This window comes from Brienomyrus brachyistius, chromosome 2, assembly GCF_023856365.1.
Source record: "Brienomyrus brachyistius isolate T26 chromosome 2, BBRACH_0.4, whole genome shotgun sequence".
NCBI lineage: Eukaryota > Metazoa > Chordata > Actinopteri > Osteoglossiformes > Mormyridae > Brienomyrus > Brienomyrus brachyistius.
The window spans coordinates 31,057,039-31,129,127 of NC_064534.1; the positions used below are offsets into that span (position 1 = coordinate 31,057,039).

Here is a 72,089-nt window from a genome sequence, read left to right on the forward strand (position 1 = left end):
ACAGGTACAGGGCAACTCTGGACGCCCGACTGCAACCGTCTTTGCTCTGTTGGGCCTTTCCTCAAGCAAATATTTAGCAAATTACTGCTTCGATCAAAAGTTTGTGAGTTTGCTAAATGTCGCGTGGCTAATGGGGTCTGCAGATGGATTGGCGTCCCTTTCTGTGGCTAGCGTTGGTGTGTCCTGCCGCAGGGTGAGAAACACGCAGTCGCAGAAACACCCTTTACCTGATCCTTGTCAGAACACTCAATTATTGTTTTATTCACATTCAGTATGAAACACCATGGTCCAGCCCCCAGGAAGATGACAGCCAAATTGATTAGCTTGTTGCTAACACAATGTGTGTTGTATGCACCTGTCAGGTTTTCCATGTCCCTGTGGAGTGTTGCCCTAGTTCATACATTCACAATAGGGGGGGTGGGATTTCAACCCATGACCCTGGAAATTTGAGGGTACAGTGTTTCCCTCCAGTTTATTATTGCCCATTAAACAGCTGAATTATGCATAATTCATACTTCAGATTACATTTAATTCATTCGATAATTTAGGACAGAAACAAACGTTAAATTAGTATTGTGTCTGAATTAATCGAGCACTTCGTTGATTTCTCAAGGGGCCAAGAACAGCTAAAGAGTCACAGGCGACACTCAGTTACGCATTCAGCTTAACGTGCTTTGACTCTCACATTCGTACAATCAACCATTCAATCAAGGCTAATTAATTAGAAGCGCGGGGGGAAGGAAGTTTAACGTATGTGATGGGGAGCCAGGAGAGTAATCGGAAATTCTGCTTTTACCGTGGTTGTTGTTGTTTTGGATGCTATGAACATTATGTGAATGTGAGAAGTATCACGGTAGTTTAACTGTCGCACAGCCTAAGGGCAGGTTAGGGACACTGATCCACACGAAGCCTGCACACATATCCAGGAGAAGAATGGAAAGCCGGTAAATCTGCCTGATGATCCACTGTGATGATCCCTCTGAGAAGCTAATGTGATTTTTAAGGCGATAGACCTCTATCTGGCAGTTCACCCTGCTACCCGCATGGAATTTCAGCACCCTTACCTTGATCTTAAATAGGAATATCACGTGCACCTGCGCCCTTCTCCACTCTTTTCATGAGCCGTGTGAGGGAAGAGCAGCCAGGGAGATGTTCCTGCATCAGAGCATTTCCCTCGTACATCACACCATGCAGGGTCCCCTGGAAGGCCACTCAGCATTCAGCAAGAACTTTAAAAAAGCACGGACTCCTCTGACAGAATTATATAAGCACAATTTAAATGGCAAGTAACTCCTGCACGTGAAAACTGAATTATAGCACAGTTACTGGCATGAAACATGTCATCAGATGGTCTTGTAAAATTATTGAATCAGAAACTCAGGTCCACAAATTGTGTGTGTGTGTGTGTGTATATATATAATATATATATTTGTGTGTGACACTTCATCCGCTTTTGTAGGGGGGATCTTTTATTATTTCTGCAAACCAAAACTTGCTCACTCATAAATGTCATTTTCATCAATCACACTGAAGGAGAAGCATAAGCACGGTGATCTGTGTTTAATTGTTAATTAGTATGGTAATAGATTCATTTTGATTTAGCCAAAATGCAAATTGCTTTTCATTCACTGAGCAACGTGTCAGGCTGTGAAGATGAGACCAGGGTGGCTGAGATAAATATAGAGTCAGTTCCTGGGAAAACGAAATGCCACTGACTGGGGTCTCATTTAAGAGTTAAAATAATTTTATGCTGAAAAAGTTTTGATAAGGAAAAAGTCTTGACTTAAGGGCTGAGGTAAGATGTGTGCAATGGAGGAACTGCAGCCCCCGTGTTCAGACAGATTTCCTCTGAGGATTCTGGATTCCTCCTAAAATCTAACAACATGGCATTCAGGTGGGTGGGTGGTTCTTTGTAGGATTATTGGAGACACTTAGCAGGAGCGCCTGGGTGTCCAACTAAAGAGAGTTATGAGAAAATGCTGGCAGAACGTTGCAGAATATTCCCAGTTGGTGGTCAGTTTGTAGTCACATGACGTTAACTATCATTTCATAGCACTATAATGAACACGTCAAAAGCATGTATGTTTCTGTGTGGGCTGGCCTCATACGCAGAGTGTCACTTTCCTTACAGTCAGATTCCCAGGAGACTCTCTACTTCACTGTAATCCAGACTGTGGAGACATCTACAAATTCACAGATTCACACAAACAGCACCGCCCACCCCTTCTGTAAAACCCTTACCAAATTCTAACTATGATACATAATATATGCAAAATGTAATGCTATGCCCCATTATGCTTTGGGTTTCTGGGTGTACAGCGCAGGCTCCTCGAGGGTTAGCTGGAAGGTTTGTCGCCATCCCACCCAATCACGGGGCACGGCCCCCAGTCGGCACTGCCTGTTTACACGTTGTCTGATTTTTTGCCATCAGTCTATAAACTCCTCATGTGGCGATGATTAATCCCATGTGTTACCAAGTGGGCTGTCTGCCGAAGTGCTGAGATTCGCAGGTTTCACAGCAGGAATCAGGAATGTTTGTGTCTTAGAGAGATGCTTGCAGCCTCTGTTTTGATACCTCTGACAGAAATGCGGTTGTATACTGTACACATGTGGCAGCACGTCACTGTCTCTCCCCCATCCAACCTCATCCATCTCTATCTGCAGTTTTATAGATCCATTTGCCTTTGTGCAATGAGGGATGTGTGGTAAATGTCATCGATCTGGTGAATCTGTGGACTTAATAAAGCGTAGTGTATAAGCACAAAGGCTATGGTATGATGCAATAACAACGTAAACACCCTGGTCAGCCATGTTTGTTTGTACCTAATTGGTAAATCCGTCTCTGGCACGTTAAAGGCGATGAAACTCGTCTCATTCAGACCGAGGGTGGTTACTGTAGGGAAATTGTCACCACCCGACACGAATTCCTGCACACTTGATGAAGAGGTGAGATATTTACGCCTGCTGGAAGGACAGCATGAGAACACATCCAGTACTGTGCCCCAGGGGAGATGTGGCGTGTGTGTGTTGGGAAGTGGGGTGGCTTTATCTGAAATGCCACTGGAGTAGTATCTAAATCCAGCTAGAGATTTCTGGAGAATAAACAGCTTAGGCTCAAACGGCGTTCGTTCTTCTGACAGCAGTATCACGGGGCTTTCCCCCTCTGTTATTAACAGATACCTTTGGAAATATTAATCTCACTGTCGCCTTTGGTACCGGTTATCATGCACTCAGATGCAGACACATGGAGAATTTAGAAACCCTTCTGGCTCTGAAACACCGCAATCTGCTCTGAACCTGTCCTTAATGAGTTTTATACTGGTTCTTAATTATTTTTAGCAAACCCACAAACTCAAATGCTTTATCCCCTCTTTGTGTGCCGTTCGCTATCTAAAGGACGTTGAAAAAGTTCCACGACAAATTCGGTTGTCAGGGATTTTTTGTGCTTGTTATGGCTGATAAACTGGCTGGTGAATGGACAGATTGTGACCAATACTGTACCTCTGGTGAGTCCATCACTGGGTGAAGATAGTAAAGCGAACGTACGCAGCACTCTTATGTGCTAACAGCTGTGTCAGACTATGTCAAGAAAAGTAGGACAAGAGTTTTAACTTTGGTTCAAACAGATATGGAGCAAAACGGGATCCCACAAAATGTAGAAGCAGGTTATGAGCGTGGAGCTATGTCTCACTCGATTGTCTGCGATGTTTATGGTTTACCGTAATTTTCACCAAACTTCAATATCTGTCCTTTATATCACTGGTTATAAATCAGATTTTTAGCAACAGGGATAAGACATTAATGTACCGTTGACTTTCACAAACCACACCCAAGAGGTAGGAGAGCGAAACGGTCTGAAGACATGTCGTCCACACATATCGGGTTAAAGGCCAAATGTGGTTTGACTTCTGATACCAAGCTCTATATTAAAGCAGACACTCTGAGTGAAGCTCGTGGTTTGAATATGCGTTTTTTTCTTTGATTTTCAGTGTTTTCTTTTTTATCTGCCTGGCCCATATGCCTCTTGTCATTCTCTGTTTTTATCAATCGCAGCTCAGGATGTGCCTCATGTCCCCACGGGTGCGGGTGATCTTTTTGGTAAATTCAGTCCAGCTTGACTTCGGGGGGGCCAAGCAGACCTGTGGGCTGACTGGGAGGCGGCAGGTGCCGGGGTACATGAACATTTCTGGGCGCGTCTCTCTGACATGTCTCCATCAGCATCACCTTCTGCCCCAAAGTTCCTCTCTGCTGTCACTGAGATGTGATTTTTCTTTTTTTCATTGCAACACTGACCCCACAGCCCTTGGAGAATTTATTACCTCACGTTGTCAAGCAGCTGAGCAGTGAAGGACGTTTTCAGCATCCTTTGAAATACTGACATGAACAGAAGTAAAGTCTCTCATGCGGTGGTAGACGTCACGATGTAGCTCATGTCTGGGATTTCTGACCGGGAACATTTTAGCTTAATGAATTAGTAGGTTTTGGTGAGTATGTTTTTTTACATTATAATTAGAGCTGTCAAAATTAAGGAGTTAATCATTGCAATTAATTTTAAATATTTAACGCATTAAAATAAATTAACGCAATTAATGCACCTGCATTTTGTTAGCTTCTTTTTTTGGGGTTGACCTATGACATACAGTAGATGCCGTGAAACTCATCCTAGCCAGAGACTATAAAGTTTGCCAACTGATCGTGCAGTGCATTATGGGGCAACCAATGTCATTGTGCAATGCATTATGGGACAACCCATGTCATCGTGCAGTGCATTATGGGACAACCAATGTCATCTTGTAGTGCATTATGGGGGGAGCCACTATATTGTGTAGCTACAAAACAAAATAAATCAGCAGACTTGTCCCACTGCTGTTCATCGTGCTGTGCATTGTTTTAAGCTTGTTTAAAATTTGTTAGAAATAAGACCAAAGTAACTCTAAGCACAACTTACAGTACTAGTCCTGGCATGTAGTCTGGATGATGTGCCATCTGAAAAGAGTATCTACTTAGAGAGCCATATCAAGTTTTTTCTAAAACTTGCACGAGGTTTTTTTTTTTTTTTAAATTTTGCACTTGCTTGATTTATACTTGATTACTGTATACCTGATTGCAAGAGACACTTTATGCACTGTTGTCATTTGTGACCTACTACTTTGTTATATCTGAAATATACATCCTTTGTGATCATTCCACTGTAATTTGGTGATTGCGTTTACATTTAACTATGCATTATAACAAACTTTAGTCTTAAGAAGAAAAACAAGTTTTTAATTGCAATTAACTGTGCAAAAGTGCAATTAATCACTTAATTTTTCTTATAGATTCACAACCCTAATTATGATACTACTTAACATTTAGACCAATTTACTGCCAATATTTAACTCCAGTAATAATAAAAAAACTATCCTTAACTGACATTTATATACAAAGGTAATATTAGAGGGAGGAAAACAGGACTTTTATTTCAAAGTTTTATGTAAAAATATAATAATGATAGGAGACAGAGATGGATTTCTGCATCATTCACTCAGTTTTCATTATGCGCTTGTTATATCTATGCATATAAATTTGTGACATGAAAGGATAGATATAAATGAACCGGTTAAAAAAACACTAAGCAGATGAAATTCAACTGAAAATGTCAGGTACCTTCAGCTGTGCACCATAACGAAGTTTGCACACTATTTATCTAGTTCTTTATTTAAATATGTGGACTAATTCATTCCTGTGCTTCACCGCATTACCTTTCTTTGTACTAAGTTCAGTGGTGTCAGCAGAAGACTTTGGTTTGGGTTTCCATCCAGGGATGATGTTGTGGTTGGCTGCGGTTGGTTGGTGTGTTTATGGTTCCACTTAAAAAATAAAATTATGCATATTTAATTTCTATTATTTTTATCTGTGGTGGCAACCGGGATGGCCGTGAGTTTACTTAGGGTGATCATGGCGACCCCTGCCCGCCCCCCCTTCGATCTGCCCCAGCATAGTTTATCACAAAGCAAGAATTTAGAAAAAATCCCATTCTCAGCTGTATACAGGAATCAAAACTGTATTCATTAAAATGATTTTGTCATGCATACTATTAATGTGAGTTTATATACCAGCGGGGGTGGCATGGTGGTGCAGTGGTTAGCACTGTTGCCTCACACCTCTGGGACCCAGGTTCGAGTCTCCGCCTGGGTTACATGCGTGTGGAGTTTGCATGTTCTCCCCATGTCGTCGTGGGGTTTCCTCCGGGTACTCCGGTTTCCCACCACTAAATTGCCCCTAGGAGTGAGTGCGGCCTGCAATGGGCTGGCCCCTCATCCTGGGTTGTTCCCTGCCTTGTGCCCATAGTCTCCGGACTCCCCCCTGACCCCAAAGGATAAGCGGTTTGGAAAATGGATGGATATATAGCAATGCTATTACTCAGCGCAGAGGATTTGACCGCACCTTATGGTTAAAATAAAATGCACTAAGCTTTTGTTTGGGATGCATTACTATCTATCCGTATTCTGTAAGCACTTCATGGAAGTCATGCAGTTATGCTGGACCTAAGTTTATTGATCAGGGGGAACACAAGGCAGGGAACAGCCTGGATGCACTGGCAGTCTCCTGCAGGGCATTTTATCAATGAAGTATTCATTTGAATTCATTTGAAGGTTGTAACTTTCCAAAGAAATATCACTCACAATGCAAAAAATGCAGTTACAGCATCTCTACTATTTATTTGTTTGTTTGTTATTCAGAAACCAGTAAACTCATCAATATGCGAGAGCTGCTGCAGCATTTATTGCACAGGACGCGTCATTTATTTTCAATTACAACGCAGGCTGTAGGGAATAAACACGGGCAGCCAATTTTACGTTTGATAAATGTTAACCCCTTCGTAAAGACCACAGCCGGACCCCATATCAATCATCAATATACCATCTGAAATATCGTGAACAAGGGGATCCTGCAGCTGGTTTGTCTCTAGTGATGAAAAGTAGGTATATAGAAACACTGTTATAAGGCTCTCCTCACAAAGCAGCCACGAACTGGGAATCAAATAAATTCATGGGGATCTGCGGCATCTTATTCCCCCGACTTTCAGCCTCGCTTATCTCCACAGCTGGTGTGTCACCTTCGGAGAGGCTATTAACTCGCAGACAAGGTGGAGAAGAAGAGCTAGACACCGCCATCAGGATGAAAGGAATCGAGTGAGTATGTCTGATACTGTGTGAAAGGATTAGAGCCACTTAATGCTACAAATAAAATGTAAAATAAACTGTAAATTAAATAAATACATGGAAGAAGAGCACTGCTCATGCGTTTGGAGAATTTTCTCTGAAGAAAATCCTGTTACCCTTTGCTTTAAAAATGCATACCATTTTGGTTTTTTTGTTCATATAGCTATTTTGCACCCTGTCATATTTCAGTGTATTTACCAAATTCTTTTGCTAAATCTGCTGGCAGTTACACCGAATTTGCATTCTGATCTGTTTCACTAGCAGACTATCCCTCCATCTATCCATTTTCTGTAACCACTCATCCTATTTAAGGCCACAGGGGGGCTGGAGCCTATCCCAGAGGCAATAAGCATCCCAGGATGGGGCACCAACCCATCACAGGACACACTCACATACCATTCACATCTATGTGCAACTTGGTAACTACAATCAGCTTTTGGACCATGGGGGTGGGAGAACCTAGAGGAAACCCCATGACAACATAGGGAGAATATACAAACTCCACACAAAGAACCCTACCAAAAACTCAAACCCCGGTCTCCAAGGTGTGAGACAACAGTGCTAACCACAGCACCACCATACCACCCCTACAAGACAATCATTCACCTCTTATATGTTCACTTATGGATGAAATCCCTTACTCAAGCAAATGTGAGAAATGTCTCCCTACGTGTTTAACCTTCCCAAGCTTATTTTGACACAACTCCCGCTGTAACATGTGACACGAGGACCACGGATTCTTATTATTGTCCTCCCACCAAGTTCACTTGAAAAATCCAACACTGATCACATATAACCCTAATACAAATACTTCAGGGGATTGTGGTTAATTCACCCACTATTACACTGCACCTGTTGTCACTTTAGCTAAATGCTAAAACAAAGTTAAGACCTGGATGACTGAGAACTATTTATCACTAAATGCTCAGAAATCCTACGTTCTGTTGTCAGGAGGCAAGTCCCCGGATAGGAATGCTATCATCTCCACACTCCACTCCAAAGGGCTGAACTTTTCCCTAAGCAGCTCAGCCAGTAACCTAAGTATCATCTTACAGTAGGTATTCCAGATTTAATGAACAAACTTAAAGTAGATCTTTGTTCGCTCCACTCTAGCCTCCACGTGAGAAAAGCAGAGGCTGCCATTAATAGGAGCTTCGAACCCACTAGAGCTCTCACGATCACTCGATTACTAAAAAGCTTGGATTGAAATTATCCTTCTCGATTTCTTGGCAATATGGTGAAAGGAAGGTGAATAGTGTATGATGGTCCAAAAAAGGTCATGGGAGACAGTTTCTTCCTCTATGCAGCTGCTAAGCATTACAACCCAGGAAGCCACAGAATAGAGGAATACATACATTAACAAGAATTTTTGAGTTTCTATTTCTTATTTATTTGCCCCAAATTAAAAATCAATATAGACAAGGTCAGGAGGGATAAGAAATACAACCAGAAATGAGGATTAACTGTGTAAAGAAATGTCTGGTATACAGCAATGAAGACGTATACAAACACTACAATCAAACTGACCAAACACAAAGGGAGTCCCAAGTTCTATCAAATGCTGATTTAAGACTTGGAGTCCCAGGTAAGCTCAGGTGGACACAGAGAGTGCCGCACCTTCAATCACTTTAAAGACACAAGTAAAACAAGATGAACCACATCACATGGGATGTTGGCACCTGTGGTGAGCTGGTAGTGGGAGTAAGATTTTATTAATATTATAAAGATGATAGCAGCAGCACCTTTATATTAGTTTATGTTATATGTGGTCTTATTGCAAACTACATATACAACATATGATAGTTCTCTCCAGTTGGGACTTGACTTATCCCACTTTCAGTGGGAACCAGGTATCTGGAATTAGGGGTGAGCAGTCAGAGAGCTGCTCCAACACGGAAGTTTTGACAGGTGGTTGTTGTCCATGGTGCTGACTGAAGCTGGCAGCCACCTGTCTTTGGGCAGGAGCGGTTGCAGCATTGTGACATTAATATATACATGCTTACCATACATTATATATTTCGTGAACAAAACTCACAGCATGGCATTTCCCATTTGTTGTTTTAAATGTGGTTTGTATGCACAGACGCATAAATCAAGACAAAAGTATGCAGTTTTATTTTGATTTTATGTCAGTAGGGAAATTTCCAGGAGAAATCCTAACTGGTGTTCGGATTGAATTGAAAGATGCTTTTATACCAAATTTTGGAACCAGAAAGGCACTTTCACAAAGTTTTGGAACTTGGTCCTTGTTTAGAAATATATGCATAGATATAGAGATACAAAAAATATAATCAAATACAAAAAACATAGTTTTTTTTTTTTTTTTAAAAAAAGAAAGTATTTTCCTGGTGTAAAGATGACAAGTCTGGCAGCCACAGTCTGACAAAAGCATCCAAAGGAACTAACACTTAAAACAATTTAAGAATCCAGACAATGCTCTGGACAACATCTGACTAAGTCTTCTTAAGATGGTCATGGAGCTTGTGGACATGTCTTTTGTCTCCTGGTTGGAATCCGACAGAAGAACCAAGCGTGCACATTCGAGTTTTAAATACGCCTCATCATTGTCCAGCAGCATGGCACTCTCACTCCTGAAAGCCACAGGACGCTCTTCAGGGATAGTAACATGCTTGAGCAAACTAAAAATTAAACCTAATCAACAACCATATTATAAAAGAGCTCAGCTTCTGGCACCCAATCCTCAACTGCATTACATGTTATAAGTACAGAGCAGAACGAAGAATTTACTCATCCAGCATGATGTCAGTGAACACATCTAATGTGAAGGGTCCTAATGAGATTTATACCAAATAATCTGACCGTTGTCATCAGCCATCATAAAAGCATTTTAAACAGACACCTGCATATTCTAAAATATGAACATTATTTTAAAATATCATAATCCATAAAGTGAAAGAAAACTTACCTTCATCAACATCCATGTTTATGATGCAGCAGCTTGATAGTGGCATGTCCATTTCTGACGATTAAAGCTTTCAAAGTGAGTCCCTGCAAGTTCCAGCAAACCCTTTTATAGTAATCCACCAGGTAAGTAAAACGCGTCGAAATGTATTAAATGATCACAATTGTGACGCCCGCTCCGTCCGCTCCTCGTGTGTGCCACGCCCCCTAATTACCCACGTGTGATTTCCTGATCGTGCCCAGTCGTGTCTTGTTTCCTGCTGCCTTGTTTAACGTATTTAAGTTCCTGATTTATACTAACCCGTGTCTGTCATTGATGTTAGTTGGCGTCTTCTGTTCCCTGCCCCGTTATTGGTAATAAACCCCTTGTTTGCCCTGATTACGGCTTCCTGCCCGTTTCTGCCTGTTCGCCCGCACGATCGCCGCTCTGCCCGCGATCGAGCGTGACAGAATGACAGACCAACTCAACAAGGCACAGCAGCAGACCGAGAGCCAACGTCTCGGTCTGCTGCAAGAGGTACATTACTGGCTGAACCAGCCCGACGTCCAGGAGGACCCCGTCGCGCTGCAATTGGCCACCGACAGCTGCGATCTCCTGCTGGCGATGTCCCCATCGGAGGGCGGGCATCGTCTAGGAGAGGTGCGCTCCCACCTCAACCAGCTGGTTCAGCGCCTAACAGCGCGGAGGTTGGGGCTGGACGCACGGTGCGTCCCGGAGGTTGTTCCCCAGCCGTCCGTCCTGTCGGACGTGGAGCAGCCTCCCGCGGACACCGTGACAAAGAGGAAGAAGAAGAAGAAGAAGAAGCACGCGATCGCCCCTGCAATCGTTTTGGGAGCGTGCGCGCTCATCCCCGCTTCTCTCCTAACCGGGGAATTGGAGGACTCCCCGGCTGACCTCGACGTCATCACCGCAGCTAAGCTGCCTGCGCTGGCAGCTTCCCCAGTCCGGGGAGAGCACCCAGCCGCCGCTGAGCTGCTACCGCCCCTCGAGCGGTACTACTTCCGGCCGGAGCGGCTGGCCAACAAGGGGGCCCGCGCGGTGCGGGACGCTATCCCGCGTGTGCCCCGGGCACTTAAAGGGACCACGTCCGTCTTGCCCGCAAGGGACCTGCCGGTCCCGCCGCCTGCAGCCCCTGCTCAGCCCGAGCAGCCGCCTCCTGTGCCTGCAGCCCCTGCTCAGCCCGAGCAGCCGCCTCCTGTGCCTGCAGCCCCTGCTCAGCCCGAGCAGCCGCCTCCTGTGCCTGCAGCCCCTGCTCAGCCCGAGCAGCAGCCGCCATTGCCGGCGGACCCCGCTCCCGTGCAGCCGCCATTACCGGCGGACCCCGCTCCCGTGCAGCCGCCTGCGCAGCCGCCTTCGCTGCCTGCGCAGCCGCCTTCGCTGCCTGCACAGCCCCCTTCGCCTGCTGCAGCTCCAGGGCAGGCGCCCCCACTGCAGCCTGCTGCAGCTCCAGGGCAGGCGCCCCCACTGCAGCCGCCTGCTGCAGCTCCAGGGCAGGCGCCCCCACTGCAGCCGCCTGCTGCAGCTCCCGGGCAGGCGCCCCCACTGCAGCCAGCTCCTGTTCCTGACCGTGCTCCTGTTCCTGCAGAGGCGCCCCCACTGCAGCCGCCTGCTGCAGCTCCCGGGCAGGCGCCCCCACTGCAGCCGCCTGCTGCAGCTCCCGGGCAGGCGCCCCCACTGCAGCCGCCTGCTGCAGCTCCCGGGCAGGCGCCCCCACTGCAGCCACCTGCTGCAGCTCCCGGGCAGGCGCCCCCACTGCAGCCAGCTCCTGTTCCTGACCGTGCTCCTGTTCCTGCAGAGGCGCCCCCACTGCAGCCGCCTGCTGCAGCTCCCGGGCAGGCGCCCCCACTGCAGCCGCCTGCTGCAGCTCCCGGGCAGGCGCCCCCACTGCAGCCAGCTCCTGTTCCTGACCGCGCTCCTGTTCCTGCAGAGGCGCCCCCTCTGCAGCCGCCTGCTGCAGCTCCCGGGCAGGTGCCCCCACTGCAGCCAGCTCCTGTTCCTGACCGCGCTCCTGTTCCTGACCCGGCGCCCCCTGACCGCGCTGCAGCAGCTCCCGAGGCGCCCCCTGACCGCGCTGCAGCAGCTCCCGAGGCGCCCCCTGACCGCGCTGCAGCAGCTCCCGAGGCGCCCCCTGACCGCGCTGCAGCAGCTCCCGAGGCGCCCCCTGACCGCGCTGCAGCAGCTCCCGAGGCGCCCCCTGACCGCGCTGCAGCAGCTCCCGAGGCGCCCCCTCCGCCTGCTGACCCGGTTCCTGTCCCTGGCCCCGCTCCTGTCCCTGGCCCCGCTCCTGTGACTCCTTCACCCTCACCCCGGCGACATCGACCCCGACCGGGGGTCGGTATGTCTGTGTCCCGCAGAGGGAGGGGACACAGACGTCGGACTGGGGTCCCTCCCGCCCTGCCCCCTGGCTCGCCCTCCCTCGCCTGCGCTCTGGCTCGGTTGGCGCCTGCAGGTCCTGGCCCTCCGGGTCGGCTGTCGCCTACGGGTCCCCCTCCGATGCCTCGTCACCCTGCCTCGCTCCCCCCTCCGGTGCCTGGTCGGTCGCCTGCGGGCTCCCCGACGGCGGCTCCTCGGTTGCCTGCGGGGCCCCTACCTCCGGCCCTCCACCGGACGTCGCCGCCTGCTGCGGCTCCCCCCTCCTCCGGGCCTTCGCCGTGGGCCCCTCCTGCTCCCTCGTCCCCTTCCCCGGTGCTCCCTCCTGCTTCCTCCCTGGCCCCTCCGCGGGTCCCTCGCCCTGCCTCCTCGGCCCCTCCGAGGTCCCCTCCGGCTCCGGCCTCCCGGCCGCCTGCGGCCCCTCCGGCTGCCTCCCGTCGCCCGCTGGGGCTCCCTCGGGCTCCCCTTCCTTCCTCCTTCTCTCCCTTCTTTCCTGTCCCTGTCCCGCCTGTCTTTGTTCCTCCTCCTGCCTTTGTCCCGCCGTCCTCTGTTCCTGGTCCCTTTGTTCCGCCCCGCTCTGTTCCTGGTTTCCCGTCGTTCCCTCCCGTCACTCCCGTTCCTTTTGTTCCGCCTGTTCCCTCTGTTTCTCCCTTCCTGGTCTGTCTGTCGGCTTTTCCTGTCTTGTGTAGTGTCCTGTCCTGGCTCCTGCCTCTTTGTCAGTTTTGCCTGTCTGTCTTGTGCCCTGTTCCCCGTTGATTTTTTTTTTGCCCTTGTCTTTCAGGTTCTGGTTTCTCTGCCTCGTCCTGTCCGTCGCCCCCTTCCTTGGCGCGCCCGGTGTAGCGCGCCTTTGGGGGGGGGTTCTGTGACGCCCGCTCCGTCCGCTCCTCGTGTGTGCCACGCCCCCTAATTACCCACGTGTGATTTCCTGATCGTGCCCAGTCGTGTCTTGTTTCCTGCTGCCTTGTTTAACGTATTTAAGTTCCTGATTTATACTAACCCGTGTCTGTCATTGATGTTAGTTGGCGTCTTCTGTTCCCTGCCCCGTTATTGGTAATAAACCCCTTGTTTGCCCTGATTACGGCTTCCTGCCCGTTTCTGCCTGTTCGCCCGCACGATCGCCGCTCTGCCCGCGATCGAGCGTGACAACAATGGCGTAAAAATAGGTCCCGCATAAGCCACAAAGGATATGTTGATGTTTAAATAAAAAATATACAAATGCGGCCTTCATTATGACGATCGCGATAAAACTGGTTTTTAGTACAAATTCCGGAAAATGTGTGGCCCTGCGGCCTTGATATGTACCAAGAAACTTCATAGATGCGTGATTTAAATTCATACCGCATTATTTCTTTCATGTTGACGCATGCCGTATTTTGTAGCCTAAATTGTATAGATTTTAAGTCCTTTAAGTGGTTGCCAGACTTGTGTTTTTTGAGCCATTTGTCAAATGGATCTAATTTTTTAGATCGATCATGCTATCAGTATTAAATACTGTTTGTATTCGCCAGTTGAGTACATGGGATTACATGTATACTAACGTAATTCCAGCCAACCATATGGTATTCTTATAAGGAGGCACAACCTACGTAAAGCAAGGCTGCTTACGTTTGTGGAGCAGACATACTACTGTTTGGTAATATCATGAAAGAAATACGCTCCATCAGAGTAAGCTTCAGTTGTCGGTGAAGAAGAAGAAGAAGACAGTTTAGCAGCCACAATAGCTTAATTTTGGAGACATTGTGGATAAACCCGGTAAAAGACTTCGATATTGTTTTTATTTTCTTATTTCAGTTCTTATTTCAAGTCCGACACGCAACGGCGCATTTTTTTATGAATTATTAATTTAAAAAAAAGTGCTTGAGGTTCATTCATAAAGTGACTTTTTAAAAAATGCTTAATGTGTGTAACGGCAACTTTAAGGTAATTTGTCTTAAAGAAAACTGGCTGTAAGTAAAAAAAAAAAAAAGAACAAGGGGAATTATCAGGGAATTTTGTGCATATGATAAAAATACGTAAATGTAAATAATAACCGAAGGGGATACCTTCCCTCGGTCGGTAAAATTTACCGGCACGGTAAATGATGAATGGGTGAATGTTAGTTAAACTGGTCGGGATATTATAGGGGCTGGTGAGCGCTGCAGTCATAATCTAGAACTATTATTTCTGGGATCGTTTGTATAGTTTTCCACTTGAGAAATGCCTTTTGGTCACGGTATGCCCAGCTAGGGGATATGGTATTCCTTTCTGAGCCTGCAAAGCAGGTGGAGACCACACCGTCCGCGATGCTCCTGCTGTCTTTCTACATTGAGTTTGCCTTTGATAATAGTCATCTGTAATAGATCATTTGATTTAATTTTATGATAAATAAAATTCATATTTAGTTTAGACATGGCATGGTGGCATGGCATGCGTGTGCAGTTTGCGTGTTCTCCCCGTGTCATTGTGGGGTTTCCTCTGTGAGTGTGCCCTGCACTGAGTTGGCGTCCCATCCTTGGTTGTTCCTGCTTTATGCCCAGAGTCTCTGGGATAGGCTCCGGACTCCCCGCAATCCAGAATAGGACAAGTAGTGTCCATTGCAGCAGGTCTCTTTAAACTACACCCTTGCAGCCCCCGGCAGATCGCGCTCCACGTCAAGTCAGCTGCAGAGAGTCCTATGCCCAAATCGAACGCGCCCAATAACATCATGACATACACACGATATCAAACTGTTTGAACAAGTAGTACTGCGACACATAGGAATATAAACAAAGACCAGAAAACTATACAGATCTTAAGACGCTTTTGTACTTATAAATACAATTAGTTTGAATACTTGAGTCTGCAGGTCGCTGTGTTATGCGGCTGCATGTAAATGCACGCTCATTAATGTCCTGTGGCGGCAAAACCAGGAAAAACAGTAACCGGCTCTGCTTAGGAGGGCAGAGCCGTAGTGCAAACTTATAGAGTACAAGCTGAAAATAAAACAAAGCAACAGACAACCATGTATATCAGATATAAATCTAAACATTAAAGTATAGACAAAGTATATTTCACCGTCTACGTACAGTGCTAATGGCTGGCTGAAGCGCTAACAGCGGGTAACTAACTGGGCTAACTCGCTAACCGCGACCGTTTACACAAACAAAACACTTATCCATTAAATACTGCTTGAGAATGTCTCTGAAGGTGTAATTGAGACACACCTGTGCAGCTGGGGACTCACTGGATCTTATTTTCACTTGGTTGCTACTTTCACAGACCACGGTACGTACATCACACGGCACATGTGGACCATGCCTTCATCCAGGTCAGTGTTATTTTTTAGATATACTGTATAATTTAAAAAAAACATCACTCTGTAATGAGGTATTATTATTTATTTCAGATAGATAAATAAATAATACAATATAAAAAAGTATTATATGCAGCATCTGTGCTTTAATTAGGGTGGAGGTAGCCACTCAAATCCCAGCTTCCGAAGGTCGGGTCCTGATGGAGGTCCATGATCAGTCCCTCAATGACATCCGTGCCCAAGTCCTTCATCATAGCCTGAAGTATTGTCCATTCAGACTGGGGGATGTCATTGAGGGACTCTAGATCAGCTGAGCTGCTGTCCTTTGGAGAGGGAGCAGCGTTACAGTGCTGCTGCTCACCACTTTGCACCATAAGGTCTTCCTCTCTGGTATCTCTCCTCTGTTTCTGGGCCTCACTCTGGACATCTGCTTCAGCATTATATTTTCTTTTGCAGCCAGCTACTCTAGTGCTGGTTGCCTGTGCAGCAGATCTTCTATCTTCCACATTGTCCTTTTCTGAGTCGTAGGCCCAGTACTGCTCAGTCCCATTTGTCACCTCCATCAGCCTCCTGTACTTCGATCCAAAGCTGTTTGGCTTCCTTCTGTGGGATCTTTTCCGCTTCTTGGGAGGGTTCTCAACCTCCGGGGTGCTGTTAGGTGGCAGAGTTTGAAGGGCAGCTCCGATGTCTTGTAGAGGCAAACACAATTTATGTTGAAAAATATCACACAAAAAAGTCCATATAACAAAATCCATGTGAAAATTAATGTATACTTACCATTGCCTTGATACATTAATGTGCAATGGAAGAACTCAAAAGTATTTTGAGGATCCATAATATTTGCCAAAGACATCTGTACCCTTCGAAGTGAAAATTAGAATGATGTGATTTAACTGCAAGCTGCCCTTTTATAGTGATCCTGTCTGATATCAAGATGGAATCATGGAACGCGTTCTAGAACTAGTCGCGCGCCACTACCGTGTTGACCCTAATATAAGTTTTTTTTTCCCTCAAAATATTTCTGAAAAAGTGGTGTCGTCTTATATTTGGGGTCTATACAAAAAACTAAGACATTTTTAAGAATTGTTTTGACATACCGTAACATATATTTGCCAGAATATTTCTTACGTAAGCGTGAGAATCTGAAGGCATGAAGTGTCACGCCAGATACGTGTGAGTTGGCAACCCTGGCAATACGTGTGTTTAGCGTGTATCACTGAGTGCCATGCAAATTTGTGGTTTCCCTAGAGTGGTTGTTAAAGACAGAAACATTCATTTTAAAAGCGTTCTTGTCAAATAAAATTATTTTTCTTTATAAAGGTAAGGTTTCATATTGTGTGCGTGTTTGTGGGGGCGTCGTTTTATAAACACGGTTGTCTTATATTCGGGTCAATACGGTATTAATCTAACTGTTAGGGTGTTATAACGCAATTTGTAATAATTATCTAACTAGAATTTGCACTCACCAAATCACAATAATTCTTTGTCACCTTTGAAAAAAATACAGTTTTATGTGAACATTCATTACAAATTCAGAAACTCAAGTTTGCTTGACAGCTGTGTGCTTGCATTGCACGTTTTAACTTGCTTGCATGTTGCTCAGGACAAAAGTATCTGGGTAAATAATTCATCTGGAAATTTATAAAGTCTTAAATCATAACTGGTTCAAGTTCAGAAATTTTAAATAATCTTGAGTCTGCAGTCTCTTTCTAAATTTTGCAGGATTCGTTTATTTTAAATGACCATACATGACCTACCATACACTGAAACTAACCCGTACTGTAGATACAAGCCTCTCATCCATATCACATGTGGATGCTTCCTACAGGTATGCTTCCTTCAGCTACGCCAAATCGCCAAACTGCAACGATTTCTCACTATTGAAGACGCAAAGAAATTGATACATGCCTTTGTATACAGTAGGGTTAGACTACTGTAATGCTCTGTTATCTGGGAGCACACACTGTACATTAAATACCTTGCAGCGATTTCAAAATGCAGCAGCTTGAATCATCACCATGAGCAGAAAGTTTGAACACATAACCCCTGTTTTTAGTTCCCTGCACTGGCTTCCTGTTAGGTTCAGGACTGACCTCATAGTTCTCCTACTTACATGTAAGGCACTTAAAGGTCTAGCATCTGCCTACCTGACAGAATTACTTCAAGTTTACAAGCCGCGTCATCCACTCAGATCACAGAATGCAGGTTTCCTTGTCATTCCACATATAAATAAAGTGACAGTGGGTGGTAAAACATTCTGCTTCAGGGCCCCTATACTGTGGAGTGGTTTACCAGCTTATGTTCGCGATGCTGATTTGGTCTCAGTCTTTAAATCTCGACTGAAAACGTATTAGTTCAGTTTAGCTTACCTGCAATCTAACACACCGTAACTGGCTGCTGCTGCTGTTGTACTTGTCATTTAATCTACTATGCTTGTCCATTTATGTGTCAACGCATGTTCCATGCTTTCTGTCTCCCTGGGTGGGCAACATCTGAAGTGGAGTCCTGGTTCAGTCCCATGGAAGGGTGACATTATGGATATGACCTACAAACTGTAACATCATGGGTACGGACTATAATCTGCCACCCTACACAAGCCAGCATGGAGAACAGTGTCATTGATGGACTTTGGCCATCATGGATTTCTTTGTCCTCACTTTTCCCTATTTTTGTATTATTCTGTCTTAATGATGTTGTAATGTATCACAACACACCCATGTAAAGTGACTGTTGTGAAAGGTGCTATATAAAAATGAATTGAATTGGATTGAATTATGCTACATAACTTTATTAATGTCTTTTCCATCATGTGTTGCAGCATTACATGTAAGCGATCCTTGCAAAACATACCGTTTGTTTGATAACATAATTCTTTTCCTTAGACCCCCTTCGACGAGGAAGTGGGTACTGTGACTATTATGGGATTCGTTTCACAGGCTGTCAACGTTTGCTGCACAGAGGCAATGGATGTCGAGATTGATTTTTTTTTTTCTACGAAACAGGCAGCTTTGTCTGCTAATTATCTCGTTCTTTATTTAAATATGTGGACTAATTCATTCCTGTGCTTCACCGCATTACCTTTCTTTACGCAAAGTTCAGTGGTGTCAGCAGAAGACTTTGTTTGGGTTCCCACCAGGGGTGGTTTTGGGAGTGGCCTCAGTGAGTCTATTCCATGGTTCCACTTAAAAAACAAAACTACGCATATCCATCCATCCATTTTCCAAACCGCTTATCCTACTGGGCGGCGGGGGGTCTGGAGCCTATCCCAGAAGCAATGGGCACGAGGCTGGGAACAAACCAGGATGGGGGGCCAGCCCATCGCAGGGCACACTCACACACCATTCACTCTCACATGCATTCCTACGGACAATAACTACGCATATTTCCTTTTTTATTTTTATCTGCAGGTGGCAACCGGGAGTGGCTATGAATTTACTTGGGGTGACCATGGCAACCCCTGGCCCCTTCGCACTTATATACAGTACAGAAATTAAAACTGTGTTAATTAATAATGATTTTGTTATACATGCTATTATCGTCAGTTTATATACCAGTGCTGTCGCAGGGCAGTATTATGGTTAAATTAAAATGCACTAAGCTTTTGTTTGGGATGCATTACCATCCATCCGTCTTCTGTAAGCACTTCACAGAAGTCATGCAGTTATGCTGGACCTAAGTTTATTGATCAGGGGGAACACAAGGCAGGGAACAGCCTGGATGCACTGGCAGTCTGCTGCAGGGCATCTTATCAATGAAGTATTCATTTTGAAGGCTGTAACTTTAAGAAGAAATATAAAGTTTTCAAAAGAAATTATTACAAGCAGCTTTCTGTATTCTACTCCGGCCATTATTACGGAAGCTAAGCTGATCACATGGCAGGATGAGCTCCCTCTACCAGCTGGAAAAAAAGGCTGTTGTTTATAAAGTCAAATTAACATTTTTTGGAGAGGGAAGTCAACCAGCTTTTTAATTTATTCAAGTGAAAACTTCATTAATGTAGATCAGAGGGCCATTGTAGAAGTCAGATGGCAAAAGTACACTTTACAGTCAGTGGTGCTTCGTAAATATAGGGCGCTGGGGTGCTGCCCTTTCCAAATATCTATAGAAGTAAGTGTTTGATTACATGTACTGTACTTCCTGGGTGATGGGTGCCATCCAGGGGAGAATCTGAAGTTTTGTCATAATTCAGGGGCTACATCCTTTGAATGACACAGTCTATGTCTTTACAGTGAATCTTGGGATAGGTGGAGTCGCAAAGGATCCAGCTGATGGTCCGGCCCGGGAAAAGATGGAGCCACTTTTAGCCTGCATTTGAAGGTGCCATTGAACTGGGACAGCTGGAATGCTTGCCATACCACTGTGATATATTCAGTCTTCAAATGCAGTCTTAGAAAGTTGCAGCCCCTGAATTTGGACACAGCCCACGTAAGTCCTTCAACTTTTGGCAAGCAGGTGACCTGAGCCTGCTCTCTAAATGGTTTTTTCAGATGTTCCACAGGGCGCAGCTCTCCATACCCCAGACACTCCCACTGTTATTGGCGGTGAATTGGAATTGTCACTCCTGCTCCTGACTGGTATTTGCAGGAGATGGCAACTTCAAGTGGAACCACGGAAATAATAGAAAACTTGGTTATTTCCTTGCTAAAACACCCTTTCGCAAGACGTTCACTGGATGAAAAAAGGCCTTGCCCGGACCGACCCTATTTATAAGTTCGGCAGCTGGCAAGGGAGTGAGAACCAGCTTGCATCTGGGGATTTGTGTATAAATAGTGCTGCTGGCCAGTGGTTAGACAACATTGCAGTGTGTTGTGTGGTCTTAGGTTTTGTTTCTTCTTGCTGAGCTATGTAGCCCTGCTGCACAGGGTGGGTGTCATGAGGGGGGGCATTCAGGGGCCAGGTGCCCCCAAATGAGCCACTTTGTACATACATAAGCATAGATGGTATAGCCTTCTACACATCTAGGCTATGGTTAACTTTAAGTAAAAATTTTGAAAATATGAGTTATAAATTCCTTACATATATATTTTTGAGGACCTAGTCTAACATTTCTAGTGTAATCAATTTTGAGAGAATATTTTGGGGGATGATGGCAAAAATGTCATTGTTGTCACACCCCCCTCGTAAACTCACCTGTTGATCAGCACAGATCGAATGCACCTGCGAATTGCATAAGAGCTTGCCCCACACTGCTCCAGTCCGAGGTATTGTTGATTCCGTGTGACGTACTAAGCGATTCTCTTTTGTCCTCCATGCAGTCCTGATCCAGTCTCCCTGTCGTGCTCCTGTCAGCGTCTTGACTCCCTGGATCCTCACTGTGTGTAACCCCCATCTTGTGTCTTCCACGTCGGACAGACCCACTTGGCTTCCTCGACCCTACGCCCGCTACCTTGACCAAGATCTTGCTTGCCGGTTCCAGTTGCCCCTCGTTTAATAAACCTTTTGCGGTTATAGAGCTTTGAGTCTCCCTGAGTGTTCTGTGGTGTGACAAATGTGGTTTAACCGTAAAAACTTTGTATGAAACAATTAAAGTTGCTTAAAAAAATCTCAATAAAACACCCTTTAAGTAGTCTGGTTTAATCTTACATTATAACTATTTTACAGGAAATTAAAGTAACAGCATACCACTGTTCTGAATATTATAATAATTTTGGGGAAACGTTATTCAGGACAACTTTTTGAAGTGTCAAGGTGGTGTAACCACCATTCAAGGAGCCATTTTGGTCATATTCTGCAATAAAACCATTTGACAGGACATAATATCATAGAGAAGGACCCTTGAGGACCCTAATTGTTCCATGCCAAGATAAGTAATCTCTTTAAAATGGTGGATGATTTGACATTTTTAGAGTATGGTGAGGTATTCTTTTACTTACAGAGTAAAAGCTGAAAATAAAACAAAGCAACAGACAACCATGTATATCAGATATAAATCTAAACATTAAAGTATAGACAAAGTATATTTCACCGTCTACGTACAGTGCTAATGGCTGGCTGAAGCGCTAACAGCGGGTAACTAACTGGGCTAACTCGCTAGCCGCGACCGTTTACACAAACAAAACACTTATCCATTAAATACTGCATTTACACTTCGCTCAAACACGACTAGGACAGTGCTACTGCTAAACGGTCGTGTTTGGTTAACACAAACCCCTCTTGGGATTAAGTTTAACCTTATTTTACCTACCTTGTAATAAAATAGCGTTTAGGTTTAATAGTGTTTACTGCTTGAGAATGTCTCTGAAGGTGTAATTGAGACACACCTGTGCAGCTGGGGACTCACTGGATCTTATTTTCACTTGGTTGCTACTTTCACAGACCACGGTATGTACATCACACGGCACATGTGGACCATGCCTTCATCCAGGTCAGTGTTATTTTTTAGATATACTGTATAATTAAAAAAACATCACTCTGTAATGAGGTATTATTATTTATTTCAGATAGATAAATAAATAATACAATATAAAAAAGTATTATTATATGCAGCATCTGTGCTTTAATTAGGGTGGAGGTAGCCACTCAGATCCCAGCTTCTGAAGGTCGGGTCCTGATGGAGGTCCATGATCAGTCCCTCAATGACATCCGTGCCCAAGTCCTTCATCATAGCCTGAAGTATTGTCCATTCAGACTGGGGGATGTCATTGAGGGACTCTAGATCAGCTGAGCTGCTGTCCTTTGGAGAGGGAGCAGCGTTACAGTGCTGCTGCTCACCACTTTGCACCATAACGTCTTCCTCTCTGGTAATTCTCCTCTGTTTCTGGGCCTCACTCTGGACATCTGCTTCAGCATTATATTTTCTTTTGCAGCCAGCTAATCTAGTGCTGGTTGCCTGTGCAGCAGATCTTCTATCTTCCACATTGTCCCTTTCTGAGTCGTAGGCCCAGTACTGCTCAGTCCCATTTGTCACCTCCATCAGCCTCCTGTACTTCGATCCAAAGCTGTTTGGCTTCCTTCTGTGGGATCTTTTCCGCTTCTTGGGAGGGTTCTCAACCTCCGGGGTGCTGTTAGGTGGCAGAGTTTGAAGGGCAGCTCCGATGTCTTGTAGAGGCAAACACAATTTATGTTGAAAAATATCACACAAAAAAGTCCATATAACAAAATCCATGTGAAAATTAATATATACTTACCATTGCCTTGATACATTAATGTGCAATGGAAGAACTCAAAAGTATTTTGAGGATCCATAATATTTGCCAAAGACATCTGTACCCTTCGAAGTGAAAATTAGAATGATGTGATTTAACTGCAAGCTGCCCTTTTATAGTGATCCTGGATCTGATATCAAGATGGAATCATGGAACGCGTTCTAGAACTAGTCGCGCGCCACTACCGTGTTGACCCTAATATAAGTTTTTTTTCCCTCAAAATATTTCTGAAAAAGTGGTGTCGTCTTATATTTGGGGTCTATACAAAAAACTAAGACATTTTTAAGAATTGTTTTGACATACCGTAACATATATTTGCCAGAATAGTTCTTACGTAAGCGTGAGAATCTGAAGGCATGAAGTGTCACGCCAGATACGTGTGAGTAGCCAACCCTGGCAATACTTGTGTTTAGCGTGTATCACTGAGTGCCATGCAAATTTGTGGTTTCCCTAGAGTGGTTGTTAAAGACAGAAACATTCGTTTTAAAAGCGATGTCACATCATTTATTAATATGGCTCAACATTTCTCTGCAATGTTTTTTTACTGTCTACGTGTGGGTCTGCTCATCGAAAACATTCTCCGCCCTCAAGGCTTGTGGAGTTTGTAATGTTCATTATCTATTTTGGAATATTGGCTGTTTAATGCGCTTATTTGAACCTGATTGCTTGTGGTTGCTCGTTAACGTACACGTTCTTGTCAAATAAAATTATTTTTCTTTATAAAGGTAAGGTTTCATATTGTGTGCGTGTTTGTGGGGGCGTCGTTTTATAAACACGGTTGTCTTATATTCGGGTCAATACGGTATTAATCTAACTGTTAGGGTGTTATAACGCAATTTGTAATAATTATCTAACTAGAATTTGCACTCACCAAATCACAATAATTCTTTGTCACCTTTGAAAAAAATACAGTTTTATGTGAACATTCATTACAAATTCAGAAACTCAAGTTTGCTTGACAGCTGTGTGCTTGCATTGCACGTTTTAACTTGCTTGCATGTTGCTCAGGACAAAAGTATCTGGGTAAATAATTCATCTGGAAATTTATAAAGTCTTAAATCATAACTGGTTCAAGTTCAGAAATTTTAAATAATCTTGAGTCTGCAGTCTCTTTCTAAATTTTGCAGGATTCGTTTATTTTAAATGACCATACATGACCTACCATACACTGAAACTAACCCGTACTGTAGATACAAGCCTCTCATCCATATCACATGTGGATGCTTCCTACAGGTATGCTTCCTTCAGCTACGCCAAATCGCCAAACTGCAACGATTTCTCACTATTGAAGACGCAAAGAAATTGATATATGCCTTTGTATACAGTAGGGTTAGACTACTGTAATGCTCTGTTATCTGGGAGCACACACTGTACATTAAATACCTTGCAGCGATTTCAAAATGCAGCAGCTTGAATCATCACCATGAGCAGAAAGTTTGAACACGTAACCCCTGTTTTTAGTTCCCTACACTGGCTTCCTGTTAGGTTCAGGACTGACCTCATAGTTCTCCTACTTACATGTAAGGCACTTAAAGGTCTAGCATCTGCCTACCTGACAGAATTACTTCAAGTTTACAAGCCGCGTCGTCCACTCAGATCACAGAATGCAGGTTTCCTTGTCATTCCACATATAAATAAAGTGACAGTGGGTGGTAAAACATTCTGCTTCAGGGCCCCTATATTGTGGAGTGGTTTACCAGCTTATGTTCGCGATGCTGATTTGGTCTCAGTCTTTAAATCTCGACTGAAAACTTATTAGTTCAGTTTAGCTTACCTGCAATCTAACACACCGTAACTGTGGCTGCTGCTGCTGTTGTACTTGTCATTTAATCTACTATGCTTGTCCATTTATGTGTCAACGCATGTTCCATGCTTTCTGTCTCCCTGGGTGGGCAACATTGGTGGGCAGGTGCCCCCAAATGAGCCACTTTGTACATACATAAGCATAGATGGTATAGCCTTCTACACATCTAGGCTATGGTTAACTTTAAGTAAAAATTATGAAAATATGAGTTGTAAATTCCTTACATATATATTTTTGAGGACCTAGTCTAACATTTCTAGTGTAATCAATTTTGAGAGAATATTTTGGGGGATGATGGCAAAAATGTCATTGTTGTCACACCCCCCTCGTAAACTCACCTGTTGATCAGCACAGATCGAATGCACCTGCGAATTGCATAAGAGCTTGCCCCACACTGCTCCAGTCCGAGGTATTGTTGATTCCGTGTGACGTACTAAGCGATTCTCTTTTGTCCTCCATGCAGTCCTGATCCAGTCTCCCTGTCGTGCTCCTGTCAGCGTCTTGACTCCCTGGATCCTCACTGTGTGTAACCCCCATCTTGTGTCTTCCACGTCGCACAGACCCACTTGGCTTCCTCGACCCTACGCCCGCTACCTTGACCAAGATCTTGCTTGCCGGTTCCAGTTGCCCCTCGTTTAATAAACCTTTTGCGGTTATAGAGCTTTGAGTCTCCCTGAGTGTTCTGTGGTGTGACAAATGTGGTTTAACCGTAAAAACTTTGTATGAAATAATTAAAGTTGCTTAAAAAAATCTCAATAAAACACCCTTTAAGTAGTCTGGTTTAATCTTACATTATAACTATTTTACAGGAAATTAAAGTAACAGCATACCACTGTTCTGAATATTATAATAATTTTGGGGAAACGTTATTCAGGACAACTTTTTGAAGTGTCAAGGTGGTGTAACCACCATTCAAGGAGCCATTTTGGTCATATTCTGCAATAAAACCATTTGACAGGACATAATATCATAGAGAAGGACCCTTGAGGACCCTAATTGTTCCATGCCAAGATAAGTAATCTCTTTAAAATGGTGGATGATTTGACATTTTTAGAGTATGGTGAGGTATTCTTTTACTTACAGAGTAAAAGCTGAAAATAAAACAAAGCAACAGACAACCATGTATATCAGATATAAATCTAAACATTAAAGTATAGACAAAGTATATTTCACCGTCTACGTACAGTGCTAATGGCTGGCTGAAGCGCTAACAAGGAGTAACTAACTGGGCTAACTCGCTAGCCGCGACCGTTTACACAAACAAAACACTTATCCATTAAATACTGCATTTACACTTCGCTCAAACATGACTAGGACAGTGCTACTGCTAAACGGTCGTGTTTGGTTAACACAAACCCCTCTTGGGATTAAGTTTAACCTTATTTTACCTACCTTGTAATAAAATAGCGTTTAGGTTTAATAGTGTTTACTGCTTGAGAATGTCTCTGAAGGTGTAATTGAGACACACCTGTGCAGCTGGGGACTCACTGGATCTTATTTTCACTTGGTTGCTACTTTCACAGACCACGGTACGTACATCACACGGCACATGTGGACCATGCCTTCATCCAGGTCAGTGTTATTTTTTAGATATACTGTATAATTAAAAAAAAACATCACTCTGTAATGAGGTATTATTATTTATTTCAGATAGATAAATAAATAATACAATATAAAAAAGTATTATTATATGCAGCATCTGTGCTTTAATTAGGGTGGAGGTAGCCACTCAGATCCCAGCTTCTGAAGGTCGGGTCCTGATGGAGGTCCATGATCAGTCCCTCAATGACATCCGTGCCCAAGTCCTTCATCATAGCCTGAAGTATTGTCCATTCAGACTGGGGGATGTCATTGAGGGACTCTAGATCAGCTGAGCTGCTGTCCTTTGGAGAGGGAGCAGCGTTACAGTGCTGCTGCTCACCACTTTGCACCATAACGTCTTCCTCTCTGGTATCTCTCCTCTGTTTCTGGGCCTCACTCTGGACATCTGCTTCAGCATTATATTTTCTTTTGCAGCCAGCTACTCTAGTGCTGGTTGCCTGTGCAGCAGATCTTCTATCTTCCACATTGTCCTTTTCTGAGTCGTAGGCCCAGTACTGCTCAGTCCCATTTGTCACCTCCATCAGCCTCCTGTACTTAGATCCAAAGCTGTTTGGCTTCCTTCTGTGGGATCTTTTCCGCTTCTTGGGAGGGCTGTCAACCACCGGGGTGCTGTTAGGTGGCAGAGTTTGAAGGGCAGCTCCGATGTCTTGTAGAGGCAAACACAATTTGTGTTGAAAAATATCACACAAAAAAGTCTATATAACAAATCCATGTGAAAATTAATATATACTTACCATTGCCTTGATACATGAATGTGCAATGGAAGAACTCAAAAGTATTTTGAGGATCCATAATATTTGCCAAAGACATCTGTACCCTTCGAAGTGAAAATTTGAATGATGTGATTTAACTGCAAGCTGCCCTTTTATAGTGATCCTGTCTGATATCAAGATGGAATCATGGAACGCGTTCTAGAACTAGTCGCGCGCCACTACCGTGTTGACCCTAATATAAGTTTTTTTTCCCTCAAAATATTTCTGAAAAAGTGGTGTCGTCTTATATTTGGGGTCTATACAAAAAACTAAGACATTTTTAAGAATTGTTTTGACATACCGTAACATATATTTGCCAGAATATTTCTTACGTAAGCGTGAGAATCTGAAGGCACGAAGTGTCACGCCAGATACGTGTGAGTAGCCAACCATGGCAATACTTGTGTTTAGCGTGTATCACTGAGTGCCATGCAAATTTGTGGTTTCCCTAGAGTGGTTGTTAAAGACAGAAACATTCGTTTTAAAAGCGATGTCACATCATTTATTAATATGGCTCAACATTTCTCTGCAATGTTTTTTTACTGTCTACGTGTGGGTCTGCTCATCGAAAACATTCTCCGCCCTCAAGGCTTGTGGAGTTTGTAATGTTCATTATCTATTTTGGAATATTGGCTGTTTAATGCGCTTATTTGAACCTGATTGCTTGTGGTTGCTCGTTAACGTACACGTTCTTGTCAAATACAATTATTTTTCTTCATAAAGGTAAGGTTTCATATTGTGTGCGTGTTTGTGGGGGCGTCGTTTTATAAACACGGTTGTCTTATATTCGGGTCAATACGGTATTAATCTAACTGTTAGGGTGTTATAACGCAATTTGTAATAATTATCTAACTAGAATTTGCACTCACCAAATCACAATAATTCTTTGTTATCTTTGAAAAAAATACAGTTTTATGTGAACATTCATTACAAATTCAGAAACTCAAGTTTGCTTGACAGCTGTGTGCTTGCATTGCACGTTTTAACTTGCTTGCATGTTGCTCAGGACAAAAGTATCTGGGTAAATAATTCATTTGGAAATTTATAAAGTCTTAAATCATAACTGGTTCAAGTTCAGAAATTTTAAATGATCTTGAGTCTGCAGTCTCTTTCTAAATTTTGCAGGATTCGTTTATTTTAAATGACCATACATGACCTACCATACACTGAAACTAACCCGTACTGTAGATACAAGCCTCTCATCCATATCACATGTGGATGCTTCCTACAGGTATGCTTCCTTCAGCTACGCCAAATCGCCAAACTGCAACGATTTCTCACTATTGAAGACGCAAAGAAATTGATATATGCCTTTGTATACAGTAGGGTTAGACTACTGTAATGCTCTGTTATCTGGGAGCACACACTGTACATTAAATCCCTTGCAGCGATTTCAAAATGCAGCAGCTTGAATCATCACCATGAGCAGAAAGTTTGAACACGTAACCCCTGTTTTTAGTTCCCTACACTGGCTTCCTGTTAGGTTCAGGACTGACCTCATAGTTCTCCTACTTACATGTAAGGCACTTAAAGGTCTAGCATCTGCCTACCTGACAGAATTACTTCAAGTTTACAAGCCGCGTCGTCCACTCAGATCACAGAATGCAGGTTTCCTTGTCATTCCACATATAAATAAAGTGACAGTGGGTGGTAAAACATTCTGCTTCAGGGCCCCTATATTGTGGAGTGGTTTACCAGCTTATGTTCGCGATGCTGATTTGGTCTCAGTCTTTAAATCTCGACTGAAAACTTATTAGTTCAGTTTAGCTTACCTGCAATCTAACACACCGTAACTGTGGCTGCTGCTGCTGTTGTACTTGTCATTTAATCTACTATGCTTGTCCATTTATGTGTCAATGCATGTTCCATGCTTTCTGTCTCCCTGGGTGGGCAACATTGGTGGGCAGGTGCCCCCAAATGAGCCACTTTGTACATACATAAGCATAGATGGTATAGCCTTCTACACATCTAGGCTATGGTTAACTTTAAGTAAAAATTATGAAAATATGAGTTATAAATTCCTTACATATATATTTTTGAGGACCTAGTCTAACATTTCTAGTGTAATCAATTTTGAGAGAATATTTTGGGGGATGATGGCAAAAATGTCATTGTTGTCACACCCCCCTCGTAAACTCACCTGTTGATCAGCACAGATCGAATGCACCTGCGAATTGCATAAGAGCTTGCCCCACACCGCTCCAGTCCGAGGTATTGTTGATTCCGTGTGACGTACTAAGCGATTCTCTTTTGTCCTCCATGCAGTCCTGATCCAGTCTCCCTGTCGTGCTCCTGTCAGCGTCTTGACTCCCTGGATCCTCACTGTGTGTAACCCCCATCTTGTGTCTTCCACGTCGGACAGACCCACTTGGCTTCCTCGACCCTACGCCCGCTACCTTGACCAAGATCTTGCTTGCCGGTTCCAGTTGCCCCTCGTTTAATAAACCTTTTGCGGTTATAGAGCTTTGAGTCTCCCTGAGTGTTCTGTGGTGTGACAAATGTGGTTTAACCGTAAAAACTTTGTATGAAACAATTAAAGTTGCTTAAAAAAATCTCAATAAAACACCCTTTAAGTAGTCTGGTTTAATCTTACATTATAACTATTTTACAGGAAATTAAAGTAACAGCATACCACTGTTCTGAATATTATAATAATTTTGGGGAAACGTTATTCAGGACAACTTTTTGAAGTGTCAAGGTGGTGTAACCACCATTCAAGGAGCCATTTTGGTCATATTCTGCAATAAAACCATTTGACAGGACATAATATCATAGAGAAGGACCCTTGAGGACCCTAATTGTTCCATGCCAAGATAAGTAATCTCTTTAAAATGGTGGATGATTTGACATTTTTAGAGTATGGTGAGGTATTCTTTTACTTACAGAGTAAAAGCTGAAAATAAAACAAAGCAACAGACAACCATGTATATCAGATATAAATCTAAACATTAAAGTATAGACAAAGTATATTTCACCGTCTACGTACAGTGCTAATGGCTGGCTGAAGCGCTAACAGCGGGTAACTAACTGGGCTAACTCACTAGCCGCGACCGTTTACACAAACGAAACACTTATCCATTAAATACTGCATTTACACTTCGCTCAAACACGACTAGGACAGTGCTACTGCTAAACGGTCGTGTTTGGTTAACACAAACCCCTCTTGGGATTAAGTTTAACCTTATTTTACCTACCTTGTAATAAAATAGCGTTTAGGTTTAATAGTGTTTACTGCTTGAGAATGTCTCTGAAGGTGTAATTGAGACACACCTGTGCAGCTGGGGACTCACTGGATCTTATTTTCACTTGGTTGCTGCTTTCACAGACCACGGTACGTACATCACACGGCACATGTGGACCATGCCTTCATCCAGGTCAGTGTTATTTTTTAGATATACTGTATAATTAAAAAAACATCACTCTGTAATGAGGTATTATTATTTATTTCAGATAGATAAATAAATAATGCAATATAAAAAAGTATTATTATATGCAGCATCTGTGCTTTAATTAGGGTGGAGGTAGCCACTCAGATCCCAGCTTCTGAAGGTCGGGTCCTGATGGAGGTCCATGATCAGTCCCTCAATGACATCCGTGCCCAAGTCCTTCATCATAGCCTGAAGTATTGTCCATTCAGACTGGGGGATGTCATTGAGGGACTCTAGATCAGCTGAGCTGCTGTCCTTTGGAGAGGGAGCAGCGTTACAGTGCTGCTGCTCACCACTTTGCACCATAACGTCTTCCTCTCTGGTAATTCTCCTCTGTTTCTGGGCCTCACTCTGGACATCTGCTTCAGCATTATATTTTCTTTTGCAGCCAGCTACTCTAGTGCTGGTTGCCTGTGCAGCAGATCTTCTATCTTCCACATTGTCCTTTTCTGAGTCGTAGGCCCAGTACTGCTCAGTCCCATTTGTCACCTCCATCAGCCTCCTGTACTTAGATCCAAAGCTGTTTGGCTTCCTTCTGTGGGATCTTTTCCGCTTCTTGGGAGGGCTGTCAACCTCCGGGGTGCTGTTAGGTGGCAGAGTTTGAAGGGCAGCTCCGATGTCTTGTAGAGGCAAACACAATTTGTGTTGAAAAATATCACACAAAAAAGTCCATATAACAAAATCCATGTGAAAATTAATATATACTTACCATTGCCTTGATACATGAATGTGCAATGGAAGAACTCAAAAGTATTTTGAGGATCCATAATATTTGCCAAAGACATCTGTACCCTTCGAAGTGAAAATTAGAATGATGTGATTTAACTGCAAGCTGCCCTTTTATAGTGATCCTGTATCTGATATCAAGATGGAATCATGGAACGCGTTCTAGAACTAGTCGCGCGCCACTACCGTGTTGACCCTAATATAAGTTTTTTTTTCCCTCAAAATATTTCTGAAAAAGTGGTGTCGTCTTATATTTGGGGTCTATACAAAAAACTAAGACATTTTTAAGAATTGTTTTGACATACCGTAACATATATTTGCCAGAATATTTCTTACGTAAGCGTGAGAATCTGAAGGCATGAGTGTCACGCCAGATACGTGTGAGTTGGCAACCCTGGCAATACGTGTGTTTAGCGTGTATCACAGAGTGCCATGCAAATTTGTGGTTTCCCTAGAGTGGTTGTTAAAGACAGAAACATTCATTTTAAAAGCGATGTCACATCATTTATTAATATGGCTCAACATTTCTCTGCAATGTTTTTTTACTGTCTACGTGTGGGTCTGCTCATCGAAAACATTCTCCACCCTCAAGGCTTGTGGAGTTTGTAATGTTCATTATCTATTTTGGAATATTGGTTGTTTAATACGCTTATTTGGACTTGATTGCTTGTGGTTGCTCGTTAACGTACACGTTCTTGTCAAATAAAATTATTTTTCTTTATAAAGGTAAGGTTTGGTATTGTGTGCGTGTTTGTGGGGGCGTCGTTTTATAAACACGGTCGTCTTATATTCGGGTCAATACGGTATTAATCTAACTGTTAGGGTGTTATAACGCAATTTGTAATAATTATCTAACTAGAATTTGCACTCACCAAATCACAAGAATTCTTTGTTACCTTCGAAAAAAATACAGTTTTATGTGAACATTCATTACAAATTCAGAAACTCAAGTTTGCTTGACAGCTGTGTGCTTGTATTGCACGTTTTAACTTGCTTGCATGTTGCTCAGGACAAAAGTATCTGGGTAAATAATTCATTGGAAATTTATAAAGTCTTAAATCATAACTGGTTCAAGTTCTGAAATTTAAAATAATCTTGAGTCTGCAGTCTCTTTCTAAATTTTGCAGGATTAGTTTATTTTAAATGACCATACATGACCTACCATACACTGAAACTAACCCGTACTGTAGGTACAAGCCTCTCATTGTTTCCTTGTCATTCCACATATGAATAAAGTGACAGTGGGTGGTAAAACATTCTGCTTCAGGGCCCCTATATTGTGGAGTGGTTTACCAGCTTATGTTCGCGATGCTGATTTGGTCTCTAAATCTCGACTGAAAACGTATTAGTTCAGTTTAGCTTACCTGCAATCTAACACACCGTAACTGTGGCTGCTGCTGCTGTTGTACTTGTCATTTAATCTACTATGCTTGTCCATTTATGTGTCAACGCATGGTCCATGCTTTCTGTCTCCCTGGGTGGGCAACATCTGAAGTGGAGTCCTGGTTCAGTCCCATGGAAGGGTGACATTATGGATATGACCTACAAACTGTAACATCATGGGTACGGACTATAATCTGCCACCCTACACAAGCCAGCATGGAGAACAGTGTCATTGATGGACTTTGGCTTGACCCTAATCACAGCTAACACCTTGCTTTTAGCAAGCAAGTCAATATTTCTCAATAATGTTAACATGGCCGGGTGGGTGGGGGGGGGGGGGTGTATTATGCACCTTGGATTCCCCAAGTTTTTCTTTTTCTCTCTACTTGGGAGATTTTGGTTCCTCTCCTCCGTTTAATCTGGCTTTCTTTCTTTTTCTTTATTTCTTTCTTTCATTTCTTTGTCCTCACTTTTCCCTATTTTTGCATTATTCTGTCTTAATGATGTTGTAATGTATCACAACACACCCATGTAAAGTGACTGTTGTAAAAGGCGCTATATAAAAATGAATTGAATTGGATTGAATTTTGCTACATAACTTTATTAATGTCTTTTCCATCATGTGTTGCAGCATTACATGTAAGCGATCCTTGCAAAACATACCTTTTGTTTGATAACATAATTCTTTTCCTTAGACACCCTCCTACGAAGAAGTGGGTACTGTGACTGTTATGGGATTCGTTTCACAGGCTGTCATCATTTGCTGCAGAGAGGTAATGGGTGTCGAGACTGATTTATTATTTTTTTTACAAATTTTTGCAAAAATTTGGCATTTGGTTTGGCATTTTCGGTACTGGAACTTTCGGTACTGGTACTCGACCACAAGTCAATGGAAAAGCGAAAGTACCGTACCGAAAGTACCGTACTTTGTGCGGTGGAAACGTGCCCTCTGTCTGAAAGCCTTAATGTACATGTATCAGTTTATATGGTGTTTTATTCCTCTATAAATTCAGTAATTTGTAAGCCACATTGGGCTCTGTTAACCTTTGTTTTATTAAAAATATTTTGCAAATAACTTGTGCTTCTCAGATGGGGAAATACATCTGGTTTTTGGACCTGTCCAGCACTGGAGCCACTTACTCTTTAGCATGATAACTTAAAAAGTATCTTACGGATCTTTTTCAAACTTTGCCGACACACTGTATGGGTGAAGGTCTTATGGTGACCAATTAGTGTCAACGTGCTAAAAATGATTGCCTCAGTTCCCATCATGGGCTTCACAGGTTAGATCACCTGCAAGGATGGTATTTTATTCTTTATCATGATTTATCCTAACTACTTCCAAAATCTCTAGCCTAACTACTTGCAGGATATGTGTGTATTTGCAGGATCTATGGAAATATAGCTATTTTCATCAGATAGATAGCCCTTATCCACAGCCATCTCCAGGACCCTGTAAAATCATTGGCAAGGATGAGCTCATCTTTGTCACTGCTATGCCTCCTGGTCACAGGGGAACCCTCATTATTGTCATACGAATAGTGAACTTCAGAGTTTTGTTTTCTCCACTGCTTGTAGCTATAAGCTGCGCTCAAGTATATGTACTCTAGCTGTTGACAGCAGTAGTAGGCCAAGCATCCTCTTAGAATATGGTATAGTAGTTGGTCACATAGTAGTAATTGAACCACGTGAATCTTTGCATTTTTTCTATGACAATGGAACTGGACATAACCGGGGGTGTTAGACCCATAACCAGCTGATATGAGGGGACTGTATCCTGCACTGGAACTTGCCGCAGGGGGATGGGATGAACTGGGACTAGTGAGGGAATTAAGAGGGAAGTTGACGAGAAGGCTGGTGAGCAGGGCTCAGGCTGTGACAATGACGGGGCCCTACGCATGATGGTAGCAATCTCATCGTCACTCTGGGTGAGATCTTCACACGAGACCTTTGTCGGCCATGTGAGATGATACAAAGGGGTACCCCAACTTGGTGTTACTGCAGAATAGTAGCTTGCGTAAATTGTTAGTAAATGACCCGTTCTGTCTTTTAGATTTCTTTCTTCATCTTGACAGGCCTTACATCATATCTCTACAGCGTCTTGCACCCAGCTGACCCCTGCTGGTTGTCCCCGGGATAGGAGCAGATCCACTGGTGGTGGACATGGACAGAAGCACAGATGCCAGCGGCCCGGTGCTGCATTTCATCCGCCATTTGGTTCTCTGGAATTATAAAGACAGGAGACGGAACATTTTATGGAATAATTTATTGTTACTGTACAACAAAACTACATCACATGTAGAATTCAAGTGAAGAATAAAAATAAAAGAATGAGAGTAAAACTATATAGAATAAAATGCAGAAATACAAGATACAAATACAAAATATAAATTAAACAATTAGTTTCAATTGATGGCTGTTAACGGCAGACAGATATCACAATTGGCAGTCAGTATTGCACGTTGAAAAAAATACTGCTGTCTCACTGGAAACAGGACACAAATGCGTGGGAGACTGACGTGCTGGTCTTGGATTGGGCCTCCTGTGTTTCAGGAGGGGAACTTGACACTATAAAAACATGCTATTTAGTGCACAGATTCCATAATAAGCAGAACAACCTTAACTACAGCCACTGTAAAAACAACACTGGAGAGGTTCATGTGCACCAAATGTAGCAGTCCACTCAGTCCAAATGCTGGCATCAACAACTGTCTATTAAATCAAATCATATAAATATTTTATACTTTCCATAAATGACATTATTTCCTCACTGTCAAGGTACCTAAACCAAGATTTCTGCTTTTTTTGATTTATAATACATGTCAGGGTCTGTACCATCTGACCCTGTCCTTGTGTCTCTTCCCCATCTGGCCGGCAGCCGTCGCAGGCCATCCCCTTTGTCGTCTCATTGTCTTTGGTCCAAGTGTTTTACTCCCATTCCTGGGGCTGCTGCATGGTTCATTGGGTTGGGGGGGCATAGATACTGGAGCCTACTGGCCATGGATTGAAGGCTGGTCAAGAACCACCCTCACCTGTTTCATTTAATGATTGGTTTTTCTGTTCTTCCTAGTATTTATTAGTTCTGTGTTCTCCTTGTGAAGCTTGTGCCTTGTTTTATTATGTTCCATGTTCCTATATTTTCTGAGTGTTGAATTCATAGTGTGTGATTAGTGTTTCCTACTTTCACTGTTGGAGTTTCCCTAGTCTTGTGTTCATTAGTACAAGTCACTGCACCCGTTGCCTGTTTTCCCTGTGCTGTTGTTATTGGAACCGTGAGTGGACGTCACCCACATACACCATGCCCCACGTCCGTAACAATATGGGGGCATATTCACCTGTTGTCTTACCATTCGATGATGATGTTCTGTGATGTTTTAATGCATCGCCGCCAGCTGCCTGACCATTAAAATGCATAGTTATGTTACTAAGCAGATTTTACTGATATCATTATGTAATAAAGTAGACAAGAGAAATACAGTAGAAAAGAGCTGCATATGTTTACTTTTCCATGGCACGGTTTGTCTACTGATGAACTTTTATGAATTTTTTATTGCTTGTTAAAATAATAATATTGTTATCTGGGAGGGAGAGAGCTGGGGTACCTGGAGGAAGGTGGGGCCATGAACCCTGATCCCAACGGTTGGAGGCGGGAGTGCTGACTACTGGGCCACCTCCTCCCTTAATATCACAAGACATACACTTCCAAAATGAGATACTTATCAAAGAATACAAGATTTATCAAGACCAGGCAGCCTGAATATGATCATCAATCTTCAAGTACTGAGCTGTTCTAGGCAGCCCTTTGCCATCCTTACCATGGCTAATGGAACCAGGGGTGTTTTCTGGAGGAATCTGGACACTCACTGCATCCTCTGGCAGGAGCCAGTCGATTTTACTGTGGTATACGGTCACTTGGAACCGAGAGAGAATTCACGTACTCCCTGTGACTGGCAAACGGCAGAACTGAACTCCTCTGAATGTTTAACTCAAAACAAAATGCAGATAGAATTGCTATGATGTGGTTGCTAAGGTAGGGTGGCAGATTAGTGTCAACGCGCTACTAATTCGTCAAACACTTTAATCAAATAACAACACATGATCAACATTTACAAGAGTGTGGTAAACTGACGCGCTGCAAACTCAGAAAACACACTGTAAAATATACCTGTGAAATCCACAGTTATTTACTGTGTTTGTGCACAGTAAATTACTGTTTACTCATTAACAGTAGAATATTGTGTATTCTTTAAATATTTACAGCAATCAAGGATGTATTGTAAAAAACACATTCATCAAATTGCTACTGTAGAAAATCACAGTAAACAAATGTGTTGTAGAAAATCACAGTAACAACCAAACGTACAGTAAAAATTCCAGTGTTCCGTTGAAAATCACAGTACCCAACAATGCACTGTAGAAAATCACTCTAACAGCCATTGTATTCTAAAAGAAATCACAATAGCCAACTTTGTACTGTAGAAAACCAAACAACTACTTTGCAGGAACACTGTACATCTCACATTGTATAAAAAATACAGTAACCAACAATGTAGTGTACAACTCCACTAGACCTAGAACTAATGTAGAACTAATTATGTACTATATACTGTAAATGTACTGTAATTTTTTTTCAAAGAACTTTTTTACAGCCTTTTTTACAGCCTTTAAAATTTGCGATTTAGCAAAATAACTATTCTTTTTGTGTGTTTTGTGTGTGTGTGTGTGTGTGTGTGTGTGTGTGTGTTCAAATGATACATTTTAAAACTACCTTTAAGAACATCCATCCATCCATTTTCCAAACCGCTTATCCTATTGGGTCGCAGGGGGTCCGGAGCCTATCCCGGAAGCAATGGGCACGAGGCAGGGAACAACCCAGGATGGGGGGCCAGCCCATCGCAGGGCACACTCACACACCATCCACTCACACATGCACACCTATGGGCAATTTAGTAACTCCAATTAGCCTCAGCATGTTTTTGGACTGTGGGGGGAAACCGGAGTACCCGGAGGAAACCCCACGACGACATGGGGAGAACATGCAAACTCCACACACATGTGACCCAGGCGGAGACTTGAACCTGAGTCCCAGAGGTGTGAGGCAACAGTGCTAACCACTGCACCACCATGCCACCCCCCTTTAAGAACATTAAAAAAAAAAACTTTTTAAAACTTCACGTACATGTTTGCCTATATGTCAAATAATGTGTTCAGTTCATTTAGATCCAGTAGCCCCACTCATTCACTAAGGGAAGGAACGTTTTCTTACGTTCCCTTGTATTTTATTTTTCAGTCTTGTGAGCAGTATGTGAGCAAACTCTTTCTAAATAATCTAAAACAAAATGCCTTTTGAATCTTTCGATCTGATATCGAGGTCTCAAGCGATTAATGCGGTCTCACATCTGTGCGTATGCTTAGTAGTCGCTGATCAATATAGGAAAAAGTAAATGTCTCTGCACTATTTATGAACAGAGACCCAAACTATTTTTTAGTTACTCTTCTTAACCCGGAAGCTTAGGAGCACCATCTAGTGTACAGGGCTGCTTAGTTTAGGCGACAAAGTTGTTCAGTAACTGCAACGTTATTGTTAGAAATCGGTGGGTCTTTTGGGCGGAATTGAATGGAGATTGAATTAAACTAATTATGCCATAGATAAAACGGATTCACTGCTTTGCACGCGTTGATTTACAGGAGTGGACAGTCCTGGTGTGGTGCTGGAGACGTTTTGACATCCGCGCCATTTTGAAACCTTAACGACCATTGGGGAACTGTTCGAGGAGTGGAACGGCAGAGTTGGAGTGGAGCAGCACAAAACATAACATTGCCTGTAAGTATCTTTAGAAGCGACGTGCCTTTACTTCTTTAAATCCAACTTAGTTGAACTAAATCCAACTTATCATTTACGAAAGAGTAGCCAAAGGTTTAATCATCCGTCTACTGCTTACAAGATAAGGTAACTGTTAGATGTTGGAGAAATGTCTTACACATGTAAAGTCTGTATGTTCAATACAACATCAATTTCTGCCTTTTTATGGCATGTTAAAATTAATAGAAATCTGGCAAACATTAGATTTCAGTGTGGACATGCAGAATGCCCTGTTGCATTTACTACAGTTGGTGCACTTCAAAAGCACATGTATAGATTTAACAGGCATACCGTTAAACCAGTGTCTCAAACACACAAGGAAGGAAATTCTTTAGCATGCACGGCTGAGGGATGTAGCTTTGTGTCAGTACACATTTCAACCTTATGTAATCATCTTCAGCTCCTTATTAAAGATGGAAAAAAGAAAAAAAAATCGTGCCCTTATGATAACGGCGCCAAATATTTTCGTGTATGTTCATCCTAACCCCTCTCATGTGAGGCGGAAACACAAGATAAGAGCTCCCCGTACTGCTGCTACTGTCAATGTCCGCACAGCAAGCTCAGTAAACTGTGAAATGACCCAAACGTTTCAAACAGGTTTGGATGGTGTGAGTGAAAATGTAAGCGATGAACTGGGGATAGAGGTGGATGATGAAAATAATAATGCAAGTAACGAAGTAGATGAGAATGATTTTGTCAACAATCTGGTCTTGTTTTGCCTTGAGATGCAGGCTAGAATGCTTTTGCCATGCAGTGTGATTCAGAAACTTATTGGTGAGTTCCAGGAGGTGCACGCTTACAGCACATCCCATCTCTTGTTTAAATTGCATGAAGACTTAAAGGTAAATGTCCCTGAAAATATGAAGGATCTCTTTGATAATCTCTCAAAAAAACAATCTCCTGAAAAGGTGCTAATGGAAAACAGAGATTTTGCCAGTATGTGTCCATTAAAGATACAGTGAATGCCTTACTCAGTCAATCATCAGCTCAAGAGCAATATCTCCAAGTAAAATCTGACACACCAACAACACACGATGTTAAAATGATCAAAAACAATAGATTGTTACATGAATCACCAACCTCAGTGTCCATATTGTTGTCTTGTTTGCCGGTTTCTATGTATTTAATATTGAATATCAGGCTGAAGCAGGGACAATGCTAGAGTTTGTTCAGAGGTATTGCTCACAACCCATATTATATATATACATTTTTTGATATACGGCATAACAGGAATAGGCCTTTTTAAGATCTAGACTCCAACCAGCTAGATGCAGGTTATTTTTTCACATGTTACGCTTTTGGGTTAATTTAATCTTTAAACGCTAGGATTTCCTTATAATTTTCAAATAAGAATTTGATCTTTATTTACAACTTTTTATCTGCCCTGGAACACCTCCCGTTAATCTGATGTTCTCATCAAACCAGCCAGGTGATTCTATTATTAACTTACATTTTCATTTCTGTTAGCTTGCTTGTCAGGATTAATTCTGACTCCAGCAAGTGCAGTGCCAAAGTCCAGACAAGCTGAAAAACTGGAGGAATTGTGAAGCGGAAGATATCATGTATGAACCCACGTGTCACTTCCTTCATCAGGGCTTCCACCGAGTTTGACTGGCAAAATGACTAGATGGAGATGATCTTGTGTTGGTTTATTGCCACCATTTAAAAAAGAAAAAAATCAGTCCTCGTGTTCCTGGATATGTTTATCTATTGGTCTGTGGCTACTGTTCAACTATTGAAAATAAACTGTTAAATAGTATTGTTTGCTGTCATTCTGCAGTCATTATTGTAAAATGCAGTTAAATTTAACTGCAAAATACCAGCATGGCATGAAGAAAGTTTTATTTATCAGTTAGAATTCTGGTAATATAAGTTAAAGATACACTATTGTATTTACTTTACAGTTAAAACACTATTGTCAAAAGCAATAACACTACCTGGGCACTGAAAAAATACAGTAATACATGAAATACTATTTTTTATTTTACAGTTAATACAATATTACATTAACAAAAAACACAATATTTTGTAATTACTGTTTTATTTTACAGTTAGTACACTACTACTGTAACAAAAAATACAGTACATAGCACTTAACCGTGTTTTACTTTATAGTTACGTGATTGTTACTGCAAATTAAAAATATAAATATTGTTATTTTTTACAGTTAGTTACATTTAATTTGTTGCCAGTTAATTACTGAATTTTTTTACAGTACGTTTTCAACAGTGCACATGTAAACCTTTTATATTTGTAATACATTCAGCCGTTGAAGTGACGTGCAACCATGCATGCCAAACTGTTTTTGTATTTTTGTGTGGCCGGGGGGCACCGAGTAGGCCGGGTGCAAACAGACAATCCGTATAAAAAAAATTATAAAAAATGGAAGAAACGTTATTCCATTTGTAGACAGAACAAATAGCACTTTTAAGTCTTTAACAGCTTGTTCAAATTCCTTCAGCTCAGAGAGTTTCGCATTTAGTGTCTGATATCAAGAGGATGACAGGTTCTTTACATGCGGTTATAATCTCATTACAGACTTTCATAGAGAAACAGGTCGCCGGTAGGCAATTTTCCATCACGGCTGAGTGTAACACTTTCTGTGCGACATTGTGATCTTTCGTTGTCTTGTTCAGGTTCCCTTCATAGCATGGAGAGGCCTATGCTTTGGCCTCGCCAGGCCGCGGCGGCCACCTATACTCCCAGCATCATTTGTTCTAGTCCCACATGAGCTTCCACATGCATATGACTTGCCCTGAGATCAACTGTGCTATTTGCATGTAAGGGGTGGGGGGTAAGGGGTCCTTGTCCCAGGACTGCACTGGAAGCTTATGGACTTTGGTACAAATTCCCTGAGGAAATGGGCAAAACGTGTCCAGGACAGAAGAATCTGTAATGTGCACCGTCTGCTGGATCCTCATTCAGTTCTATGAATGCTGACGAAGTCATTGGAATGTATCGAAAGAGCTGAAATTGATATCTTTCAGAGAGAAAGAGACCTTTTTTTCACACGGTTCTCAAGCTTGAGGTTAGGGGTTTGAATCCCACCTTCGCTCTGCAGTCAAACTAATAGGCATCTCTAAAGTCCTTGGGGTGTGTGTGTGTGTATGAGCACTGTGATGGACTGGCGTCCCATCTAGAGTGTACTGCTACCCTGTGCAGCTTGCCTCCCCCCCGCCTCCCCGAACCCCTGTCTCGAATAACCAGCTGGAAGATGGATGGTTGGATGTTTCCCATTTTCTTTGAGCTGCTGATCCTTTCTGTGAGCTCCAAATTCCTTCAGAAAGACTTAGCCTAGCGCAGCCAGGCAGTGAGATTCGTGTGCCGGTCATTTTCTGTGCATTTGTGCAAAAGAATGTGATCAAAGAACAAGGCTGTTTTTTTTCCTTTTGTTTGAATCTTAAAAGGTGCATCTGCCGTCTGAGTCTCCCAAGAGCTGTTATCACTCAGGAGTGATAAAAAGCGATTTTGGATCTGGCCTGAAAACTTAAATGGGCTTTTTACGCCACACGTCTGAACATCACATCAACCTGTTGTGTGTTTCCTTCAGCTTGTACTACAAAAACAAGGCATTTTCCACAACAGTGATTTTGAATTGTTTTGAAGCAATTCTTTACAAGACCACAGTGTCACATGCACTGATGTGGCAGTATAATTAGTGCTGTGTGTATTTTTGAGAAGTAAGAGGAACTTTCTTTTACGTCTGAAAAGGTCCCTGTTTTTTATATTTGAAAAGTGGGCACCAGCAAAAGTACGATCTGTTCTGTTAGGTCAGGGGCAGACATTCAGAGGTTACCTTATGAAATGTGTGACAGGTCTGTGATCACAATCATAAATAATTTCATGCCCTTCATGTGTGATGTATGTACATGTATGTACATCTGTCAAGGGCTTTATGGATCTGATAGGTTACGCTTGCATAACTTATATTATTCATGTTTTTTTTTCTCAAATCTTTTTTATATTTTGTTATTATTCATTGTTTGTATAACAGGAGTACAAAGTATACAGGTTGAGAGGCAACTGAAAAACTGTGGGGGGGGGGGCACTGGGAGTCAGGTGACTGGGGCTTTGGGGCCCCAACAGTCACCTGACTTGTTCTGAGGGCAGAACAAAAAATTATGGGTTCAGAGAGAACCAATCAGATTGTAGAGGAGGTGGGTCCAAGCAACTAGAGGAGGTGGGACCAACCAATCAGATGTCTCAGTCCCACCTCATCTAGTTGCTTGGATCCACATTTTCTAGAATCTGATTGGTTATCGCTCTGAACCAATAATTTTTTGTTCTTTCTTTTGGCATCAATAATCAATAACAGACCCTACGGATATATTACAATTACAAATACTCCATTATGGGACCTAACAAAACCACCCTTTAATTGATGACTAAATGCAAGATCTTGCAAAAATTTAGCTCCAGCCATGTTTTAGTATTAGAGGTTGGAACAGTTGGAAAAAGACCCCTGATTTGTGCTAGATAATAGTAGTTTTAATGAGTTATGCCTTCAACTGTTTGCGTAAGTCATAATTTGTCCTATGATGGCCTGGCGTCCGGTCCAGGTCCCCCCCCACCCACTGCTTCCTGAGATGGGCTCCAGGGTCTCCTTGACCCTGCACTGGATAAGCTGTTGGAGGATGGATGGATCTTAAACAATTCAAAGCAGCTTAAAGTGACAGAAAGATAAGCTGTCCGAGGGAAGCTGTTCAGCCGAAAGCAGGAGCAGATTAATCCTAGATTTGGGGGGAGAACTCGGCCAGGCAGGATGAGGCAGAGGTAGCTGCTTGCTGTGCCTCTTCGTTCCCCCCACACCTGAGCGGATATGCAAATCCCTTATCTGCATAATTGGTAGCCGGCTCCGCCAGCCCCATACCCCCCCCCCCCCACGCGGGCAAGTCACGTGTTCCGCCTGGTGTGTACCGGCAAGCCACCCAGCTGCCAGGACATGGACAGGCTCGACGAGGAACACACCCTCGCGTGTCGCCTGCGGCCTGCTGGCTGGAATCGACATGCTGCTAAGCCGTGGACCCGCAAACGTGGCGAGCAAGTGGGAGAGGGAGCCGTGCCAAGGCACATCCAGAGGGCAGGACTCCAAGGTCAAAGGATACGTCCTTAACCAGAACCACCCACAGGAAGGTGTGGAGTTTTCATGTTTTGCTGAGTTACCTCTCTCTAGGCAAACTGGCATCTCTGCATTGCCCACAGTGTGTGTGTGTGTGTGTGTGTGTGTGTGTGTGTGTGTGTGTGTGTGTGTGTGTGTGTGTTATGTATACATGATACTGAGGGGACCAAATATCCCCGTAGTGTGATTAGAAACCTGTTATTTTGACCTTGTGGAGACATGTTATCCCCACAAGAGCAAACTTAATTTTATACAAACCTGTGACTGCAATCAAAAAACTAAAAATGCCTAAAGTCTGATATTTTGTTTCGTTACTTACAGTATGGTGTTGGTAGTAACGCAAAGAAAATTGAAGTAATGCAAAAATAATTTTCACTAGTAACTATTTACTGTAGTGCCAGTGAGGATTAGCATATATCAGCGTGCTCATAGACAATTGTAAATAGCCCTTATTGTACTGTTGGTGGTTGTATTTCCCGATTGTAGCTTGCATGTGTGTATGTAGCAAGTAGCGCCCTATCTGATCCTCACATGTCTTTAGTGTCGCATAAATTACCCACCATGTGTGAGCTGTACCGTTCGGTGTCTGACCTCCCTGTGTTTCCCTACTAGGTTTGGTTCGGTGCCCATAGGCTGCTTGCCTTAGCCCTGTTAAGGACTAAATAAAAGATCCTGGTTCTTCCCTGCAACCAAGTCTCCTCATTAATCATCGCTGCCGCGATGTCACTGTCGTCCCCGCACATTACTTTTATATGCTGTAATTGGAAAAGTAATTAAATTACTTTTGAATGAAGTAACTAGTAATTGTAACAAATTACTAATTTTCAGTAACTTTCACAACACTGGTTACTTAAGTTTAAGGTTAGGGCTGGGTAGGGGTTAAGGATGTCACACTTGGGATTAGGGTTTTTCCCTCAGAAATGAATGGAGAGTCCCCACAAAGATATGAATACAAGCATTTCAATGTAAACCCCTATTCTGTTAGGCTTCCTCTGGGTTTCCTGTTTAAAAAGTATCACCCATTACACTGATACTGTTTTCTTCTGTACTGAATGGTCTCTTTATGACCTCTGTGACCTTTAGACACTTTATATATGCATCTTGTGTGTGTGTTTTTTTTTTGTATGTGTGCATAAATATGCATTCTCACACACACGGGTGCATGAATTCGTGTGCCTGTAATGTTTTAATAATGATGCATTGTTTACAAGGTACACCCGAATCATCTGGTAGCACAGGCTGGAGGTAAACAGCAAATGGTGTCTTCTCACTGGTTTAATGTTTTACTCCAGTAGGAAACCAATTATCCCTGACGGACTCCATACGGAACTTGGCAAAGTCAGAAGTGAATCTTCCATCACTGACCCGCTCCTCGTTTAATGTTACAAATGTGGCTGTTTCTTCTGAGCACAGTCCTAAAGAAAATGTTTTCTTTCTCATCTTATTACCTTTTGCATCCCCCTTGTGCCCTCAAAAAAACTAGCGCAGAGTTTAACTCGTATGCATCCTGAACCCTGACCTACAGAATATAAAGTGAACATTGGAATTTGTATAGAAATACCCAGAACTTTGAAGTAAATATCTACTTTTTCCATCGTGCTTCATCAAAGCTGTTTATATTTTCCTTGCCGACAAGATGAACGCAGGGGGTTGGAAACAGTGGAACGGATTGAGATTAATGAAGAACGTGTCTGACTTCAAAGGCCGCCATACTCGAGAGCGCAATGACAGGAGAAGATGAGGTTTGAAACCGGCTTTTTGCTGCGATCCACCCAAACACAACATCTAATGTATGCCTAAACCATCCTGTTGCTAGGCTACCGATTTCAACCTGTTACTCTGACAGGAACGCATAAATTGAGGGGAATTTAGCCAAGATGGGTGGTAAAGTAAATGTCCCAGTTTCAAATAATAATTATATACTGCCACAGACCTTTTCTGAGGAGCGTATTTCATGACAAATTGGAGAACTGTAATTTTGTGGCTTTTAGACTTTTTTCATGCCTCTTAAATTTATGATAACCTGCTGCTATTTCCAATCATCTGAGTAGCTTTAAACATTAGATAATGTCTCTAAAAAATAAAAAGTATAATGCTCAAAGAAACTGCATAGTTGATCATAGCCTGAAAGTCTTCGATCAGTTGACCTTTACTCAGATTTCTGAATTTTAATTTTCCACCAACAGTAGAACTGGAAAAAAAAAAAGAAATATTTGAATTCCTTTTCAATTAACTCAGCACGAGAACAGCACACATCAGGGCAACTGTCCTAAACCACACAGGTTCTGATGGATACCAGACATGCCCTACAATTCAAATAACCTTCTGCCTTCCCATTCTTTGATCTACAGATCCAGTCTCCCTTACATCTAGCCTGATGTCTTCCCTTTGTGTATCCCTCTACATATTTTTTACCCAATCACAGAGTCAGTAATGTTTATATTTTTGTAGCCTGAAGACGCTGCACTATTAGTTATAAAAAGTCGACTGTCAATTTTTGACAGTAAAATCTATTTTTTAGCTCTTCCAGCATAAACCCAGAGCACATGAAATGTTCTGCATGCGTGTATCCACCACAGAAACCCAATGATATGTCACAGGACCATTTTCTATACTCTATCCAGTATGTTCCCTACTGCCAGTCCGATGGGGAAGCCATTCTGTGCATTTAAAAAAATACAACTGGCTGACCCTCCCACTCAACATGGAATGGTGAAACAGGACGTGAGACAGTGGAGTTTACAGATGGCTCCCCTTCACATTACTTTGATTAGGCTAGAGGCACTAGTCTCCATCTCGTTTATCATCTACAAAGGCGAAGAAACAACTGAAAATCCTGTATATATGCACTGCTGAATCGGACCGAGGTAATGACCTCACAAATTAGCCGAACCCCACACTGGCAATATTTTAAAAAGAGCAAGAAATATCTGCATTTTCTTATATATTGTACAGAAAGGTATATTAATAATGTAGGAAAAGAACAGAACACACTCAATTCAATGAATATTTTAGAACATATATATATCTTGTTTGAGTAGCTTTAAACGTTAAATATTACATACATACACAATATTTGCGTATATGTATGTATGTTTGCATGTATTTATGTATGTCAGAAGAAAGGATACAGCCCTGTACAGTTTTGTTCCCCAACATACAAGCAACATGGATGTACTGCCAGTGGTACAAAAATGTTCCTCAAAGTCTATATCTGTACCTTATAAAGTGCATTTACCTTCAGCTAGGGAATAACTGGCAGATCCTTGAGGGTTCAGCCCCAGTGACAAGTAATTGTACTCTCAAAGGTACAAATTAGTACTTATTTACTGACAGTGAACACCAATCAGCCATAAGATTAAAACCAGCCTAATATTGTGTAGGTCCTGCTCGTGCCGCCAAAACAGCTCTGACTCGTCGAGGCCTGGACTCCACAAGACCTCTGAAGGTGTCCTGTGGTATCTGGCACCAAGACAGCAGCAGATCCATTAAATCATGTAAGTTGTGAGGTGGGGCCTCCATGGATCAGACTTGTTTGTCCCATCGATGCTCCATTGGAGTGAGATCTGAAGAATATGGGGCTCAAATCAACACCGAGAAAGTCCTTTTCATGTTCCTCAAACCATTTCTGAACAAGTATTGCAGAATGTCATTGCGCATTATCCTGCTGAAAATGGCTACTACCATTGAGTACCGTTGCCATAAAGGGCTATACTTGGTCTCCATATTTTTTTAAGATTCTGCATTGTTAAACCCTAGTTTAATTCTGGTTCTGCTGGCAGAATTCTACACCGCAAGACAGGCTGCTTCCAGGCTCAAAATGTCTAAGACCACAGTACACAAGAACAATGTGAAGTAGGAGACACTGGGAACAATGAAAAAGTAGCCAGGTAGAGAGCAGAAGAGACATTCTAATGTCAGCGATGACTGTTAACTTATCTGACAGTTTCTCATGAATTGGAGGATGACATCAAGTGACCTTCCAAAGGAATGGGAAATATTAAGTGCAGGTGTGAAGTGCACTGCTAGGACAGTTCATATCAGGCTCCTAGAAGCAGGACTGAAGTCCCATAAAGCAAAGAAGAAGCCCTTCATTAATGGGAAACAGAGAAGAACCAGGCTGCAGTTTCCAATATATATGTGTGGTTTCTTACTTCTTTCCAGAGCTGTATATAAAAAGTATTCACAAGGCATTTTGTGGAAAAAAAAAATCATTTGAAGGTGGATAATTTCTTGCCAGGGATGCAGGAACAAGAATTTGCAGTTAGTTGAAGTAAGTTTTGTCATGTTCGAGGGACAGAGGAGGGTAAAAACCCAGTGAAAGATGATTGTGCTCATGTGAGTCATTTAAACACACTGCACTATGAAAAGAGACGTCACGCTCGTGAAGTTTTTTGATAATAGTCTGATTATTCTATTGCAACTTTAAGTTTCCTTTTATTTATTGTGACTAGTATGACTTGTGGAAATTTCAGCGTGGAAACATGTTAATTATTAAGTTTTTCTAACTAAATCTTACATATCCAGTGAAAAAATTTGCACATACCAGATGTCATTGTGACCTGTTTGAATTTAAAAGCTTTATAAATTAAGAAACTTTGTTTTCGGTAATGTCAATGAAGATGGTTATAAATTATAAATCAAAGCAATTTATTTTTTATTTTAACGTTTAGAGACCACCTTTTCTCCAAGTTACAATGTAAGTAAAACAAAACTTAAATCGCCAGTTGCTAATTGATATACTGAACTTTAATTTCCAAAGCTTTCCATAGTGTTCCTTAATTTTTTTTTCCCTCTTTCTGCTTTGTAGACTTTTAATTAACATGTTCATCCAGCCATGATACTGTATACTAATTCATCTGGATATATTTGTGAGCCAACCATGCCTTGTCACCAAAAGAAGGGCTGCCTGCGAATCAACGATTCACTGCCGCTAGCCGACGTGGGGCAGCTGTGAAGAGCTGCACTGTAATTGTTGTAGTTATAAGAAGCTCCAGCCATGACCGTTAAGGCCAGGCATTTCCAGTCATTACCAGAGCCCCTCTGGCCATGATAAATGGCAGCCAGCCTGCACAGTGATATTTATTAACTCCCAGGACCTCATTTTCTGCTCCTCCCAGTGCAATAACATTAGAGCAGGACAATGTCTGAGTCACTGTGGCGCCCGAATACGGATCCCACCCCACCTGGGATGAGGACTCATAGCATCACAGCCAGACAGCAATCTAGCCAGAGTTATTGTCCATGTCTTACAAGAGAGGAGTTCTACTTTAACAGGACACGCTGAACTGACTCCCTGTTCATCAGCACTTTTTGTTCTGCTATTCTAATAACTACAATGGTAGTCAATAACATTTCAGCCCTTTATTCAATCTGCAGATTTTGAGTTTCAATATTTCAGACGTTTTGTCTTAAGAGTGTATTTAAAGAGATTATACGCTGTTTATTTAACTGCCTGTTGGCGTGATGAATTTTTACTGTTCAAGTATCGCTACATCGACCTCCTGGCAGTGGAAATACAATGTTCCACATAATAGTGATGATTTAATCATATCTTTTCTTTGTCCAGCGTGTGACGGGCATCCCCTCTGTGTCTGTCACTGCTTATCACCCGAACAGGCTGATAACACAAAAGCCAGAAGCTTTTATAAAGCACTGGGCGAACCAGGGCCTTGTTGCTCGGCGGCATCTCCTTGCGGACCATCACGTCCCCGAAGCCACTTCAGACTGAATTTCACTGCACAGATTGTGAATAATGAGGTCTGGATTACCTGCCCGTAGTCGGACTCTGTCAAAGACACCTCAGCCGCTCAGACGTCTAGATGATTTCTCAGCATAGTGGAAAACCATGGGCCCACGCTCATGACAATTATATTATCATGCTAGCGATTCGAAACAAACCCTGGGGATATGCCCCCTCCCTCCCCCAATTTTAATGAACACATTACAGAATTTAGACTTTTCTTAAAGAGGGTACTCAGCAGATATAACAATGAAGAATGAGGGGGCGGGGGTCTCTCGTTAAATTCTGCGTAATGTTCCTCCTTCAGGTGAATTCCCACGAGGTCTTCAGCCTGTGGAGAGCGTTCATCTGCCTTTTGAACATCGGATGCAGGAGATCCTTATTTCCAGCCTCCGCCATAATCTGTTGTGCACACTCTGTGCAAACTCACACAGCAAGCTCAAAAGACACCACGCCACCTCAAAGCTCATAAAGCATGACTCTATTCCATATTTCTCGCGGGCTGACGTCTGTACCCACTGTCTCTCTTAGCCTGGGTTCATGCATCGCACACACCTCTGCTGAAATATGTTTGGAAGAAAAAGTTCCTGTGAAGGAGTACTGTAACAAACCGGATTGTTCATGCATCAAAGTGACTGGAATTTTACGACTTGGGTTGTGAGAAAAACATCTTTCTGGTTTAAGGGTGCAAACGAATTAATTCATGTGTTGTCTCAGCTCGTTCCCTGGTCAATGTCATGCGGAAAACATACCAGCTCTTCACCCTTCAGCCATACGGGTGTACAGCCACCTTGTCACCCTTAGTATGCAACAAATTAATATCAGACTGCCATCCCAACAAGAACGTCTCCCGTTTTGTGAAATATGCTCCTTGGGATGGGCTTCAGCCTGACCATGACCCTCAGCTGGATAAGCAGTATGAAAGATGGATGGATGAAAATCTATATTAAACAGTAAGTTGTCCTCCCCGGAACGACGTCATTGACTGAGCTTTGAAGAAAGTTATTCATAGCTTCATCATTGTATAAAAGGTTTCCATCCTTCTTTGTCTACAGGAGAGGGTGCGTCCCGCCCAGTTCTGGTAATGTTCTTCCTGGCAACTATTGCGCAGTTTAACGTCAGTTATTGATGGGAGAAATGAGATGCTGGAACCACCACAGGCTGGGGCTGTTCTGCGCTGTCAGTCATTTTAACCTACTTTCAGTTGCTGACATCATTGATTTTCATTGAGTTAAATCAAGCAGTGATTGACAGCACATGTTAATCCATGTTAAAAAATGGGCTCCACTCATCACTGTCAAACAGGCACATAATCATGTAGTAAAATGATGGGGTTGAACCCGGTCTAACCCCACCTTAAAATTTTTTCCTCCCAACTAGGTATGTAGCCAGGTAGTAAAATATTGAGTTTGAATGTCCCTTGAAATTTGTTGGACCTCCCTTGAAATAAATTTCAGGCTACAGGTCTGCTGTCAAATTTTGCTTTATATAGTGTACAGGACTGGTGAGGACTGCAGGTCACACATGTGGACAAGACATGCATAGTGTTTCCCAATCCGGTCCTCGGGGAACCACAGTCGGTCCATGTTTTTGCTCCCTCCCAGCTCACTGCTAGACAGCCCTACCGGGAGCTGGGAGGGAGCAAAAACAGGGACAGCCTGTGGGCCACCGAGGACCGGAGTGGCAATCACTGCCCTAGAGCACATGAACATCTGAGGATGACCTTCTCACTCCATCTTCTGATGTTTTTGATCTGCTCCAATCGATCACACCTCACCCGACAAGGTCAGGCGTGACATGAACATGCCTGAAATGATGTCTAACTTTAACTTTTATTAAGAGTGTAAAATCTGGATCTTGGTAATCGAGCATTAATCACACAATTAAATGCAACATTGCCGGTTTGATTATATAAAAAAATGCATCTTGCCAGTGATTATTTATAGGTTTTATATATACTGGGGTTAGGTTAATAAGAGCAAAGGGACAGTAAATGTGTATTTTGCTGCATGGGCAGTGGGTGTAGCGTCAGTGGGTGATTTAGGGAAGGTAATTATGTAAATGACTGGCCGCAAACAGCATAATTAACATACAGGATGGTGAGCTGACAGGTTTTCCCTGCTCACCCTCAGATGTCTCCAGGTTGCTGGATTCTGGAACTTCGTGGAATTCTCTCCATCTGCATTTCCACCTCATTCGTCGTCTCCTAAGTGTAATTATGAAGATCAGAGAGATCCTTCCTTGGAAATGACAGTGCATGTTTCAACAAGTAAGTAAGAAAATACATTTTTAACCGAGATTTCTTTCTGTTTACCTACAATTAAAAAGTCCTTCTAAGGGTTTTTAAGGTATCACCAAGATTTCTGGCAAGAAATAGCACTCTTTGGCAACTGTGGTTTAATCTTGTAAGTCAGTCATGCTTTCATCACGCTTGGTTATTTAAAATAAATGGGCAGTAAGTCATACAGGTTATAGAGTGAAGGAAGACAAGGGCTCATAAGGGTTTGGGCTTTTCTGGGTGGTTCTGCTCGGTGTGGCGTAATGGGTCAGTTCTATGTGCTTGTAACCAGAAGGTTGCTTGTTTGAGCCTCAGCAGAATAACCATGTCTCTGTTGGGCGCTTGAGCAAGGCTCTTATCCCTACAAAATGCTCCTGGGCTGCTGGATAAATGGCCTTGCTTTGCCCTCAGACCTCAACTGTATACATACATGCATGTTTAAAAGGAGATCAAGGTGGGATATGTGAAATGAGAGATTCCAATGTGCGTTTGTAAATGGCAAATAATGGATGATTTCATTAGCATTCTTAAGCAAGGTACATTGGGACTGGAACAATTAAACATAAGATCTGATTTTGAAAAGAAGTACAAAACAGAAATCAGGACACGAAGATAAGTGTAAACATTGTGCATATCGTTTGTTGGCCCCTTGCTGTCCTTCTCCCTTAAAGACCAGCCATCTTTGAGTCATTAATCTGGCTGGAGTTGAGTCTGCACTCTTTTCTAGCTGTGGGCAGAACTCTGCGATTTTACTTTCATCGCCCAGAATTCCTAGCGAGTGTAGCATCTTCTAAGACACAAATGCCGCAGCTTAAATAGTTGCCACCTTTTTTGTTAAACATAGTCAATTTTAGCATGTAAAAGCCTTACAGATTTAATTGGTTAAAGGCACATGCTATCGTTTCACATGATGCCCAATGCCAGGGAAAATACTACTAAATTCCATAAGTAAAGTAACCACTGAAAATCCTTGACAATGTCTTTGTAAATCTAGGGACGATCCTGAGAAAATGGAGTGGCTACCTGCCCCATATAAACATCCAACGTGAGTCTGGATCTTGTAAATTGTGCTGCTGCGAGATCCTGCAATAAAACACTTGGTAAATAGTGAGCTGTTTGGGATAAATCTGTGTAATAGATATAATACATGGCATTTTAAATGTAGGCATTGACTATAGTAGCTGGAGCCTGAGCTGGTTGTGAGAATGTTTTTGTTATGATAGAACCACAGGGAGTTTTCAACAATGAGTCTATTTCATAGCCAACACCTCAGTCTTTCCCCCTGGAAAAGGCCAGTGCCCCCTCCCCCCAATCAAAATGTCATTCTATAATTCCAGAGATTCTGCCCAGTAAAATTCCAACATTAAAAAAGCAGTTTTTTATGTTTCCCCCAGACACGCTGCTCTGACAACCAACCATAGATGAGCTTTACCATCATAGCAGTAACAGTCATTTTAAAAATTAATATTACAGCACGGGAAGCCCTTTCATTACCATTAAATACCATTAAATCACAAAAGGCCAAATTTATCCTCTCCTCCAGCAAACACTCTGCTGTGTTTAATAGGCCAATAATCAAATGGCATATCTTAGCCCAGGGAACCTCATGAATCATATCTAATCTGCTACTCTTCCTTCTTTTATGAGGAGAAAGAATTCAACAAACCCAATGCATAAATCATGCTCAGTCGCTCAAATAAGATTACCTGATTGTTTCTGGTTTCTCCCTATACAAGTAACAAACTGCTCCTATTGGACAAAGTGTGGGGTGTGGCCTCCTGTCACCCTACCAAATTACCCAATCAAAACATTTATCGTTGATCTCAAAATTTTTAGTTAAAAACACTTGGAATTGAGAAGCATTAACTAAATTGGCTTCTTGTGTCTTAAGTTACACAATGAACGAACTCAACCAGCACATATTCATTACAGACTTTAATATTGAACCCTTTTGCCTCACTGTACATATACACTGAACAAAAATATAAACGCAACACTTTTGTTTTTGCTCCCATTTTTCATGAGATGGACTTAAAGATCTACAATTCATTCCAGATACACAATATTACCATTTCTCTCAAACATTTCTCACAAATCAGTCTAAATGTGTGATAGTGAGCACTTCTGCTTTGCTGAGATAATCCATCCCACCTCACAGGTGTGCCACATCAAGATGCTGATCTGACATCATGGGTAGTGCACAGGTGTACCTTATACTGCCCACAATAAAAGGCCACCCTGGAATGTGCAGTTTTGTCTCACAGCAAAATGCCACAGATGCCACAAGCATTGAGGGAGCGTGCAATTGGCATGCGGACAGCAGGAATGTCAACCAGATCTGTTGCTCGTGCATTGAATGTTCATTTCTCAACCATAAGCCGTCTCCAAAGGCGTTTCAGAGAATATGGCAGTACATCCAACCGGCCTCACAACCGCAGACCACGTGTAACCACACCAGCCCAGGACCTCCACATCCAGCAGGTTCACCTCCAAGATCGTCTGAGACCAGCCACTCAGACAGATAATGCACGGCCCCATGTTGCAAGGATCTGTACACAGTTCTTGGAAGCTGAAAATGTCCCAGTTCTTGCATGGCCAGCATACTCACCGGACATGTCACCCGTTGAGCATGTTTGGGATGTGCTTGACCGGCGTATACGACAGCGTGTACCAGTTCCCACTAATATCCAACAACTTCGCACAGCCATTGAAGAGGAGTGGACCAACATTCCACAGGCCACAATTGACAATCTGATAAACTCTATGCGAAGAAGATGTGTTGCATTGCATGAGGCAAACGGTGGTCACACCAGATACTGACCGGTTCTGAGTCCCCAGACCCCCAATAAAGCAAAAACTGCACATTCCAGGGTGGCCTTTTATTGTGGGCAGTATAAGGTACACCTGTGCACTACCCATGATGTCAGATCAGCATCTTGATGTGGCACACCTGTGAGGTGGGATGGATTATCTCAGCAAAGCAGAAGTGCTCACTATCACACATTTAGACTGATTTGTGAGAAATGTTTGAGAGAAATGGTAATATTGTGTATCTGGAATTAATTGTAGATCTTTAAGTCCATCTCATGAAAAATGGGAGCAGAAACAAGAGTGTTGCGTTTATATTTTTGTTCAGTATATATTCACTGGCGGAACACCCACCAGTTGTCCTCCACCTCAAAAAGATAAAATTTATTACAACAGGCTGTATCTTTCTGGCAAACCATAACAGCAATTTTGCTATGCCTGCGTTCTTCATCGAGTGGCATCTGTACAGCGTCATGCTTCCTGTTCTGTGATCTCCTGCTGAAATGTTAAAATCCCCACTTCATTGGAATCAAAGCATCCTCGGTATTCTTACCTAAGACGGATATTTCACGGTAGCAGATTACAAAACCGAGTATCTTCCTCGAGACAATATACAGCCTATATTCTGAGAAACACAAAGCTATCCAAGTTTAGGACTTTACTGTGCAAACAAAACATCTACTTGTTCTCATTCATAGCTTCCTCCTCAGATTTCTGTTAATGAAAGTAGAGTGTTTGGCTGCCAAGACTTGAATTTTACTAATCATAAAAGCACAGGTGTACCAGAATGATTGAACACTGCCGCCTTCTCTACCGGGGACAAAGACATTGGCTTCGACCGGTCCTCAATTCTTCTGCCTTAATGCAGTCCCCCCTCCACCCACCCCCGCCACTCACCACCCCCCATTTTTTCCATCATGAGCTTTGCCTGTAAGGCTTCAAAACCAGGTGTGGAAGCAAAGACAAGGAACCGAGATAACCGACACCCAGAACGGAGGGTAGGTCCAACACATGGCCATCCATCAGACTGATGATAATCGCTTCCTTTATGATTCCTCTCACCCAAGGTTTTGCCGTTCAGTTGTTGTCAAAATTATTGATTCATCCCCAAGAGCCCTACAGTAGGTATCACAAGTAGAAAGTTTCCTGCCTAGAAATCTCTTCTTGCGAAAGTTGCGTTGTACTTTACCCATTGTAGGTCAAACAGGTCTCGGATTACTTTGTACACATAGGTGTTCAGTTACACCACTGTGTGAAATATTAAAGGCACTTTCTTAATGTTTTTCATCAGGTTTAACTGTGAAAATGCTGCTGTGTTGGCAGAGGATGCCAATCAATTGAAGGCAGAGGTTCCCATGCACACAAACACACACTGAGGGCAATTTAGAGACACAAATCCACCTAACCCACACGTATATGGACTGCGTGAGGAAATTCACAGGAACATGGAGCAGAAACAAGAATGGAATTCGCAGTGAGGCCACAGTGCTACCCACTGAGATGCAGCCTTGCCTAGGTGGTTAATGCAGTAGTTAATTCTGGTGTCTGCATCGCAATACTGCAGCAACAACCTGCAGGATGCCGGCTGAATGCGAATCAGCTGAACACATTTCATTCAGCAGGATTGACTGGAGTCAATCAACTGATTAGATCATGTGAGTCAGGCAGGCTTCATTTAAAGAACCCTGCACCAAATCAATCTTTCTCTGCTTTCTGACTGACTGAAACAACTTGTTAAACAAGAAAGAATAATTAGACTGTGCAGGCCAGTACAGGAGACGATAGTGTGTGAAGTCCATTAATAAAGCCATGTAACCATATTTGTAATAACAAATCACAAGCTTTTTATTTTTATTTACGGTAGTCTACATAGAACGCTAACACTAACAGTGGTTTCAATATAACTGCACGTTGCTTGAATGTTTGCTTGGAGATGTATGGAATCTAATTACTTTCAATGTTTTTAAACTTGTCTTTTACGTCGTTGAATGTCTGCTCTTGTGTACTTAACATCTGTGTTGAGTGCAGTTCCCTGAAATTATAACGGTAATGTGAATCCATTGTCTTTTGTGCATGAGACTTATGATCGCTGTAAGTTCGCAAACATCATGCTTACATTCCAGGATTCTCATTTTATGAACCTTATTAAAGTGCTGTAAGCTGTACTTATTAGCTGTAGCCGGCTCATACTGGAAGGGGTTGTATAGCAGGAGAACTATATGAGAGGTGTTTAATTACATCCTAAATAGGCACCTGTCTGACAGTGTTATTTAATTGCCGAGGTACAAGCAGTAGCATGAGGTACAAATGCAATTCATGTAGACAAAGAGGCCAAGAAGGGAAATGAAAGCAGAGCAGGATTGTTGTGAGGTGATGGAGACTGTACACGAAACATTTAGGATCTCTGTGTAACATTGACACTGAACAATTATCTCAGTATATTTAGGATTAAAATCTGTCTGATGACTCCTCTTGTTTACTTGTTGCAGGTGTGTTTTTCTACACAGGAGTTTTCACTGATATTAAATGATAGTGATATGGTTTGTAATAACACCTGCATAATGTTTTGCATACTTCAATTGCTTCATACATTTTGATACTTCTGTCTGTCAATTTTGCAAGATTTCTTTTGCGATGAAATGGTTTTCAGAACTGGCTGCCTCTGACATGATTGTTATGTAAGGTAAATTAATTCTCTGGGTCAGTTCCAGTTTCAGGGGTTTAAAGACTTGATCTCAGTGTAAAAAGGACAAAGGAGACTTCTTTTTGATATAGGAAATAAACTTGCTCTCCTACTGAGTTTCATTATATGTAGCTGTAATTCAAGGCGTGTGTGTGTGTGTGTGTGTGTGTGTGTGTGTGTGTGTGTGTGTATGTGTACCTGTGTATGTACATATATGCCAGATAGAATGTTTACTTAAAACATTTTAATTAGTTAAACAAAATGTAACACATTAGTTATAGGAAATATAACTGTAAGTTTTTTATTATGTAAAATTTTAGAAGAAATAGTTTAAGTATAAATTACACAGGCATAAATATTTTTTGCAAAATATTTGAACGGTGGTGCAGTGGTTAGAACTGTCACCTCAAGCCTCTGGGCCCTGGGTTCGAGTCTCCACTAGGGTTCCATGTGTGTAGAGTTTGCATTTTCTCCCCATGGTTTCCTCCGGGTACTCCGGTTTCCCCCCATGGTCCCCCCATGCTGAGGTTAATTGGAGTTACCAAATTGCTCGTAGATGTGCATGTGTGAGTGAATGGTGTGTGAGTGAACGGCGAGAGAGTGAACGGCATGTGAGTGAACGGTGTGTGAGTGAATGGCGTGTGAGTGAATGGTGTGCGAGTGAATGGTGTGCGAGTTGTTCTCTGTCTTGCACTCATAGACTCTGGACCCCCCACAACCCTACATAGGACAAGCAGTTTCAGAAAATGGATGGATGGATTTTATTAAATAAAACAATATAAGACTTATTTTAGAAAGAAAATTCAACAGAAAAGGGAGATAATCTCTAAAATGTTATATTTTCTCATTTTCCATAAAATGTCTCAGAAGAAAGACACTTAATATGTTATTCACATTTGCATAATTGGTGTTCTTTAAATTATGGAATGTTCCATATCAGGAACAATAGACACCTGTAATTAGAACCTCCTGAATGATAATGCGCTCTATATTATTTGCCGTAGCATTTGAGGGTGGATAATTTAATTCTCACGGGGATCTCAGAAAAAAGCATTAATTGATGTGAAATTAGCACGCCTGCCTTCAACTTGCAGTCTATGATTAATTACATAATTACTTTACTGAAGTAAATTGACCTTACATTCTAAAATGCATACATTCCCTCCCGATAAATGACAGGAGTGTGACATTTCGGAGTGGAAGTCTGTCCAAAATTATAGTACAACATTTACATATGTATGATATGCAAATCAGCACTGACGAGGCTCCCGTTTTATGTAAAATATATAACAGAGTATATGTATGTGATTTATTCAAATAATATACCTGGCATCATTTGGCAAGTATGCATGAAGTGCGTAGTAGGAGGTGTGGCCTCATGTCATGTGACAGCTTCTCTATAAATAAACACGATACAATAAAAGGAGCCTTTTACTCACTATGACACCCATTGATCCAAAAGGATCTTTGCCATCACATGACCACCCAATCAATTTTCAGCACTTGGAGATTCTCCTACATCAAAGGCTGACTTTACAATTGTGTCATTTGCATTGTTTATGCATAGCACTTTACTGTAGCCATTCTGATTGAGCATAGCAATGGAGGGGACCATGACAGGACCTCAGATCAGCAGCGTTTGCTTTGCATGACGGTTTCCTTAAACACTCCACTTTCTGAAACTTTAAGACACGCTGTTAATACATGCAAATGAGCGCTGACCCCTGCCAGGGTAGCCTACATTTATCAAACCACCCTGCACACCTGCCCCACTACTTAGACAAATGCGAAAATGTTAGAGGCGAAGTCTTATTTGACCTCATAAAAATGGCATGTACCACAAGCCGATTGCAAGGGGGTGTTCACATTCCTGAAAAAACTTTCATCAGCTCCCTAGATGCTGTGAGGTCTGTTGTGATAAAAAGCAATAGAGCAAAGTGTGATTTCTTAATTTATTAACTGTTAATTAATTATTTCATTTGTGAAAAAATTACTATGTAAACTCCATTGTCCGTAGTTAAAGTTCTCAAGAATATCAAAAAAAAGATCAAATTTCTTTATAAATTTCAAAATACAAAAATGAATAAAATAAAATAAAATCAGGCCCTTAACTCAGGTCACATGACTGGCATTCATTCTTGAATATTGAATATCGAATATTGAATATTTTCTCCAGCTGATATCCTCTCTATGAATATGATATTGCTAAACCAGCCTCTCATTACCCCCACACCTTTAATAACTAATTAAATCTTTTGTTGTTTTCGCTTCGTTTACATTAAGACCACATCATTAGCAGGGGAAGCTAGCTTTTTCAGTTTAATGTTAAGCTTCTTTATGATAAACTACCATTATTTTTGTTGCAGGCATATTAAGGGCAAATTGCTGTATTAATTACTGCAAATAATTTAAACTTTCCATCTGCCTGTTTCGTGTAGGGAGACCTGTTCGTTGTGTATTTTTTAACCTGTTTAAATATGGATTATTATTACTGATTACGTTGCGACATGTGGATGCAGGACACACAAATGCACGCGGCCTTTGATGTCTGGAGCTGTATAAATTGCCATTACGGTGTATGTGCCTGGCACACAGTAAAGGGAATGTGTAACGATTCATAAACTCTGTGATCCAGCCACCTGACTGTCCTGCTCTTGTGCATAGCTCTATTCTGCTGCCTGCTTTTGTCCTGTAATCAAACAAAGGTCAATGGAGGTTATTTTTGCTCCTTAAATATTGTCCACTCTATAATGCAGATATTTTTACACCAACATTGTAACGATATGAAGTAAACTGCTCCATTAAAAAATGTGATTTTTTTGAACAGTGATTTTACACAGATACTAAAGAGATTTGCTAATTTACTAATGAGTGATCAGCGGTGTTAATGTGATGAATATGCAGTTGAGCCACTGAAGGCTTTGCTGGCTGCCGTATTCACCTGGGCGATAACTATCTGCTTTAGAGATTACAGTTATGACCAATTTACAATCCAATATGTTTCCTAGGGATCGCCGATAAATTCCAAGTCAGAAAGCCAGCAGGATAAAACGAGGGATGTTTGCACTACAGTGGTCCAGAGATGAGACCATTCTTATCATTTAAATTCAGAGGTGACAGTCTGCTTCTGTAAATGGAAAATTATCAGCTACCATTTTGTAAATTTAACCTTGTTTGGAACATTCTGTATTTCAGTGCAGAGTAATATAAGATTTCAATGCTAAAAAAAACCGAGCCTTTGACACAAACCACATTTCCCAAGCTTTTTTTTGTAATTCATTATATCTTTATTTAGAAAATCAATTGTTCTTATTTAGTGGGAGGGAATCGATATTCTCTATTTTATATTTGGATACTGGACATAAATCTATAGCCAGGAGGCTGAATTTCTTTTCTCTGTTATAATTTGGAACTATAATGTCAAATATTTCTAAATGTGCTATATGCTCGAATAGAGCAAATCAAACTTCAAATCAAGTCAAATCAAATTGACCTGAAATATATACATATCATTTGCACGTCGCATGACGCATAGAACAACTTAGAATTCTAGAGAAAATAAAGCATTTCTAGATTGCGAAGGTGGAATTGCACTGTACTAACATTAGGTACTGACAGCAACATAAAACAGAAAGTGATATGTGGGCGAAAGGCCATTACGATTTAAAATTTCTGGCTCGTTGTCAATTAATTTTTTGTGGGATTGGCTGAGATATCAGAACCACATGTTGAGCTGTGAAAATCAATGCCTTTCAGGAAAATACTCAGCAGGAGATATTTTTTTAAATTCTTGTAACTCTTTCAATGTTACTTTCTTTATTATTCTTTATTTTTTGTTTCTTTAATATTCTTTGTTATTTTTACTAACCACATTTCAAGAGCACTTATAAAACACAAACTTTTGTAATTTTCACTCTTGGAAATATGGGTTAATGTTTTTTTGCAAAGATATACACACACATACGCCAAAGACATATGCACACACACACACACACACATAAAGAGAGAAAGAGCATGTAGATATACTGTACAGTACTGTGCCAAAGTCTTGGGCAGTCAAAAGAAATGTTTAAGGGTATTTATCTGTGTCACGATCGGTGCAGAACCTTGCGGCAATCGTCGTGCAAAGACAGGCGTGCAAAGACTAGGCGAGACAGGCGAAATCGGGCAAACTACGGGGTTTATTGTGGGAACAGGGACTGGAGACATTCAACCACACCATAACCACAATAACGGAAAAGGGGAACAGGTAAGACCAGGACTTAAATAAGACAGGACTAATCAAAGTAAGCGGACAAAGCTGGAGACAATCAGGGAAGCACACGTGGGTAAGCAGGGGGCGTGGCACACACGAGGAGCGGACGAGCCTGGCATCACAATCTGGGTAGTAAGTGCACTTTTGCTCAGAGCAAAAAAACACTTTAACATTATAACATATGCAAATTAAAAATAACATAATAAAAACTAGTAAGAATTTCTTCTGTTCTCCAGAAATTTACTGATATCTATTTACTGATAAATTTACTGGATGACTAGATTTCCTGTCCGCAACATCAATTATTTTAGCTCTGCGCTCCATTTCCGCCTAGTACGACTTCTGGCCGCTACTCCCTACATGCAGTAGCGTAGCGTGCGTACTCCCAGCATCCTAGTTCTTTGTACTATACTTCCGGAAACCCTTAAAATGATGTTGAATAATGACTTACGAACGTTTAAAATTATGAACAGCCGTTTGGAACGTATCTCATTCGTAAGTAGAGGAGCATCTGTATTTCTTAAATTTCACCACCAGCTCAATTAATTAATTTAATTAGGTTTTAAAAGTCAACTTTTTTTTTTTTTTATTGAATTGCTATACAAGGTGTGCTAGTGGTTGAGATAAGAAACACGTGGGTGTGTGTACACTTGCTGGAAATAGAGGGGTGATTTTAACCGAGGTTTTGAAATGGCTAAGCTACCACACTTCGACAGGCCGACTATCATAGTCCTACACCAACATGATCATTTAAGCATCGTTTTCTTTGACTGCCTAAGTTACTGCAGTACTGTATGCTGAGGCTGGTTTAATGCACCAGCATTTGGTCTTTCAATCCTGTCTCCAGTATGCTTTTCCTCCAGGAACTACTGTTTTAGCTTGTAGTCCTCATACTTACAGTTAGGTGAATCTGTGTATTTAAATTATAATCATAGAGCATCGCTTCGTATGTGTTCTGTCACCCAGAGTGCCTTCAAGCCTCACCACAACATTGTACTGGAGAGCAGGACAGATTGATTCGGATATTGACATATTGAAACAGGCCCTGGAGCTGTTTTTTATTACATTAATAACAGTTCAGCATATTGAAACAGTCAAGGAAATTTATTGAAAATCAGAGCGACCACTGGCAGCTAACAAAACAGAAGAGTATCAAAGGTATGTTTCCAGCTTGCCAATGTATTGACTCTGCGCTTGAAAACCCAGTGTCATGGCATCCTCTGTACGAACGCTGAGAGGCTGCCGGGGAGGTGCCCTTTATGGGAATGCCATGGCACAGAGGTCACGCCGCCGCAGATGGGGAAGATCCGGGTGCAGATCACAAAGTCACAACAGATGCTAAATGGCTTTGGATGGGATGATACAACTGTATGCACTCTGAAGTGTTTTCAAACATGAAAGGTCTTCAAAATTCTCATGTCAAAATGTAATAAAGAGATGTAGATTGGGAAATTTAGGATAGAAAAAGTTTATTACAGATGCTTGTGTTAAAATTAGAAGATCCATATTTACAGTAAATCTGTAATTACGTATTTCACAAATGCTTCGTACAAAGCAACATACATGTGTTCCAGAAGTTACGGCTAAGGGCCTAACTGAAGGCTCTGTGATGTCCGAGGTGTCCCTTGTGAGCTAATTATTTTGCAAGATTAAACTTGATGATTTTAATTTAAGTTTCACTTTAGCCCACACACCAAGAAAAATGACCTTTTTTGGCCTGTAATCAGGGTGCTGCTGGTTCGTTGAAGGCTTCATCCATCCATCCATTTTCCAAACAGCTTATCCTGTCCGGGGTCCAGAGCTTATCCCGGAAGGAATGGGCACGAGGCAGGGAACAACCCAGGATGGGGGGCCAGCCCATTGCAGGGCACACTCACACACCATTCACTCACACATGCACACCTACGGGCAATTTAGCAAGTCCAATTAGCCTCAGCATGTTTTTGGACTGTGGGGGGAAACCGGAGTACCCGGAGGAAACCCCACGATGACATGGGGAGAACATGCAAACTCCACACACATGTGACCCAGGCGGAGACTCGAACCCAGGTCCCAGAGGTGTGAGGCAACAGTGCTAACCACTGCACCACCATGCCGCCCCATTGAAGGCTTCAAACGTCTCCAAACATTGCTAGTAGTTGTTTCCTTGAAGCACTTCAAATCTCAACAACTTAAACATTCTTCAAAATAAATCACATCCCTCCTTACTTGCAATGCCTGTGAACTCCCACAATCCCCGAGCCTGTTTTGCCCCTCCAAACCAACCATAACCTGCCATGATCTCATAAAATTCTGCCAAAAAGATCTACTATCAAAGATCTACTGTCAATGATATTTGGCCAATTTTATTCTAAGAGGTTCATAAATGTAGCTCATGTGCTCAAGACCTACATATTATAGAGTTTATCTTATTTCAGCCTGCAATTCTCTTTGCACTCGGATATGTAGACCTGTGACCCCGCCCCCATTGAAATCAACCTGTCAATCACGAGTGATACATGTTTATGGACTGGAGGGGGGAGTTACAGGAGGGAAACATGGAGTGACATCCTGCCACAAAGGGGGGGCCCAGATGCCCACAGAAGCCAGCCGAGAGCTGAGAAGCAAAAGATAAATTCTCTAAGCAGCAGTTTGACAAGTTTTTAATTATGCGCCTGATCATTAGCAGGAGATGACTGACAGTCAATCTTCCCACTGAAATTTAGTTTCACTCCCACTGTTTTGAAATTAAAATCACATCCTGGATAACGCAGGAACATTTTTGGATCTGTAGCTGCCCCACAAAGCCTATTAAAGCTCTGAATTTTACTGTCAAGCTCCCCAAATCCCTCCTTCATTAGGGTGACGACTGGAATTCCACCTCTCGATTATTTAGTCGGGGTTTTTAATTGCACTCAGTAATCAGTAAAACTTTTAAGCACTCAGTTGAGAAATTACACATGGCTTCGGTTGGTGAAGAAAACAATATTCATGAAAATACAAACAATTCATATATCAATCTGTTACCTGAAGCCACTTATCCAATTCAGGGCCACAGGGGGTCTGGAGCCTACAGGTGCAAGGCAGGGAACAATCCAGGATGGGGCACCAACCCACCACAGGGCACACTCACACCCACGGGGAACTTTATAATTCCAAACAGCCCAGCACATTTTTGGACTGTGGGGGGGAAACCCCATGATGACAAGGGGAGAACATGCAAATTGAACAGTGCTAACCACTGCACCACCATGCTACCCCTCTTAAACACTCACTTTTCAAATTAAAGCTAAGAAAATACTAAGAAATCATCCTAGATTTGGTTTCAGTGGGGTAGCTTAGGTAAGATAACTTTAAACCATCACTGAACCTAAACATTTTTCTGCCCACATCAGAAATTATTTCATTTTTAATCCAATAGAATAACAAAGAATTGTACTTTGCTCTCTTCTGGAAAAATATGCAGGTTCTGCTATATGGATTTTACTGTTAAATCAAGAATGACCGAACACAGTTTATACACACTTTAAATCTCCATAATTTAGGGACGGCCATTCACAGCCAATTTCTGTTGAGGGAAGAACAAATGCTGTAATTACAAGCAGAACACATTCAAAATGCAAACAATAAGACTTATATAGTGCTTATATATAGCTTATTATTCTGAAGGGTGTTTTTTTTTAGATTGTCCAAATCTGTCAACACTTTGCTTCATGAATCACGACTTTGAATTTGTTTTTTGTTTTTTTTTTACTGGTAAAACTAATCTTATCAAAAGATATGAAGCTGGTATCAAAGACTTAAAATAAACTTCTAGTGTTGGGTGAAAATTGTTACGGCGGGGCATGGCAGAGGAGGGGAAACAGTGACAACCTGCAGAGCAGCTCTGAGACAAAGGGGTTTATTAATGAAATTGAACACACTGGGGAAAAAGCACAAAATACAGCGACTATGAGGGATCACAAACAAACAGGGAAAGTAAAGAACTAGCTAAAGAAACCACAAAGTAACACAACTAGGTAACAGCTACGACATGCAGTAACATAAACATAATGACTGACTGAGGAACTCAGATAACAAAGGCAGGTGCCGACCATCACAAAAATCAACCAGTCAACAAAGCAGCAGGACAACATGCAATAGGTGGAACAAATCACAACTGAAAAACATAGGAATTCGGAAACATTGGCAACATTGATGGTTAACACTCAGAGAAGACTAGGAACAGAGCAAAATAAAACATCGCACAGATACAGTAAACCAAAACAGGAACACAAAGATAAACCATAACAGATACAAAGAAAAAACAAAAGCTAAGGATAAAATTAAACCAATAAATAAAATGTCAGGAAGGCTTGAATCCACGACCAGAGGAGAGGCAGCTTCTGAGCCACTCACTTAACCCATAAGCTACACAACAATCAGGGAAACACACTAGGGACTTAGGGCTACAAGACAGAGGAAACAGGATGGCTAGCAACACCTGCTGGCCAAATGGGGACAAACAAATGGGACTGGGCCAGACAGGCACTGACACTGACAGAAAATATCGGCCATTTTTTTGACATGGTCAGATCATGTCCCCAAATATTTAAAGTATGCCATTATAAATGCTTGTTAAAAGAATCTGGAATGAGACCTAATCAGTCTACATGACCTTGCAGTCCTTCTGTTGTTGAAAAATTCCCAAGACATTTCTGGCTGAAGCTTATCTTCTTCTTAACAGCGAATGTTTCTCTGAATTATTTCAGTTGGTCTTCAGATCTCACTGTAGTCCAGGGACAGACTAAGACGTTTATTCTCTGATAAAAATCAAATCCTTATATTTTTACTTTAAGTCTATCCTAAGGCAGAACAGACCACTGAATTGCCTTTAACACAATAAAGTTTTCAATTCCCTGTAGTGAATCTGCTCACTTGAAATATATGTCTTATTTTCGGCTGAAATCAGACACCAGCGTAGTCTATAGCTACACTAAAATATACTTATTTAGCTTGGAGGATGATTTCTGTAAGCAATCCATTTGGCGAATATGAATTATATTTGAGCACTCTGTTGTGTGGCCACAGTTAATCCCTGCTGAGATTGTAACCCAGACGTTGCTGGTGTTCTCTGGGCTGGCAAGGCCAATTGTTGTTCAGATATTTTAGAATATTATTCCTGTGTTCATTTGTCTGTTTCTCCCAAGGTATCCAGAATGACAAACCTGTTGTGTTCAGTCTAGCCAAGTGTTTCTCAACCCAGTCCCCAGGGATTCCCAGACGGTCCACATTTTTGCTCCCTCCCAACTCCCAGGGAAGTGGGAGATGGCAAAAACGTGCACCATCTGGGGGTCCCTGAGGACTGCTCTGAAAAACACTGGCCTACCAATGGATTGTACTATCAACACACATGAGACAATTTGCAAAAGATACAGTAGATAATTAATCCTTTATTTGCCTTTTGTACAAACATGAATACAATGGAATTCTTCTCTTTACCTACCCTGTCTTGCTCTCCATTGCTTGGGGGGGGGTCACAGTGTAGAGACTATCAATATGTAGTATTGCTAGAGCTAGAGGTTAACAATTTGGCTGAAGGGTCCACAGACATATGGCAGTTCAGCTAATGGGGGGGCTTGAACCAGCAATCTTTACAGTGGGCACAGAGATTTTGCCCACTAAGCCATGGTAACAGGGTGGGGTACTGGATCTTCACACTAAATGATTTCCAACTGTGTAAAATGCCTTAGAACTATATATTTTTATTTATTTTTTTAAAATCTTGATTTAATTTGAATTTTTTATCTTAATTGTTTGGTTATAAAACACAAAACACTCCATTTGCTCTTATTTTAAAAATATTGAATCAACATAAAGTGCGATATTTTTATTAGATGAGGACCATTTATTCAAGGATCTGAATCATACTTGTGTTTTATGTTGCATGTGGGAAAAGGCCACAGTCCTGAAAATGCAGTTAATGGTGCCTTACCACCAACGTCAACAATTTTTATGATTGTCTTAAAACGCATATCGAAAATATTAATGAGTAGTTGTGGCTGTTAAATGAAGTGAATTGAGGGCATCCAGTTTGCTCTTGAAAAAGTTGAACCAATTAAAAAGCTGCACTGGACAGCATTTCAAGCCTTACTTCTAGATTGATTTTTCTCATCCTGGGGCTGCAAGTAAATTTAGTGAAAAATGATTAGAATTGATTTCATCAGGATATGCTGCAACATGACATTGAAATACATGCATTGTAACATTAACAATAAGTCGCAAATATAGACTGAACCACTTCAGTCACCTAAAGAAGAGTTTGGTCTGATAATAAGTGCCTCCCTCTGCTCTAGACTGTACCATGTCTGATGCTGTTACTGCGACTGGATGGATGGCTGGCAGGGTAATTACTGCTACTATTGAAGAGAGGAATAAAAAGATTTCTTAAAATTTCTTTAATTAACCTGAAAAAGAATCTACCTGAACTAATCTTATAATTCAATCAATCGTGACTGATAAATAACATCAAAGAATCTCTAATGTGAGATATTGGGTGCGTTCGACTTGGGCTTAGGTCTGTCTGCAGCTGACGTGACGTGGAGCGAAATCAGGGGTGGAGTATAAACTGACTGCAGCCAAGTTGAACAATTTCTACTTCTTGTAGTGTGTGAGACCTGACTGCAATGGGCGGTCTTGCGGTGTTGGTGTTTTTCGTGGCAGACGGAATCAACATCGTGGAAATTTCTGTGCTTTTGCATGAAAAATTCGGCGAACTGCGTAGATAATTTAAAACTGTCTAAAAATATGCATCATATCATATTTATAACTTCATCCCTCTAGTTCTGGCTCATGGAACAGGGCAGATTAAAGCTTAAAACAACTCCACAATTTTCATATTCATTATTGTAATATAATATTTTTACTGAAATTTAAGATAAGAAGTGATGTGATTTTAGCTTAGATAAATAAGAAAGCTCAACCGGCGAGGGGAGGAGTAGCTGACAGGCTGTGTCCGCGTGCTTTTCACACATCCTTCTTCCTACATTCAGGCTGACAGTACAGTTCTAGGGGCTTTATTCATTCCTCTAGGCTGCTTACCCAAAGGAAAATGTTTTGTCTTAAAAATGTGTTCACAAGAAATCTCACAAGAAATAAATCAGTTCTTATTGAGATCATTCCTGTGTCTTTTAAGAAGCCCAAAAGTAAAAAAGGCACGCTAGGAATATATTGAGAAGAAAATGCATTTATTCTATCCCCTTCTCTAGGCGTGTTGCAAAAGTTATTGGGTTTGTGGATGATGTCATCCCTCTATACAATCTGTTAGAGTTTAGGAGTCATTTCCGGCTTTCTAAAGGACAAGTGGAGGTGTGTACGCCATTTTGAGGCTACTTTATTGATATCGTTTATGATAACAATGTTTCCATGTTATCAATGACCTGTTTTCTCATATTTACTATACCAGGATGTCATCACCACACTTGGTCCTGTACACTAAAACCCCCTGTTTACCAAAATCCCCTTAAAAGACAGTGTCCTGGCCTGTTTATGGACCCTGGCAAGTCAAGAGTCCTATAGGTGTGTTACAAAACACTTTTTATATCAGCAAGTCCACTTTGCTGGTTTTGTGTGCTGATAAATACACACATGGCACATCATGTTACCTGGCCAGTGGGGGAAAGTCTTCATAGGTCAGAGTTTCCCAAGGATCGGTTTGGCTGTCGATGGCTGCCACGTCCCGATTAGGAAGCCACACCTAGAGAATCCACTGTTATACCTGAACCAAAAAAACAATTGATTGGGTTTTGTGACAACCAGAGGAGATTTTGCCACTTAAGTGTGGGCCACTCTGGTAGCTGGCATGATGCCAGAGCTTTCCGGCACACAGCAGTTGCTCATGCTGGGAGGATCCCAGATCCCTCATGCCGGAGGGTCTGCACATCATTGAAGACTCGGCCTTCCCACTCCTGCCTCAGCCATACCGGGACAACGGACACCTCACAGACCAGCAAACAAAATTATAACAGGAAACTGAACGGTGCTTGTGTGGTCATTGAACAGGCATTTGGAATACTGAAATCCCTATTCCGCTGACTGAAATATCTGCAAATGGACAGTATTCAGAAGATTAGTTCAGCAGTGTGTGCCTGCTGTATCCTATACAACCTATCCTACAATCCTGGGGATCAGCACCCTGGCATAATTAACAATGAGGCCCTGGATGATGACATTTATCCACCTCTGCCTCTAAATGAACAGGCAGTTCATTACAGAGACACATTATGCAATAGCTTATAAAGGCCAAACCACAGCCAAGCACACACCTCAGCCTGTTACAGGTGCAAGCAACTGTTTATAGATATTAACTCTGCCTTCAACACATTCATCCCTCAAAATCTGATTGTGAAACTGAGTGGGTTAGGGCTGAACACCACTCTGTGCAAGTGGATTTTGGATTTCCTGACAGAGAGGCCCTGGTTTGTACAGTTAGGTAGCAACACCTCCAACACCATCACAGTACAGGAGCTCTGCAGGGCTGCGTTCTTAGTCCTCTGCTCTTCACCGTGCTGACTTATGACTGCATACAGTAGCAGCACACAACACCAATCACATCATTAAGTTTGCAGATGAGACAACAGTGCTGGGACTGATAAGCAGGGACTGCATTCAGAGAGGAGGTTGGAACGGCTGTCCGCATGGTGCAGGGACAACAATTTATCTCTCAGCGTTGAAAAGACAAAAGAGATAATCATGGATTTTAGAAAGACTTGTCCTATCCATACTCCACTCAGCATGAACGGGTCAGCTGTGGAGATCGTAAGGAGTACCAAGTTCCTCGGTGTGCCCATAAGTGAGGAACTTACATGGACAGGCACCCCCTCCTCCCTAACCAAGAATGCCCAGCAGAGATTACACTTCCTGCGGCGGCTGAAACAGGTTGAGGCTCCTCCCTTCTATCCTCACCACATTCCACAGAGGCACCATCCACATTATTCTGACCAGCTGCATCAATACCTGGTGCATCAACTGCAACACATTCCATCGCAAGAGCCTGCAGAGGATAGTGAAAATAGCAGAGAACACTATCACTACAGCACGCATTTCACAAGCGCAGTGTTCACAAGGCCTGCAGCAATGTACAGGAATCCCCACATGGACTGTTCACTCTCCTGAGGAGAGGGGATTCTGCAGCATCAGAGCCAGGTCGGGTTGGAGGACAGTGATTATCCCCAGGCTGTCAGGCTCCTCGACACCGCTCGCCCCCTGGGATCTTCCACACTGCCTCATTCACCTCTTAAACTGCGATGCAGAACTTACACACACGCACAGCCACTTTACTGTAATGTCCAGTTTGCACATAGACCAAAAGTACCGGAAATCATACACCACATTGCATTTGTCACTCTGTCATGCCTGCGATATGAATAATCATCATAGTTCTGTACTGTACCATTTCTATTGTAATTCTTTAGCTGTGAAACATTCTGACCTGTTTACACATGTTCTTAAACATATTATCACACACTGCTTTCAATACTGTAAGTCATGCTGCTATTCTGATAAACATGATGGTTAGTCAGTCTAGGACCATACATTGTATTAATCTACACAATACTTGCTATATGTCACACTGCTACTACGTGTTTGTCTTGGTTTACACAGTCTTTGTCTTGGCACAATATTGTGTTTTCCATTTTTATTTGCTTTAAGTATTTGTTACCCTGTGGACCCTGAGCTGTGCCATTTCCTCTCACTGTATACTTCTATATGGTTGATATGACAATAAAGTTCACTTTGACAAATTTGCCATTCTGGTACTAGATCATTGCATTGACTTTGACTGTAAAGGGGGTGGGGCAACATGTAAATCAAGTGCATTTTTATTGCTTTTTATGCAGACATTGCAGGAACTTTTGTATTGCACCTTGTAATTTACCTTTTTTAATGGCAGTGTCTCACACTAAAGACCCCTGCTGTGCCTACAGTACCTGGGGCAGGTCATGGAATCTGGGAGCCACGAAACCTGGCCAAATCAGCAGGGAATCTCAGAGTAACTATTGGTCTCTAGAGATCTAGACTGACTAACCAACTGCTGTCTTTAATGTAAATGTTTTGGGATTGGAATATCCAAAGAGATGATATGTAGCACACAGTTTTTTGTTTTTTTATTTTTACGTGTGTTGTACATTCTGCAAGAGTTTAACAAATTCTTGTTGGCCTTCAGCAATCTCCTGCAAGCTCTTTGAAATTTGCCCAAGACTTGTGAGAACTTTCTTCTCAAAACTTCTCCTCCTCTCCTTCAGTCTTCTGAACGTCTCCAAGTCTGGACGCACTAGGGACTCCGGCGCAGCAGTTCTCCGCTCAGCATGGGCTTCGCATAAATCAAAGAATGATCCAGCTTCACTTGCTGGTTTCCTACCTGTGGCCCCGTCTGTAGCTGATTTTGTTAAAACAGCAGGATCAGGCTCTGGTGATGAAGGCTGGGGGTAGAGAGGGGCGTGGAGGATATTGTGCCCTCTGGGGCACCCCAACTTCTGACCAATCAAATATATATATAATCTAATAGGCACCATACCTGGTTGTGACTCTGAAATGTCTTGGTTTGAGTCCTATTCTACAGTGCTAGGGCCTGCTGAGTGTGCTGCTGGTGGACGGAAGTGAATGGCAGGGTTCAGGGGCCTAGGTGGGGTTGTAGCAGTGGGTTTTGAGGACGCAGATGGTGCTGGCAGAATTAAAACAGGAGGCAGAGAAGATGATGTGGTAGTTATAACT

The 72,089-nt window shown here is 42.1% G+C and overlaps 3 protein-coding genes and 2 long non-coding RNA genes across 5 annotated transcripts; 2 read left to right on the top strand and 3 right to left on the bottom strand.

Moving 5' to 3' along the window:
- Positions 1-15,915: 15,915 nt before the first annotated feature.
- On the bottom strand, positions 15,916-27,130 carry LOC125718863 (uncharacterized). Its single transcript, XM_048993091.1, has 2 exons — positions 27,055-27,130; positions 15,916-16,457 (listed from the first exon to the last, which is right to left on the bottom strand). The coding sequence occupies exons 1-2, from the start codon at positions 27,128-27,130 to the stop codon at positions 15,916-15,918; spliced, it is 618 nt and encodes a 205-aa protein (XP_048849048.1).
- On the top strand, positions 18,158-25,492 carry LOC125720526 (uncharacterized). The gene is made up of 3 exons (XR_007385489.1): positions 18,158-18,335; positions 19,999-20,194; positions 25,182-25,492. It is a non-coding gene; the product is annotated as an uncharacterized LOC125720526 (long non-coding RNA).
- LOC125720480 (uncharacterized) lies at positions 22,199-23,032 on the bottom strand. The gene is made up of 2 exons (XM_048995951.1): positions 22,897-23,032; positions 22,199-22,807 (listed from the first exon to the last, which is right to left on the bottom strand). Exons 1-2 carry the CDS (start codon positions 22,970-22,972, stop codon positions 22,266-22,268), a joined length of 618 nt encoding a protein of 205 aa, XP_048851908.1. The 5' UTR covers positions 22,973-23,032; the 3' UTR covers positions 22,199-22,265.
- Positions 27,131-30,531: 3,401 nt separating the features above from the next.
- Positions 30,532-31,299, bottom strand: LOC125720493 (uncharacterized). The gene is made up of 2 exons (XM_048995976.1): positions 31,210-31,299; positions 30,532-31,120 (listed from the first exon to the last, which is right to left on the bottom strand). The coding sequence occupies exons 1-2, from the start codon at positions 31,283-31,285 to the stop codon at positions 30,579-30,581; spliced, it is 618 nt and encodes a 205-aa protein (XP_048851933.1). The 5' UTR covers positions 31,286-31,299; the 3' UTR covers positions 30,532-30,578.
- Positions 31,300-32,431: 1,132 nt separating this feature from the next.
- Positions 32,432-36,004, top strand: LOC125720531 (uncharacterized). The gene is made up of 3 exons (XR_007385494.1): positions 32,432-32,789; positions 33,305-33,382; positions 34,685-36,004. It is a non-coding gene; the product is annotated as an uncharacterized LOC125720531 (long non-coding RNA).
- Positions 36,005-72,089: the final 36,085 nt, after the last annotated feature.

What these genes read in the sequence shown, in the direction of transcription:
- LOC125720480 (XM_048995951.1), bottom strand. Translation starts at nt 22,972, where the DNA reads ATGTCTTTGGCAAATATTATGGATCCTCAAAATACTTTTGAGTTCTTC. An exon ending in ATTAATGTATCAAGGCAATG is followed by an intron (nt 22,808 to 22,896) that starts GTAAGTATATAT and finishes TGCCTCTACAAG; the next exon opens with ACATCGGAGCTGCCCTTCAA.
- LOC125718863 (XM_048993091.1), bottom strand. Translation starts at nt 27,130, where the DNA reads ATGTCTTTGGCAAATATTATGGATCCTCAAAATACTTTTGAGTTCTTC. An exon ending in ATTCATGTATCAAGGCAATG is followed by an intron (nt 16,458 to 27,054) that starts GTAAGTATATAT and finishes TGCCTCTACAAG; the next exon opens with ACATCGGAGCTGCCCTTCAA.
- LOC125720493 (XM_048995976.1), bottom strand. Translation starts at nt 31,285, where the DNA reads ATGTCTTTGGCAAATATTATGGATCCTCAAAATACTTTTGAGTTCTTC. An exon ending in ATTCATGTATCAAGGCAATG is followed by an intron (nt 31,121 to 31,209) that starts GTAAGTATATAT and finishes TGCCTCTACAAG; the next exon opens with ACATCGGAGCTGCCCTTCAA.